We start from the raw sequence: 71,034 nt of genomic DNA on the forward strand, positions 1-71,034 counted from the left end.
GGCTGGAAAAGGAGGTTTGGGGGGGAGGGGGCGGGAGGGAGGGCTGTGTGAGAGTGAGTCTCACCGGAGCAGGATCCCAGCTGGTTGGGCAGTGGGTCCCGGCACTTGGCGAACGGAGCTGGACGAGCCCACGTCACCTCCGCGCTCCGCTCCGCCGCCCTCCGCGCCCGGCTCCGCGCAGCCACGGCGGCAGCGCCGCGAACCTGCCCGGAGGAGCGGCGGCTGCCAGCCCGCCCGAAACTTTTTTTTTCTTCTTCTTCTTCTTTTTTTTTTTTTTTTTTTCCCAAGGGGGTGCTGTTTGCTTTTTCCTCTCTTTCGTCCTCTCCCTCTTTTTTTGTGACTATTTTTATTTTTTTAATTTTATTTTTAGGTGGGGAGTAGAAAGAGCGGGGTGGGGAAAACTGTATCTTCCAGATCAGGCTGAGAAAGGGGTGGGGGTGGGGGCTTTATCTTGGTCTCAGGATCCTTTCTAGTGCGTCTGACAACCTGGAAGTGTTTGGAGAGAGCAGGGGGGAGAGAGAGAGAGAGAGAAGCAGGCAAGCAGGCTTGCATTGGATAGATTTTTTTCTTCCAGGCTGGGTTTTCACATGCTGATCCGCAAATAAATAAATAAAAGGAAATATGCACACGAGAAGCCTGATCCCATTGTAATTCCCATTGCAAAGGGGGAAAATATACACATACATTATATATATGGAGATGCATTGATTGCATGGAATTCAACAAGCAAGGTAACAGCTCTTCCATTGCCATGTATGTCCGTCGGTGTCCGTAATCTGTGTGTGCGTGTGTGTGACCGAGGGAGAGCGAAAGTGGCTGGCTGGGGGCATTGTTAGACACGAATTGTCTTTGCCGAGGAGCTGCGAGGCCTCGGGAGACGTGGGGTGCAGGGGAAGGGGGGGGACGGGGGGGGGCCGGCTCTCCCCAGGGCTCCCGCGGCGGTGTGTGGGGCTGGGGGGGGCCGGGGAGAAGCTGGAACAAAAGCAGAGGGTGGGTTTGGTTTTTTTTTTTGCTTTCTTTCCCCCCTTTTCTTTTTTTCCTCCCGCAAACCCACTTGGTGCTACTTTAGCAACGCAAGATGCATTTTTCATACAGCCACCGCGGCCTGGTTCTGTCAAGCTCCATTTCTTCTCAGAAGCTCTTTAAAGGGGAAAAAAAAATTAGAAGCCACGGATCGCCGTTTGCTCTTAGTTGTTGGGTTATTTTTTGCCGCCCCCCCCCCTTTTTTTATTATTATTATTTTTATATCTGCTTAATTATGTCTCGACGCGGAGAACATCAGGGAGGCTCGCTGGAGCCGGGCTGCCCTGTGCTGCCATAGCTAGGTCCCTCTTTGTTTTAATAAACATGCTTTATTATTTCCACACTCCCCCCCCCCGCTCTCCCCCCCAGCTTTGCCAGCTCAGGGGGAATAATAGCTCCAAGCTGGAGGGAAATCGATTAAAATATGGATAACCGGCACTTCCCAAGCCGCAGCAAGGAAAAAAAAAAAAAACAACAAAACAACAGTCCAGGGCAAAAAAAAAAAAAAAGAGGAGGAGGGGAAGAGAAAAGCCTTAAATGGTCCCTGGAGCTGCGGCTCTGCCCCCGCGGGCTGTGCCCGGGTCCGGGGCAGCGGCTCCCGCAGCGCCCCTCGGCCCCGCTCCCGCTCCCTTCCGCGCACTTTCCGCGCACTTTCCGCGCTCGTAGCGGTTTTGCTTCGCCCTTCGGTCACTTCGTGCCAGGCGCCTGGCTGGTGTGCGGTGGGAAAAGAGCGTTTGGGAAGGGAGAGAGGGAGGGGGGCGCGGGCCGTTTCTGGACACGATCTTTAGCTCCAGACCTGTGGACCTGGAGTCCCTTCGCTTTTTGTCCTTTTAAATTACATATACGTATATGTATATATTACCCACCACTAGCAGGGAAGATAATTTTCTCCCCCCTCCTTTCCACTCCCAATTTTCCTCTGCATTTAAAGGAGAATTGCCTTTTTTCCTCTTTTTTTTTTTAAAAAAAAAGCTTTTAAATATTGTTGCAGGGAGAAGGAGAACATTCTCATGTACTTAAAAACAATATTGCCTCCATATGGTTGGCCTTTCAAAAGTGAATCCCCTTCTTTGAAACATGCAAGAGATTTTTTTTAAAGCTGCTAAAACTCTAAACTCCTTAAGAACAAAAAACTAACAGATAATTCAATTGCTTTTATCTTTTTTTTTGTGTGTGTGCTGCTTTGAAACTTTTACCATTCCTGATAGAGCCTTTAAAGCTACGTCAAAATACTGCTTTTAAAACTTACTGTGGTTACTCGCATCAGATGTAAACTGTGTATTTTTAAGCTCGTTTTCTCTGCTGGTGCAGTTTTAATCTAAATGTTATGGCTTAGTTCACTTCAGCCCCGATTCCACCCCCCATTCACCAGCCCGAGTGCGCGTTACCTTGCACAGTGTCTCGACCGATTGATTTATCTGCACTTTTATATTTTCATTGTCTCGTCCATCCTTTGCTTTACTTGCAACTGTCCGGAGTGGGGGGAGAAAAGCCTTTTTTTTTTTTTTTTTTTCCCCCGTAGGGGTGCAAGAAGTTGAATTTTCTTTGAAAATGGGGTTATATAAGGGGCCTCGTGTGTCGGTGGCATTTGCCTGGTCAAAACTGGAGTGGGGTGTAAAGCTCCCGCTTCCCTGGGAGGAAAGTGGGGGCTTTCAGCCCCCTCGGCCGCAGCGAGCCTGGGGGAATTGGGGGTGTTCAAGGCTCGGGGGAGGCTCTGTGTCGGCGTGTCCCCCCCCCCCGCCTCGGACCCCCGACCTCCAGAGTCACTTGTGTGATGAGTTGGCCGGTCCACGGCCCCCCGGTGCCTTGCTCCCCATGTCCTGCCAAACAGACTTAAAATACGCTGTTTACCTTTTCCAAAAGATGCATTTAATAATACCGCCTCCCCCTTCCCCTCCCTCCCCCCCCCCCCCCCCCCCCCCCCCCCCCAAATCCTATCATCCCTTGCGGGCTGCGATAATAAATAAAAGTCTTTATTTCTCCCTCTCCCAAAGTTAAAGGGCCTTGTTCCCTCCCCGGGCAGCTGGAAGTGAGTTGCGGGCAGCGCGGGTTTGTCGGGCAGCCCTGCCTAGCGCTCCAGCTCGCTCCCCATTGCATATATATATATACATTTTATTAAACGTCAGCATTGACTTATGCGTCTCTTATCTCTGCTCTCTCCCCGATGTGTGCCTGCAGTGGGGGATTCAGCGAAGGAAGCTTGTAACATGGCGGATAGCGAGGAAGGCTTTGGGCTCCCGACCACGCCGGCTGACTCAGAGGCCAAAGAGCTCCAGGCTGAAGCCAAGCAGGACACTCAGCTGGGGGCCACCAGCAAGTCCCCCACCTCGCCCCAGGCAGCCTTCACCCAGCAGGTAAGGACCCACGCTCCTCTTTCTCTCCCCCTCGCTCTTTATTTTTCCCTTTTCTCTGCCTTTTTCCCCCCAAATACCAGCTCAGCTGGGTGGCTGCTGCATCTCTGGGCGGTGATGAGTCGTTTTAGGCCCCACAGGAGTGAAAACTCTCGCCTGATTGTGGGCCTCATCCTGCTTGGGTGTTATTTGGGATTGTGTTCAAGTGCTAAACCTGTGGGGAAGTGCACGCGTGAATATTGGGGTGCATGGAGGGGCATGCATGGAAAAGCACCCAAAATACCGGAGAGAGGCACCCGCTCATGCAGCGGCAGACGTGCACTCACAGGCGTCCACACGTGAGTGTACAAATGCACACGTGAACACACGCACAGACAGCAGTGTGCGTGTGTATATATTTGCTGTGCGTGTGCATATTTGTGTAAGATATAAACATATATACATGCACCCTTTGTACACCCGGGCGTACGCATGCACACGCAGATGCAGCCGCGCTCGTGCGCGCACAGCTCTGCCCGCACCCATGCAATGGGCCCCGAGGGCAGGACAGTGTTGTCACGCGTGGGCACTCCTGTAGCGACCCGGGGGCCAGGCACACCCGGGGGTGTGTGTGTGTGTGTGCCACCCTCCATCAGCCCTCGCCCCCTGGGCGTCGCGCGTTGCCGGCACACGCGTGGGCTCCCACGCGAGACCCGCCGGCCGCAGCTCCCGGCGGACCTCCGCGCTGCCGAGGAGAGCAGGCCGAGGCGGCAGCGAGCCAGGCCTCCCCTCGGCTTCTCCTTCTCCCCGCCACCGGGGCCTTCCCCGCCCGGGTCGGGCGGCGCTGGGAGCCGTCCCCCGGTGCTGGGCTCCAGGCGGCTCGGGGCAGCCCGGGGGCGGGGGAAGGCGGGGAGAGGGGCTTTTCCACCGAGATCGCCTCGCCTTCAGCGGCTGCGGAGCCCCTCCGGAGAGCCCCGCTTATCCCCTGGCAGGTAAACCCTCGGGGGGAAACCTCCGCCCGCTGTGGATGCCGCTCAGGGGGATGCGGGCAGGAGGCATCGGCGGGGCCGGTGCGGGCACGGGTACCGGTACCGGGCTTGCCCTGGGGCTCCTGGCCACCGTGTGCATTTGGAAACCCACCCCCGAAGCGTTTGGCGGGGCGTTTCGGCTCCATTTTCAGTGGGGGGAATATGTGCTTGGTTTGGGGGCGGGAGGGTGTCCACTGTGCCTCCCACCCCACGGTGGAGGGATGTATTGTCCCCGCGGTGGCATCTGCGGTGCCAGCCGTGGGGGCCTTGGGCCCCCGCCGCGAGCAGCCCTCGTGGGGTGTGGGCTGGGGGTGAATAAAACGAGCGGGCGAGGGGAGCAGAGATGACACCCCACGCAGCTCCAGCCTGCAGAAGCGGAGCCGGAGGGTGTAAATCACTCATTGGAGGGGTGTAAATCTCCTGCGGCTGGCTCTTGAGAGCAGCTGGGCCGAAGCGCTTAGGGTATTCCTTCCAGCGGCGGCTGGGCTGGGAGGATGCGGGCTGGAGTCGGCTCCGGGTGCTCCCTGTCCTTCCCTTCCTTTCCCTCCCCTCCCCGGGAGCACCGAGGCCCGCAGGATCCTGCCCCAGGCCCCCCCCTCTTTGACGGGCATCACCGGGCTCGGGCCTGAAATCCTATTCTCCCCAGCTTTGCAAACGCAGGAGCGGCTGGATTTTCCCGGGAGCGCTCCGAGCTCCGGCTCCCAAAGCCCGGCCTTTTCCCTCCGAGCTTCCCGCCGGGGCCGTGCGGGGCCCCGCCGCCCCCTCCCCGGCTGCCCCCGGCGGGGCTCTCCCCGCCCCGCTCGGGCTGACGGTTTGTGCCTTCCTCCCTCGCAGGGCATGGAGGGGATAAAAGTGTTTTTGCACGAACGGGAGCTGTGGCTGAAATTTCACGAAGTGGGGACGGAGATGATCATAACAAAGGCCGGGAGGTAAGAGGCGGGGGGGGCCCCCGCGTGTCTGCGTGGCTGACTCTGCCTTCATTTGTGCGCGTTTGCGGGGGGGGGGGGGGGTCCCTAAGGGGAGGGGGCACGCGTGTCCGCGGCCGCAGCCCCGCTCTCCCTGACATTGGTACGGTCACGTCTCGCGTGTGCGAGACACCCCCCCCCGCGTGTGTGTGTGCCACGGGCCCGGGAGCGCCCGCAGAGCTCTGCCCGGCGATGCCTCGGCCGGGCCGGGCCCCCGGGGCGGGCGTGCGGAGAGCCCTCCCTGCGAGGATATATTCAGAAGAAATTGTTTCTTCTGGCTTCTTTCTTAACCAGAACAGTTGGATCGTTAATCCCAATTTCAGGCCTTTGGAAGCTTTCCAGGCGAACGCGAGTTGCAACCACTTGGCCAAAAGCTAACCTTGTTTAGAGCAGCTCGCTGGGCGATTTCGTTATTATTATTATTTTTAATTAAAGGAGCAGCTCGGCCCTTCTGCGATTTTGCAATGCCTTACGCTGTTTACAGAACTTTCTTATTTACTTTGCGCACGCTGAGGCGAATATATCCAGAACACCCACGCCACCCCATTTAAAAGTATATGTGGTCTCAAGCTACTGTTTATATACTGATAGCAAAGCTGTTTAGATGCATAGATAGATGTGTCCGCAAATAAATAGCATGCGGATCTAACTGCGTCCAGATACGCGTTTCTGTATGTGTGTATTTGTCTGCGTGGGTGTGTAGAAAAATATACAGCCTTGCAAATCCAACTTTATTGGGACTGCGTGTAATCGATTCCATGACCGGCTTAGTAAACCTGATCCATAGATATTTATATGTGTATGCGTGTATATTTGAGCGCGTTTGAGGCGATTTAACATTATCCTTAATATTAATGTGTTGGAGGACTGTTAAATTGAAGAGTGCCTAAGCCAGCGAGACGCAGTAAAATAGTCTCTCCAGTCCCATCGACAAACTGGGGGCAGCCCGAGAGAGACTCTCTTCGTTGTGAGTTTAAATTAAAATCCTCAGAGGAAGGAGGGGGAGAAAAACCCTCCACGCGTAGAAATAGTAGTAGCTTTAGATTGTAAGGACACAATAAACAACGCAGCGTCAAACTTTCATTTTGCTCTGTCATCTGGTATTTGTTGTGGTCTTCCAAAATTTGCCTGAAGAGGGAGGGGAAAAAAAAAAAAAAAGAGCTGGTTGTGTAAAGTTTTAGCGAACAGATCTGTCTCACGGCTCGCCTTCCCCTCGAACCTCGCTGCTGCTGGAAAAATCGGTTTGAAGAAAGGTCTTGTGTCCGAGGGGACGCGGTACAAAGCGTGTGAGGGGGGGAAGCTGCTGGGGGTCGGGGTCCTGCCGACCCCCGCCGCCCGCTAGCCGGGACACGGGCTGGCCGCCGGCCCCGCTCGGGGCTGGGGGAGCCGAGGGACCTCCCCAAAAACCCGAGTTCGGAGGCAAAAAAAAAAAAAAAGCAGCGCACGGAGAGAGACATAAACCACCTTGCAGAAATTTCAAACAAATATCGCAGTGGACAGAAAGCTCATCTGGAGAGCAATAAAATAGACATTTCCAGTGCAGGGGCTTTAGGGGAGATACGGGATAGGTTTCCTTATTTATATAATTCCTCATGTTTATTGTTGGAGAAGTCTGTGTGCTTGCTGGTCAGGTGTTTTCGATGGAGTTATAGATCATTCTTCAGGTGGAATTCTTCTTCCTTAAAACGTTAAAGCTAAACCCTCGCTTTCTTCGTCGGTAGCTTTCCCCCCCCCCCCCTCCAGCTTTTTACAACTGAATTAAAACCCAGCCCAGATGCCCTATCGCAGAGATAAGAGCCCGAGCCTCGGAGAAGAGTGCAGTATTTTTAGAGGTGTGGGGTTTTTGTTTATGCGTGTCTTAGGTGCAGGGATACATTTTCATCTGCTTTATTTTTAAATATTTGGAAAGCTCAAACTAAAATAACATCAGTGTTTTAAGTCCCTGCCTCGCAGTAATGGAAAATATTTCGAAAAGCCGCTGTCTTCAGTGTGTATCCGAGTGTTTCCAAGTATTTGTCAGGTGTGGTTGCTGATGTCTCTGTACGCGCGTACGGCTGCACACAGATTTGGTGTCACACCTGAGTGCGTGCAGGGTTTTTTTAATATCTGCACACAGAGCCGTTAATACACGAGGGGGGTGATCGAAATGCACGTATTTTAAATACATATATTTATAGAAATATATATATTTTTTTACTTTTTTGGCAAATCTCCCCTCCTGTTCCAGCGGTTTGTGTATAGAGGGAAGTAACTTGCTTCCAAAAGTTCTCACCATCAGACTTGTTCAAAGAAAGGGGAGTCGAAGTCTTGGCGAAACATATAATAATAAATATACGAATAGACGAGCAGGCACACAAGTAGGTGAATAAATAACCCCTCCAGCCTCGTAACTAAGATTCTGCCTTGATAAAAACTCTTGTCTCGCCTCAGCTGGGACCAGGGGCGGTACCCAGAGGCACCCAAACGTGTCCCACGCCCCAGGGGAAGGGTGCACCCATCCTCTGCCCGAGCCTTTTGGGAAGGTCCATCTGAGAATGTGGCGTTGCCCTTTTGTTGAATGACCCCCCCCGGTCTCCTCCTCGCAAACACACGCGCGAAACCACCTTGGAAAACTTTCCCTTCTCCGCTTTTATACTTATGTATTATTTTTTTTTTTTATTTGTAGGCGTATGTTCCCCAGTTACAAAGTGAAGGTCACTGGACTTAATCCAAAAACTAAGTACATACTGTTGATGGATATTGTACCAGCGGATGACCACAGATACAAATTTGCAGATAATAAATGGTATGCACGCGTGGGGGAAAGGGGAGGGAGGGGAACTCTGTGTTCGGCTTTCTGGGCTGGCCAAACCTGGGCAGCACAGGTTGGGGGATATCCGTGAAACAGCGGCTCATCCTTCTTTTTCCCCTGCAAAGGAGAGATGTTGGGCTGCAGGCGCTTCACCTGAGCGTCTCGGGATGCTCACAGTCCTTGGGAGAGAAATGCGTCAAAAAAAGGAAAAAGTCTGTCGCAATTAGCTAACGATAACCGTAATCCTGTTTGACGATGAGATTATTGGCTATTGCGGAGCCGATAGTTTAATTATATTAAGGAAGGGAATATCTCCGGGCAGGAAAATCTTTAAGGATTGGTACACGGTCCGTCCTTTGCTCCTGGCTTGGGTGCCGGTAATTAGGGAGGGGAGGAAGGATGGGGTTAAACTGGGAAACGGCGAGAGCCATCTCCGACGGGAAAAGTGCCCAAAAGCTCCATTAATTCCCCGAGCAGTGTTTGTAAATGCCTTTCCTCCCCAAGCACGGCGTGACTGTCCCGCACCGTGCCGCGATACCTGAGCGGGAGGAACCCCACGGGAGGGGATGGGCGGGGGAGCGGGACCCCACTGGAAAGGATGGATGGGGAAGCAGGAGCCCGCCTGGAGCTCAGTGCCTGTGTCCCCACGCAGGTCGGTGACGGGGAAGGCAGAGCCGGCCATGCCCGGGCGGCTGTACGTGCACCCCGACTCCCCGGCCACCGGCGCCCACTGGATGAGGCAGCTGGTTTCCTTCCAGAAGCTCAAACTCACCAACAACCACCTCGACCCCTTCGGACATGTAAGTACCGGGGGGTGGGAGAAGGGCACCGCGCCCGCGGAGGGCTAGCGGGGGCCCCCACGCGTGCTCACGGTCCTCTCCCACGGCGTGTCCCGCACCCGCGCGTGGTCTCCCCCACCACCGCCAGCGCCACCAAGATCATGGCAATGTCACCCACCCCCAAACCCGTTGTGTTGGTGGGGTGTTATTTTCTTCCCTGAGTGGGTGAGATGAACCCCAATGAAGGACCCCCCCCCAAAAATGGAAGCATAAACCTAAAAAATGGGCTGTTTCGCAGCACTGCGTGGGAATTGATTACAGACCTCGGGGGCTGGAGTCCGCGAGTGGGCGAAACGCGCCCGGCTTAATTGAGTATTTAGCTACCTGGTTTTAAGCTCATGGAGAGTCTTGGAGCGTTAAAATCTGCTCGCTGCCTTCATGAATTTGGCTAACAGGTAAAATCAATCAGGCATAATTATTCGAGGAAATAGGACCTAAAACCATGTGGATCCCTCGATCCAAAAAAAATGCAACAATAATTAAAGACAATTAAAAAAAAATTGAAATCCCGCTAGAGCTTCTTGGACGTAAAAAGGTCTTTGCTAGACTCGTGGGGCCGTGAAAACTTGTGTGAATTCTGCAGCCAGAAACAGCCCTCCTTCGAAGGTCTCCAAAGATGCGTGTTCCTCTGAGCAAATATATATGTGCATGTATGAATAATATATATATCTCTATAAAAATATATATATAATTACTTAAGCGGGTATGCGAATCCAGATCCCGCCATCCCTTTCCAAGAGCGTCTTTTTTCTCCAGTATCGTTTCAACACTTCAGTTTCTTTTTTTTTTTCCCGAGTTCTTTTTTTTTCTTTCTCCCTTCGCTTTTTAATGATAAATTTTGTGCTATTAAATCCTTCCCCACGTGGTCGCTAAGAAGCGGGGGGGCGGCTGCCGGGGAGAGCGGCCAGACAAGCCCCCAGCCCACCCCAATGCTGAGCATCTTTTTAGGAGCGCTCCTTTCCCCCTCCAGTTGGGGGGTTGATTTCTTTTTTTTTTCTTTTTCCTTGTTTTTTTCCTTTTTATAATTTTTTATTTTATTTTGGTTTTGCCTTCAGCTGGGGGCAAAGCGGTTTGCAAGCGCTGCTTTCCAGGGATCAGGTCCTTCCCCACTCCCCCCCCTCCCCTCCCCGGGAGGAGGGATGGGAGAGCGGGAACTCCGCAGCAGCGTAGCCGAGGGGACCTCTCCCACCCCCCGGGCTGGTTTTGGGAAGCAATCTCGGGTGGGGGGGGGTAAGGAATCCGGCCCAGGGGGGACGGGGCCAAGCATCCCCGCTGCGAGCAGGCGGCTTTGGGGAAAAGTTCCTCTAAACAAACCAAAGGCGCTGAGGGGACAATAAGGGACTTCAGAGGAGGAGCTGCACCAGGAGTCTCTCAATTAGAGTCGCTGTAATGAAATTAAAAACCATTAGATCGTTCACCGTTGATGTCTACGACTTTCCTGGATGTCAAAGCAATTTGCTTAAACCCCCGGGACGGGGGAGGCGGCGGCGGGGCGCGCTGCGTCTCGCTGTCGCCAGGGTCCGGCAGTCATTATCGTGACCGAGCGGCCCCCCGCCACCTTCCCCCGAGATTAACCCGGTACCGAGCAGGGACCGCTTTTTATCTTGAACACAGCGCGTTCCGCCCCCCCCCCCCGCCACCCTCCTCTCCCGTCCTCTGCGGGGGGCTGGCGGGGGGGACACACTAAATCCCTCCAGCTCTCTGCTTCCCTCCTCCCTTCTTGCCTCTTTGCCCTCCTGGGGGGGAGTTTGAGATGCCCGGGCCGTCATGGTGGTGAGCTGGGAGGTTTGGGGGGCTGTGAAGGGCCTGGAAAGGCAGAAAGCCCCCACCCGCAGCAGGTTCAGGATGCCAACACGTGTTGGGGAAGCAGCTCCGGTCCCCCCCGGGGGGTGTGGGGGGGCAGCAGCACAACCCAGGGCTGGCGGGTGGGGGCGGCGGGTAAGGAGCCACCTTTCAGAGCATCACCCGGCCCTGATGGGTTCCTTGGTTTGGGAGGGGTGGGGAGTTTTCTTGAGAGATATGTCCACCCCGGCACCTAAATCAGCCCTTCTGGGGAAGCGCTGAAGAGGCAATGATTTTGGGGAAGGAGACGCAAGGACCTGCGGGCCTCTCTCCTCCTCTTCCTCCTCTCCCCCTCCCCGGGCAGCGGGGGGTGGGTGGGGGGTGCGCCGCGCTGTGCCCCCTCTATTCCCACGGGATGTCCTCTCCTTCTCCCCTTGCCCAGATCATCCTGAACTCCATGCACAAATACCAGCCCCGGCTCCACATCGTGAAAGCGGACGAGAACAACGGCTTCGGCTCCAAGAACACCGCCTTCTGCACCCACGTCTTCCCGGAGACCGCCTTCATCGCCGTCACCTCCTACCAAAACCACAAGGTGAGGGGCTGGGCCGGCCCTCGCACCGGCAAACCGCGTCCCCTCTCCTTCCCTCCTCCTCCTGCTCCTCCTGAGGGCCTCGGCTCTCCTTTCCCCTTCTTCTTCTCCACCACCACCACCTTTTTTTTTTTTTCTTCCCTTCTCCTTTTTCTTTTTCCCCTTCTCCTTTTTCTTTTCCCCCTTCTCCTTTTCTCTTCTTCTCCTTTCCTCTCGCCACACACCCGTCCCATCCCCTCTGTTATTCCTGGCGACACATACAAAGCATCTAAAGACGGGGCTTAGGGTGAGCCGAGGGGGAATTAGCTCAACAGGATGGTTTGCTCAGAGAGGAGACAACCAACCGAGGAAGTTGGCTTTATCTTCTCTCCCCGCTCCCCGCCATCGGTCAAAGCCTTGTAATCTGGAGAAGGGAGCCCGGCGCTCCCCTCCGTGGCTGGGGTGCTGATAACCCGGGCTGGCCGTGCTCCGGCCCTTTGTTTGGGAAAGGGCTCCTTCCCCGGCTGCTCCTCGGGCGGCCCTGCGGGGAGGTCGGTGGAGGGCTGCGGGGTTGGCAGCGAGGAGGCCCTGGAAGGAAAGGGAGGCTCTGCGCCTGAAATCAGCTCCCCGCCTGCCCAAGCAAAACAAAGAAAAAAAGAAAAAAAAAAAAAATCAAATAAGGTTTTCTTGGGGTGCCGCCGGGCAGATACACGTGGGTTCCTGCTGCCGCCCCTCTCTGCCTGCCCTTTGGGGGGACCCCGCTGCGGGGCTGCTGCCCCCTCTCCTTCCTCTGCTTGGCTTTTGGGCTTCCCCACCCAGCGAGGAAGGTGGAGGAGGAGGAAGGCGTGGGGCTGGGGAGGAAGGCTCAGGGCTGGGGTAGTTCTCAGCAGATGTATTAGGGATGCCTTTCACCAACTGCTCCTCACCACTGCCGCAGACCCTCTCTAGGGCAGAGCCCCGTGAAAAGCTAGTTCTCCTTCAGAAAAAAAGCCAATTCCTCCCCCAATCGTATAGAAAGCGATTACTACGAGCTTTTACTTGTACTTACGGGCAGGTAGGATGGCTCCTTTGCACTTGACGGAGTGAAATAATTGTTTTTCAAACGGAGCAAGGTCATTTAACACCCCAGATAAATCCTGGATGCTTTCCTGGAGAAGTAAGTAGGAAGCTCCTAAACCCGTGCGAAATGATTGTGTTTCCTCCGTCCATCAGTTGGCAAGGGAGACGCAGAGAGCAGAGGTAGGCTGGAGAAGAAAGAGTGTTTCACCGTAACTAGGGAGAAAAGAAAATACTTCCCTACCCTTTAAAATAGGAGCTGTTGGCACGACTAGGACAAGCAAACTGAATCCAAACTGAGCCTTGCCAAATTATGCCTTAAATTGTAACTCTGCTGTGGAGGCTATAAAATCAAGTTTAACTTCTGCTTGATGGATTCGGAGAAAGAATATAATATTAATAGAACTGGGAGTTAATAAAACAGGACACACTGCTCGCTTTAAAGGCATTTCTCTGTGAGAAAACAGACCTGAATTTAACTGCTTTCCTTTGAAGAAAAATAGGACTGTTTTATAGAAAAATAAATTATCATGCAAATAAAACAAAAGCAAACATGTAAGTACAGTAGTTTGGGAAAACTGCCATATTAGGAGGAGCAGGAATATTTGATTGTAAATCAACAACATCTGGTTGATAAGAAATGACATCTGCGTATCCGTCTGTCAAAACATACGCACTGACAAACACATGAATCCCTACAGACACACACACGCTCGCATCCCAGCAGACACGTGCACCCGCACACAGACACCACTACATATTTTACACACCCCCCTACACATTTTACATACGCTTACATCCCTCCCTCCCCAACACACGCGTTCCTCTTCTTGCTGCACTGAATCATTGGAGGAACAAATAAAGAGGGGCTGTAGCCCCAAGATAAAGACCCAATTGAGAAAGATAGAGCCATAAAAATAAACCAGGGAATGATCTACCCTAAATGGCATCTCCCTCCAGGGGAGGGAATGAAATTTGTAGTTTGCCCCAGTGCAGACGGAGCATAATACTGGGGCTGAGGCGGCGTGCAGCTGATGCTGTCGCAGGCGCTGGCTGTGCGCAAGGGGCAACGTCCTTCAGCTGAGTTGTCGAGTGGCAAGTGGGGTCTTTTCCAGAGGCAGAAACCCCAGTTCAGCTTTCACAGCTGAGACGTTGCTTGGCAAAACGTATTTTCATGTCGCAAGGCAGGCTGCATTTCCCGTTGCCACAAACGATCGCAGTCCCACCGATCTGCGTCTGTCTGCATCGAGCTCCCCAAGGAGGGTCTGCCTGTCCATCCCCACGTCTCTTTGTCAGGGAGCTGCCTATCTTTTCCCATTTACAGCCATCTCTCTCTCACTTCCACCCATCACCTGTAGCGCATCCTTCATGCAAACTTTCCTATCCGCACAATCACACAGAGTTTGTATACACCGACGTATTTTACACATAGTTTTTGTACATCCATACGTTATGCACAAACGCATATGTATACACAAACAAATTTATCCGTGCATGTGTTTTAGGTTTCAAGAGCTATGTTATAGGTGAGTTATATTACAGTATTAACTGTATGACTTGCCCACAAATGCGTTTGAGTCTATTTAGACAGCTTATAGAAATACCTGCCTGATTTCAGATCCGTCGATTTATTTCAATAGCACAGCTGCAATCCCAATGTAGGGCTTGTGCTTATTTCCCCTGATATTTTAGACAGCCTGAAAAGATATTTAAGCACACTGGGATCTCCCCCTCCCCAGCCCTTCTCCCCAAAAGGTATGAAGAAAGTTTTGGTAAAGTTTTCAGTGCGGTTGTCAGCAGCTCGGTTGACCACCTCCCCCCTCTCTGCAACCCTGAAAAAATACCCCAGAAATATTGAGGTGTTAAAATAGGTCACATGCACATTTCATTTCCTTGCCATTTACACAATGGGTGCTTGCAATCAGGTTGATTCCCAAATATTAACTTCCCCTGCAGTTAAGTACCATTTTGCTGTAGCTTAAATCATTGTGTTACTAGCTCATATTTATTAGGTACTAGCTCTCTGCTTAGGACCAGGAAATGAACCCTAATAGACAGAAATAATTAAGGTTCTGCCCTCATGAGGGTTCTTTCAAAAGCAAGATTTCACAACAATTATTCTCATTAATTTTTACAACCTACTTTCCCCGTTAGCTGGACTTGGGCTTTATATTGGTTTTCCCCCCTCAGGATATCCGGTTTTATGCTGATTTTTTTTTTTTTTCCCTAAGTTATTTAACATTCTTGGTAGCCCGAATTCTTTTAAGGAAACATTCGCCCCAGCTGGGATGCTATAGGCACCCAGAAATGCTACGTGCACCATAGCAAAGCAAAGGACCAGGGAAGGGCCTGGCTGAAGACTGATCTGATGCACTCCTAGATAGCCTGTGGGCATAGAGAAACATGCTGGTGGGCTTTCTGAATATATAGGTTCTCATCCCACCCCCAGAAAGACCCCTGTACTAAAAGAGTGCCGTTAAGTTGGCCAAGTCAACTGGTGCTCCATCCTGCCAAATTTAGGAGAGCTACCTCTGCGGCTCTCCTCTGAGCACGTGGCCTTTTGTCGCTCTGTCGAGGCATCTCGCAGAGCAGTGTAGGTGTAGCTGCTGCCAGAGGTGGGCAGGTCCTTGGGCTCGGGATGTTTTGCCCTGAGAGCTGAGTTCTCCTTGTCTTTGGTTGCAGTTAGCCACCTCCATCACTTCAGCAGAGGCCACCAATGTGGTGGCCTGGCTGGCATCCCATGGAGTGCCTCCGTGCAGAGACTGGACCCGGTCCAGTCCCCTGAAGCAGCCCTGCACAGCTGTGTCCCCAAACTCTCCCTGCCCAGCCTGGGGCCACGGGCTCCATGTCTTCCCACCTCCATGGCATGAAGGGGCAGCCCTTCTTTTTACTCAGGGTAGGCTCTTCTCCAAAGAGGGGTCCCCCAAGCACTGAGAGAGGCAGGACTCCCTGGGGTTAAGCGAGGTGAGACCATGTATCTGCTTTTCATTGCCAGGACTGGTGGCTTCTGCGCAGCTCTCGGTCGCTCAGGGACCGCAGTAAGCTCTTTTCCTCTCACTGACCCTCTCCGAGGCTTCTCACATCTCTGCTCTCAAATGCTTAGTCCCGTTCCAGGCTTTGGTGGGAGAGTGCTTCCTTCTAGAGGTCTTGTGTCCTTCACAACCTGTGTCTGAACCAGTCCTGTCTCCCTCTGCCCCTTCGTCCTCAGTCTTGTCCCTGCCTCCCTGCCAGCCCTGGGACAGGGTGCTCAGCCAGCCCCAAGCCTCTGGCCCCTTTTGGTCCTCAATCCAGATGCCCTCCCCAAGCTCTGCAAAGACACCCTATCTCTCTCCAGCCTCACTCCCGCCTCCCAACCCACGTCCTTCCCCCCCAACCAATACTGTGCAAGGTCTGCCTCTTCTCATCCTCCGTTCTTGTCTCCCAGTTGAGCCAACAGCCTCCTCAATGAGCCCCTGTGTCTTGTACCAGTACCTCTGACCAGCCACTAGCTCTCAGTCCCTCCCATTTCCTTCACTGGCTTCTGGGTTCGGCATCTTCTCCTCGCCGCCAGCAGCCCCCCCCTTCCCCTGGCCTTTACCTCGGGCTCCGAGTCCCAGCTCCCCATCCAGCTCCTCTGTTTGGCCCAGCCAGATGTACCTAGTCTCAGCAGGCACCTTGTCTTCATCTGTTTCTTTCCTTCTCACTTCTCTGGTTTGGCTTCCTCCTCCATGCTAACTTGGTTTCCACCTGGGGTACGTGAGAGTGCAAAAAAAAAAAAGGCTCTGTGCTTTCAGCCTGAAGCCCAGCATCCCAGTTGCTCCCAGCACAGCCGGCTGCAGCGGTGGCAAGGATGGTCCTGGCCTGTCTCTGTCATGCTGAGCAGGACCATGGGCACCTGCAGGGCAGGGACAGCACGTATCCCCACAGCATGGGGAGGTCCATGCATGCTCAGCTCAAGGGTAATCACCTGGACCTCTTCATCTCTAAATGGGGCGACCTGAATGGTGATTTTTTTTCCCACCCAGGCTTTTAAGTTGTCCAAGTGGGGCAGATGTTCACAAGAAGAGAGCTCAGAAACTAAGGATCCCCTTCCCTTGCAGAACGTGAAGTCCCTTTTCCAGAATGCCTAGCCTTTAGGACAGTTTCAGAAGAGCCTCCAGAAGAGCCCAAGAGGGTCAGGGTGGTGTGTTTTGCCTTAGCCGAAGTGCACAAAAAAAAGTGGGACCAGTTTGGTTGACAGCCAAACAAGTAAATAAAATGGAGCCCAGGGCATATACCTGGTGTGGAGTATTTCAGCCCTACCAAAGTTTTGTAAAGTTAGAAGCAATTGAGAAAAATCTTATTATGGCAAGCGCTTGACAAAAAGTAATACTAAGTGGTAGTTTTGACCCTGGCCATAATAATATTCATGAGCCTGTAGACACAAATAACCGTATAAATACATGGCCATGCAAAAAAAAAAAAAAAAGTGTCTTTCCTCGACCTAACTAGATGCAAAGCTAAATTTTACCATGCTGGAGCTAAAGATGCCATTGGAAATGTCTCAGCAGAAGTGCTTTGTTGTCAGTTAGCCCAGAGAAAGGAGTGCAGAGGAACGGCACTGAGATTTCATCGGGAACTGTCGCTTCCTGTTAAAGTGAAGACGAACCCATAGGTCAGACAAGCCCTGAAAAGTGTAAATGTGGGAGGCTTCACCCTGGAAAGCTCTCGTCTCAGAAGGGGCTGCAGCAGCTTTAGAAATCAGTGGTCAGAAGCGAACTTTGCCATCAATTTCTTTCAGTCACAAATACATAAACAAAGCCCTACAGTTTTATTGAATCTGTGCTATATAATTTAGCCTTGGGCACTTTGTCTTAATGACCTTGCAGGACGTTGGGTTTTTTTTTTTTTATTTTTCATGATGTAATTGTCATTTGACTTTCTGACAGCTTTTTCTTTCCCGCCCCAATGAGTTACAGTCAATTAAGCAGACTTTCACTATGGCAAAGTCGATCCAGAAGGCGGCTATTTCCACCCATTTGTCTGCTTTTCCACCTCTGAAATAGTTTGTAAGTCAGACAAAAACCGGCCAAACAAAATATCTTCCACAGGCTGTTTTCTAAAGGAGGGATTCACTAACTTTTTCTCTATTTTCTATTTTGTTGTGTAGGTTTTGTTAAATCTGGCTTGGACTCTCCTGGCTTAGTGCTAGGGCTGATGCCATGAGTTATCATCTAGGGAAACTTTGTTCTGAAAGCTCCTGCTGAAATGCATCCGAAGTACACCAAAGAGCTGAGACCTAATTTAAAACCTTCTGTAGTCCCTGGTTTCTAGATGCCTTCAATCTAGCAGATCTCTAATTTTAAGGAGGCTGAAGTTAGCCATGCTTCGCTTGAGGCTTTCTGCCGCCACCACATATGTTAATACCTTTGCTTGTAAGAGTGTTCCCAATGCGGGTTAGGGGACTTCTCTACTCATAAAGCAACATATTTGCAAGATCGAGGTCCCATACGATAGTTTTGTCCGACATTTTGTGGGTGATTAAAGGCTTGATTCATCAAACAGGGCATTCATCTGAGGTCCTTAAATTAGGGGCTAGCGTGTTGACGGCTCTTTCTCCAGTGAATGGAGAGCGTTGGGGACCTGTGAAGGCAATGCTACCCACCTCAGAGGCCCAGTGCCCTCTGGCAGTCCCCATCTCCTTCCATTGATTCCAGCAGGAACGCCGGGAGACGAGGTTCCCAGTGCAGGCGCCTTGGTTAAAATGCCTTCGGTTAGGTTGGGATGAATCCGGTCCTTTGTACATTTGTGTGCTGGTGCCAATACTGTAAATCCTCGCTCAGTGAAGGACTTCACTTATGCAAGCAAATATTGCCATTGGGTTCGGCAAGCGAGGACAACTCGTACATTTAACGTGCTTCAGAATGCAAATTGCATAGAAAGATTCGAAAAGTTGAATAATGCCTATTATTCATTACAGAAGTGCCACCACCTCTCCGGTGGAAACCGATACGCAGTTTCTTTGCAAAATACACAGCTGGTTGTCTAATTATTCAGGGCTTTTAATCATAAAACGCACCCCTGTTTTACTGCTAGAGAACGGCTCAAATGGCAAATTGGACCAAAGAGATTGTTTGTTTACCCTTCTTTTTGAAATCTGAAATGCGTGACCAAAAAAGCGCAATGCCCTTTTTATGTACTAAATCAGGTCCTGATTTAATGGGAATGCCCATGGGGACAAGCGTAGGGGTGATGGGGTCTTTGTGTGAGATTTGGGGCTGAATTAGGCAAAAATGGCAAATTAAAAAATGGCCCTTGAAAAAAAAAAGTGCTATAAGACGAGAAAATAGCAAAATAATCTGGTTGTGCAGACACCTGGCGGGGTTTGCTATTGACAGTAGCCGAGCCAGATTTTTCTCTTTGAATTTTGGCAAAGAGGCGGATCCAGTTGTGTGTGCTTGACTTGGTGAACACGAACCTCTCTCTGTTCTCCCGCCATTAATCTCGAGCTCTTTCCTTCCCGTTGGCCGACTTTCGATAGGAAGGAAGGACAGTGTTTCCATAAAATGCGGTGAGCTCCTGAGGTTCCTCCAATGGCAAACACAGAGTGGTCTCTCTTCCTGGGCAAGTGCAAGTGGCTCTCCCGACTCCCGGCTGAGGGCCAGGCAGTGATGGAGAAAGAGAAGGGGAACTGTTGCCTCTTCTGCCTGAATATTAGGGCATTGCAGCTAGATCACACCTGATCCAGGCTCAGTCCCGCTCTGCAAAGACACAAATGCATTTGCATCAAATTTGGCACGGCAGAGTGAGTTTCTACAAGATCAGCAGGGCGTCTGGGGGTGTTGCTGCTCCACAGTTAATATTTGCTTAAATGACAACCCCTGGCTTGAGAAAACCTACTCACCTGAGCCCTCAGGAGAAGTATGTGAAGGAGAGGATTGCACCTCTGAGCAACACAGTTGCTTTGGGTAAGGGTACGTTCTGTACAGCAGCTGCTTTAAATGTTTAACTTAGATGTTGTAAGAGGACCAAAGTTAGGAGTCTGAGGGGGATTCATCCTAGCAAACTTTAGATGCTGAAGGTAGCCAACTAAGCAAGCAAACTAGTCGCTCTTAATTCCTTCCAGAATTAATGGGGGGACAAATATTCCCCCAGGGCACGATGGTCAGAGGTGGAGCTGCCCTCCAAGTACCTTAGGTAGTTAGTCCAGGCAGGGCTTACAGGTGTGGGGCTGGTTGGGGAAGGATGTCAGATGCAGAGCTCTTGGAGTACCTTTAACTGGTCTGAAGTACAGAAAGGGCGCGCCTTACTAGACTGAGAGGATCCAGGGTCTGAGAGGTAAGGTTTTGGTCATGGCTGCACATTGATGAGAAAATACGTGTTGATGTCAGTGGGATTTGTTCAGGCGATGTGACTTTCATCCCTGGTCCTCTGGTCGGTGCAGCCCTTTCTGTCCGACCAGCAAAAAGAAAGTAAGTAACTCTAAGAAAGCAGATTTCCTCCAGAGAGAAATCTCTGTGTGCGTGTGCAGTCCCATGTGTTAGTTATGGGTCAAGCCTGAGAGAAGTGAGAGGTTGTTGACAGGAGATATTTTTTCAGTGGAGAAATCTAGAGGAAGGCCCATCTGGAGTGATCAATGCCTGAGCTGAAGGATGACTTGAACTCCCGAAAGCTGTGTTTTCCCCCACATCCCTATTGGCTTGGGTTTAATAAACAATATCCCCTCTCTCCCACGCCATGCCTTGGACTTGCGATGAACCCGTTGCATTTCCTCTCTTTCAGATCACCCAGTTAAAGATTGAGAACAACCCCTTTGCGAAAGGCTTCCGCGGCAGCGACGACATGGAGCTCCACAGGATGTCCAGGATGCAGAGGTATCGTGTGCCTCTGTCGTGGGGACCCGCTCAGGACCGCGAGAGCCGCTTGAGCTTTGCTTTGCATGTCGCTTGTGGCTTGAGCTAAACCAGGACTTAGTGGCAGTCCCTTCTCTGGCATCTGCATGTGCATTTTACGTCAAGCTTTTGAAATATTATCAGGACGTGTGGCCAAAACCCAGGACTCCCCACTCCGAGGTGAATGCCTTAACTGCTGGGTTACAGAGGCAAGATCTCACTTGTGGGTTGTCCTCTTGGCCGCAGGGACCTTGTGTTTCCTTCTGACATGTCCCTATCCAGAACAACCTCTAGCTTTGTGCTAAATAGATGTCTCTGCGGCTGCATGTGGGCTTAAACCTGTTTAAAGCAACAAGAGACTTGGACTAGCTCTGAGAAGCTCTGGTCATCAGGCTATTGCAGAAGAACTGTTGGGTATTTTTTTCCCCAGGTGGCAGTGCTTTAAAGACAGAGCTCACAGCCTTGTTCTGGGGGCAGGTTTGTTAAGGATGCTCCAGGTGCCTCTGGAGATCTTGGTGTGGAGACCTGCGTTGTGCTGGTTTCTGGCTTTCGGAGGGTCTTTGGCAGGAAGGGAGTGTTTGCCTGGTCGGTTCTGGATATGCAGAGCAGGAGCATAGACGTAGTGGTTTCAGGTTGAAGAAGGAAGGTATTAGAAAATGTTGGAATCTCCAGGGCCAGGTGGCTGAAGAGGTCTTTTTGAATCTCAGTTTTGGATGTAAGTACTTAAGCTGAAAATCAAGCCTAAATCCTGTTTAAAAATCCTGTTTAAAGTCCTTTTCTAAATGTCAGGTCCTGCCCATAATTAGCTTCATGCCTTTCACTTCACTTGGAACTTTGTCCACGTGTCAAGTTGCTTCCTGGTGCAAATGTTTTGCAGGAACAGTGCCATACCCATGATTATACCTAAGACAGATGTAGATGCTCAATATAGCATTTTCCATCCAGGAGGGCAGGAGCGACTCAGATCCCTTATTCTCCGGGACCAGCAGAACTGGCTCTCAATGGACGCTTGCAGGGACCTGGCTTGTGACCTTCTGTTGGGAGGGCTCTCTCCACCGCCCACCCGGGAGCTAGCTGTAGGTGGTCACTGCAGGCTGGAGTGCAGATGCAGGAGTCTCTTCTGGTTGCCATAGTTGGTGACCTCAGCACGGCTCTCCGTAGCCATGCAAATCGTGCCGGCGGGCAACAAATAATGCCTGTAATCCTGCAAACGCTTACACCCGTAACCCTACTCAAATGGGCAAATGTACTCCTGTATACAAACATTTTCAGGCTCAGACCCAGAAAAGCCAATACATATACATATATATACAAAAAAATGTATATATAACACTCTTCTCAATCTAAATCATCTCTGTGGTCTTCTGAATGTACCCTGTGTTCCCTGCCTGCTCTTTCCAACGACAGCACAAATCCTGGCATAATATGTCAATATTTATTTATTTATGGGTGCACTACCACTTGAAATAGCTTTTCCCCTCCCTCCCTCCCGTGCCAGCCTCCCAGCCTCTACTGGAACTTGAGTAACGATGTCCCCCGCACATTTTTGCTGCTAAACTACCCTTTCATTACGGTCAATGGAAAGATTTGAAGGTTTACATTCATCGTGTGTTTTTTTGGAGCGGGAGGGAGAAGGTAAAACAGTGAGGACTATTAGAAGGGCTTCATGCCATATGAAGAGCATGGCATCTAGCCACGCTGAGCTTGTGCTAAAAATTGCTTGGCATTTTTATGCAGGCCTGCGGTCATAGTCGACGACACATTGAGCAGAAACACTTGGAGTATATAAATACACCCGCTCAGACCTGGCAGGGTTGAAAGGGTTAAAATCCACAGCGTTGACTTTACGGGATAATTTCTGATGCTCACTTCCTTCATGACTTATCCTCTGTACCAATAGCATAGAAATGACTGTGTACCTTTACAAAGATGTCATTTTTTTAAGGGAGAGCAGGATAAGATTATTATAGTAAAATAAAGACCTATTCAAGGTTGAAAATATTAGACAAATATGTGCCCACCTTTGTGGTTTTTTATATATATCTGAATATATGCAAAATTATATAAAAAATATATGAAAACATATATAAAATAAATTATATATATAAAAAATAAATTGCATATATAAGATAAAGAACCATTCAGGACTGAGTATGTTAGAGAAGTATGACTTACATTTGTGGGTTTATATAGGTTTAACATATAAATATATATTAAAATATAATTAAATATATAAAAATATGTTTTCATATACAAATGTGTGTGTGTGTGTGCGCGTATGTAGTGAAGTTGTTTCCCAGTGATGGACCCACTCCCCAGCTGGCAGGTATAAGTAAGCCTACCCTGGCTTTAGGGGAGTGATGTTTATTTATGCCCTTGGAGAATATAGTGGGACGTATTTTTAGTGCTATTCCTTCATTATAGAAAAAAAGTAGCTGGAAAAAAATGCACTTTTTAAAGACAGTGCGCAGCCTTTTGTACCGAAAACTGGTGACCTGACATTCGTCAGGTCACTGATCATCTCATTAAGGGGTATAGCCATGGAGGGAACGAATTTTTCATGCTGAGGAAAGCCTCGGCACCTCTATGTTTTCTTTATTTAAATCTCAAATGTTTCTTAATTCCCTGCATAGGGCTATTGCGGAGGGGCACCTCCTAGCTGAAAGCAGCCCTGGGAGAAGCAAACCCCAGCAGACAAGGCTGAGAGGCAGCGCTGAGGCAGCCGGGTGCGTGAGCTGGCTTGTGGCATCCCATTTTTGGGGAAGGCTGGCCCCAGCTCATGGCCAAAGCGTGTCCCTCTGCTCACCCCCCTACACTCGCACGCCTCCGAGCAGCCTTGGAGGCCTGAGCCCTGGTGAAGATGTGCTTCCAGCACTAAACCTTCAGGTCCTGACGTGTTGCGCGGGGCTCGGATCAGGTGGGAGTAGGTGTGCGGTGGTTGAAGATGCTGTCTAGAAGCAGCGTCCCCAGGCTGGGCTGGTGTCTAGGCTTCCTCTGCGCAAAGCAGAGCGTGATGGGCACTTCAGAGAGCAAAGCTGCTTTCCTTTGAGAGCTCACCCCATGGATGGTAGGGTGGGTGAGGAGCCCTCCTTCTGCCTGTCTCACTTGCAGAGTCTGAATGATTTGCTGAGAGTAGATGCCTGCCTTTTAAATTGCTAAAATTACATGAGATAAAGTCCATCCTAATAGAAAGAATTGCCATCCGGCCAGCTCTGGTGGTCTCCTTGCACTTTTGGCTGTCAGAGGATGGGAGGGAGACCAGTTTGCCGGGTCCAAAATGATTTCACTCACCTTAGAGCGAGTCTTGCAGTGGGGTTAAGTAGAAGTAGGTCTAGGTGCCGGTGGACACTTGGCCTGATGATTCATCCATTGAACACCTACCCTTGATAAACGGTAGGGGCTGAGAGGAAGGAAGATGAAGCAGGGAAGAAAGACACCTTCCAGTGCCAAGAGTGAGCTCAGAGTGAGGTCTCGGGTGCCGCGGAGTGAGGACTCTCCCTCCATCTATGCTTGCCTCCATGCGCTCTGGCCAAGCAAAAGCAATGCATCAGCCCGAGTGGCCTCTGGGGACAGGAGCTTTGCAGGGTGGATGGGGATGTCTTTGCAAGTCCATTCCTCTCCGTGGCTTTCTCCTTTGCAAGGCCTCTGTGTTGGTTTTTCTCCTCCTATTTCCCAGAAGAAAAGTTAATAAGTCTGTCCAGGTAGAAAACTTCATTCAGTAGAGATATTAAGCCTTTCAGCAGCAGATGATTTCATTCAAAAAGAATAGCCACGAGCTCCAGAGAGATCCAATTTCCAGTGAACGCAGACTTCTGATACACGTTCATTTTCCCACCACCGCCTTTCTTTCCTGAGACACATGGGATCTCTTTAGCAGTTTCTTTGACAGGATGAGTGCTCTGGGAGGACTGTTTTTTTTTTTAAGTTTTCAAGTTTCTGAGCATGAAATCAAGTTTGTTATTTCCTTGATTTAAAAAAAAAAATTAAAAAGAAAAAGGAAAACACACTAGAGGAAAATGTGTAGAGGGATGTGAGTTATACTGCATCTGTATCCTGTGGTCATGCTGCAATTGAAAAAACATAAATCAGGTAAAAATTAAGTAGTTGTGATGCTGGGAATTTTAGGCAAAGTATTCCTTCCGGATGTCTTGCCCCTCTGTACTGTAAAAATTCCTTTTGTCTCCGCTTAGAACTTCTGCCTGCGCCAAGGGGAATTTGGTGTGGAGAGCAAGAGCAAAACACGCAGCAGAAATCCAGAGAGGGTGAAGCTTATGCAGAGAGCTGATGAGATCTGCATTGCAGATGCCAATGTAGGACTTTGCCCTTAACATTCCCCATGCATGAGAGTCAATGGAGCTGCGCTAATAAGCCATAGCTATTGGGTGATTGGGGGGGTTGCATGCAAGTCGTAGCTTTTAGCTTTTTTTTTTTAATCTGTGGCTGCCAAAAGACAGCAGGGGAGAAGCGTTTGTGGGTCTGGGGCTAGAGCACTGTAAAAGAGCAATGCTGTTAAACCCTCTAACCAATTTTTGCTGATCGTCTGCAACTCCCATTGTTTTCAGCGGTTATTACGGGTGCTGAAGAGCTTCTGGAAGTCTCAGGCCCTAGTTACTGTTCACTCAAATTAATGCAATTTAGTCCTTGAAGCTTCTTATTGGGAAAGCTTTTGAGAGGAAAGATGATTACGTGAAAGGGTGGCTCTTAGCTCCCTTGATGGGTATCCTGGGTTCTTTCAAAGTGAGACAAAGATCCAGAACGATCCACTTGACAAAGAAGAGTGGCAGTGTAGTTCGATGTTATGTATATGTTTTCTCCGTCAAAGATCATGAGCTGTAGTTTGCTGCCTTTGGCATTAATCCACAGTAACCTTCCTGGCTCCAAAGGAATTATTCCAAAGATTTCCTAGTGTAACTGAGAACAGAAACTGGGCCAGACACAAAGGACATAAAATCAGTACCTTGATTCAGAGCTGGCATAACAGAGAAGACTGTGCATTTTGGGGTGCCAGTAGAATAAATGGATGAGCCTCTAGGTTCCAAAAGGGTTGTCTACCCTGGCATGCTACCATCATGTTGGACTGATAGGCACCAGTCCGACTAATGCAAGTAGGTCTCGGTCCACTGCAAACGAGCTTGCTCTTCTTGCATCTTCTCATTGCATCTTTACATCCACTTTCATTTCCCATGTTCTGTCACTGAAATCTCCCAAGAACCACACGCTGTCTGAAACATTTTCAGTGTGAGACTTAAGAGTTACAACATCTGTTGCAGAGATGATGCTTTCCTCCCGCAAACATCCCCAAGGAGATTTTCCTGGTCAAAGCCCCAGTGGAAACTGTAGGCTTGAATTGTATTCTATAGAATTCGATGGAATTCAGATGAAATCCAAAATAAGGCTCTACAGACTTCACTGGAGGGTATCCACAGCTCTTTTAAAGTAAGAAAGTCAGCTCAAGAAGCATAGGATAGTTGCTGTTTCCTCCATTGCCCCTTCTTCGGGGTATCTGCCCAGCAGGACCCGATCTGCAGAAGCTCAGCCCAGCATGAAGGGATGCTGATGCTGTCTCTGGTGGCCAGCATTCATTCTTTCTCCATCTCCTCTCGTGTTCCTCTTACTCCAACATGAACAGTGGTATTTGTTTGCAGGAATCTAGCTTTTTATTTGCCTGATAATGATAGCTCTACGTCTCTAGCTGGTTCTTTTCACTGCTGGTTCTTGGGTTTGTTGCAGCGATCTCTGGGCTGCACTGCTCAGATGAGTGATGGAAGCACTGGTTAACATACCATGCACGCACCCAAACCAGGGTTATTGCATCCCTTCACATTCCAGCAAGAAGGTCAGGAGATTTGATATGTTGGTGGAGAATGCTGCAGTGAACAGCCTCTCATAATTCTCAGTGAACATTTTGACTTACATTACTAGACATGCAGCCAAGGGCATTATTATTCTGTGGGGCTGGCCTGCAGTCCCCATGCAGAGAGAGCTCATATTTGATCTGAGGGTAAGACTGAAGGAAGCACTCAGTAGTTCCTCTCCTACCAAGTCCTTTCCTGCTGTAGTTTCTCTACTTCAGACTCTCCAGACAGTCTCTTGAGAGTGGTTCAATTTTATTTCAATATGCTGGAAATAAGCTGAAATGAATGCACAATGACAATTGACAATTGTTTTCTGGTTTATTTTTTTCCTGGGAGATGTTATATTTATTCCAGTCACTTTTTTTCTCTTCCTCCTTCTGTATCTGTTATGGCTGACTTCCATTTCTTTCCTACTCTCGAGTCTCAGCAGGAAGGACAACAACTGGTGGCCTGGGAAATATAAACCCAAATGCCTTTGAGTTATATTTGCACATCTGGAATTGGGGTCTGATTCCGCACCACTGTATCCATGGATGCTGGGTGTGTGGAGGGGGCAGGACTGATAGGATGGCAAACATTTGTCCTTTCGTAGTGAATGACCAAGGAGGAGTTAAAAATCTCCTGGCAATTTGGAAAGAGTGGAGGGGAATCACTGTGTTTGGCCACTGATATACCTTTGGTCACATTTTAGACTGGGAATTGCCATTGTGAACAAGATCTAGACAGTGCCCAGCTCGGGGGCTTCAAAGGATGCTGTACTAACACGGCAGCACCTAACCACGGGGAAAGCCTCTTTCATATCATGCCTCATCTTGACTTCGAACAGATATCAGTATGCTCCTTGGGACCTGATATTTAATAAGTCTTTTGAAGTGTTGTTACCGTGAGCTACAGCAGCTCTGGAAAGCCTTGGTATATAATGCTTTGTTGCAGAAATATCAGAAGCATCTTCTAAAATACTTTGCTTAGGGCCAGTAGGGGTTGGATGCTTCAACGCAGAAGCTTCCTGGTTATAAACCGTGGATCTTCAAAGGGATTTTTAACAAGGTTTTTGTCTGGCAGCTGCATTTGCTATGCATTGGCTGGTATGTTAGGAAACTTCAAGTCTGCACATGAAAATACATTGAAAATTATTACTCTCTTACAGCATAGTGATAAGCAAGAAAGCGGACTTGATGTCACTCTGTGAAGGTCTATATTTATAATTTTTCCACAGTTTTTATTAGTTTGCAGAGGCCAATGAAGTTTCCAGCTCTGAGATTACAAAACCTTCTTGAACTTGCTTCTTTGAATTCTTTGCTAGAAATGAATTTGTGGCATAAGTGATCTTAAGGAGCTCCTGAGTCTGTCATGGTGAGGGCATCATTTGGCCAGGGGTGGGGGAAGATGTCCTGAGAGAAAATGAGACCGAGTTTGCTAATTCCACCTGGCAGAGGTCTGATTTGGGTGGAAGTGCTCGGGAAACGCAGGAAGGATTCACTTGTAAGGCCTGATCTGTAGAGTCGAGGTTATATGATGAACTCTAAAGAGGAATGTGTGTGCTATTAGGAAATGGTTATGCAGAGCCGGTGTCTGATCCTACGGGTCTGGGAAACATTTAACCAGGTGGGAGTTAAGAACTGAGTCCAGACTTCAGGACCGAGTGCCTTCATGAGAGACTCAGACCTCATCCCTGATTTCTTCCCCCAAGCTTTCATGAAAATCAAAGTAATGTTCTCTCCTGGTGGCCCTTCAGCTGGAAGCCCAGTGGTGCAGAGACCGTACAGCACCTTGCGCAATGTGACTCCCCCCTTCCTCCCCGTCCCCCTCTGCTATTGTAATACACCAACTACGGTAACTGAATATTCATCATTAGCCTCCAGCAGACTTTAAATAGACCAGTGACAGCTTCCTTCCTTGTAAATTCTTTCCCCAACCAACTTTTTTTTTTTCCTTCTAATTTTACAATTTTTAATGCAAAAAAAATGTAGCCCATTAACACCCTCATGTAAAACTAACTCACATTCTGGCCCAGGAACAACAGTCTCTTCCTTGCTGTGTGGACAATTTCCTATATTGCCTGTGTAAGTCAAGCTTTAACGCTTTTTTCCCCTTCCTACTTTGCTAGAATTTTTTTGGACAGCAAAATTTCCGGACACAACAGTCATTTTGTGCCAGCGGTGAACAAAACATTTCATTCCATTAAACTGTGGCCTAGGATTACAATCAGCTATTTTGGGAATCGTGACTTTTAGGCACTGAAACAAAAAGAATCTGATACATTTTTAAGGACCGAAGGACAAACTAAAATGGTAGCTGTGCACACTGCATATTGAGTGGGCTCAGGAAACAGTACAAATATTTCAAGATGACTGTTGCTTTACAAGGTACGAAAGATATCTCTTTATTAGAGCTCAGCTCCTATAAGGAAGAAAAAGGTAGAAATACAGAGATAACTGCCTTTGTGTATAGAAAAACGGCAAAGTGAAAGAAAGAGAATATTTTAGATATTTAGTTAGAAAATACTTTCCTTCCTCTCCCTCCTCAAATAGTTGATTTTTTGGCAAAAATAGCACCCAACATGTTTTGACTGAAATGGAAATATTTCAGTCTGGAAAGAAGTCATTGCGATACCTCCTGGGAACTGCTGTTCGGAAACTTGGTGTCTCCAACCTGTTCCCGCTCCAGCGTGACTCCCTGCTCGCGCCGTGTCTCCCACAGAACACCATGGTCCTCTCTTATGGCCATGGAGGCTGTCGTGTCCCCTGGGAAATGCAGTCTGAAAGGAATTTTGTCCCCAGTGCACAACAGGAGTGTGGGATCCTGACACCACCTATGCCGGCACTCAGGGTAAAAATATTGCTGTTTCAGGCATACAGCTCCTTTATGGAAAGAAAATATTTTTTTATCAAGAAAAAACAATCAGGTTGTTACATTTTCCCCCTCTCAGCTCTCCATTGGGACAGAGAAAGTGTTGATTTAGGTGAGAAGTATCTGGGATGGGGACGGCTTCTTAGTGTTTGAGTGGTGCTTCGCACAGTGAGGGTCTGATGTTGATGGGGTCCCTGTGAACTACCATGAGATTTTACTGTAAGAAACCCCCATGCAGATCTAATCCCATGTCCCAAAGAGACACCCAATCCTTTCCCCACTGAAGCAGGGAGAAGCTGTGAAAGCCATCACCTCTACATCCTCCAAAACAGCCACAGAGAACATGATGTGGCACCATGCCACGGTATGTCCCTGCTTCTCCTCCACTGTAGCTCACAGGTACCCCACTGAAAAAAAACCCGAGGCTCTGTCATTTCTTGGGGGATTGGGTGTTGGTGGTGTTGGAGCTGAGGAAGGAGGAATGAGCCAATCTATGCAGCAGCACCTCATTAGGGAGGAGAGCTAAGGGCAAGGTCCATGTGTCACCTCCCTGCGGATTGTCTCCTTGGAAGGCAAACGTGGTGGGGATGCAGCTTTGGGGTGTCATGCTGGTACTACTTCCATGAGGATCATTGTGCGAAGGTGGAGCGTGACAGCAGCAGGCAGCTCAGAACTGTGACCTGGTAGGGCTGGGAGATCCCCTAGAACCTAGAAGATCTGAAGGTCACCCATGAGGTTTGAAGGCCATAGCTCTTGACCTTCCTGAAAAGCCACCAAAGCTGCCCTCCAGCAAGAGCTCCTGGGGTGGAAATGCTAGTGCTGGGTGTCCACAGGCAAAGAGATCCTCTGAAGCCCACCAAATGGCCTGGCATCCATTGCTATCTTGCGTATCTGAGGGATAAGTATCTGCTTCCTCCCAGTCCATCTCTCTCTTGTTCCTCATGCACAGCCTGGACTTCAGTTCTGGGAAAAAGCTGCCTGGTCAGCCAGCCCAAGTGGGTGGAAAGCCGTGCTCCTGCCGGCCCTGCGGGGAGGAGCTGCTGGGCTTCCAGGGGAAGAAACCCCAGCTTTGGAATTGGCTCTCCTTGGCAAGCCACCAGTGCCCAGGGTTTGGAAAGCTTTTGTGGCACAATGAGAGACACATTTATTTGGTTTTGAGCTCCTGGGTGAGTTTCCCCTCCGTTACAGCTCGGTTGCTGATGTTTCTGGCAGCCACCACAGCAGTGGTTTGGATGAAAGCTCCCTACTGTGAGTAGGTTTATATAATTGGTATTGTTAAATGTTGTAAATAAGTTCTGAGTTGCTACAGTGATAGGCCCTCTCTAAGGGGTGTAACCAGAGATTCAGGGCTCCTCCTCCACGTGTAAGTGGCCAGGTGAGCCTGTTGATGGGATTTAAGGATCTGTCCTTGCTCCAGCATCATGATACTCCAGCAGGTGAGTAGGGTACCTCAAAGCCAGCTTGGTCCAATGGTTATAGCCTCAAAGAAGAAAGCTTGTGTTGGAATCTGGGCGCTGGTTCGTGGCTGCTCTGAGCCTGGTGGCACTATGTGAGGTGCTGCTGTACTACCTGATCTTTATGCATTTTAGCAAGTCCTTGGGTTCAGGGAGCACCCAGCTGTCTTGGAGACAGCTCAGGAGGAGGCTCGCACCTTGCCTGAAGTCTCTGAGACCCCCTGCTCAGCTTCAGTTCTCCCCTCTGCAGAGCAGGAGTAATCTTGTCCAGCCACGTTGCTGATGTGCTTGGAGAAATGTCTCCAAAACACTCTGTAGGGTCTTGCAGGAGAGGGGATTTCCAGCCAGTGTTGGCAAAGCATCCCTGCTTCAAACCAGATTTCAGAGCAAGGGAACAAACCAGACTTTCCGTCAGTGCTCACCCTCCTAGACTGGCTCCACTGAGGCGTGCGGCTCTGGCATGCATCACGTCTTGGTGATTTATTTATTTCTCTTCTCTGAGCACTCTGGAGTGGAGCTTGTTCTCTGGTCCAGGGATCCCCCGCTCCAGGACATCCAGGCTGGCAGACCCTGGGGAAAAGGAATGGGGACAACTACCATAAGGGGAAAAAGTAGACCTAAATATTTAATCCATCTCCAAGTCAGCTTCACAGAAATGAGGTTTTTATTTACATATGTGTGCATATCCATATATACAATATAGATCATATATAATTTATAAATGCTATCATAATATGTAAATATAAATCTTGTGTATTTCGCTGTAACTGCATATATCTATTTTATGTATGGGTGTAAAATAGCAGTTGTGGTGGAAGAGGCACGAATCTAAAGGGGAAGATACTAAAAGGAAAGTGAAATAGAAGAGTGTTGCATGGACAAAGCACGACAGGGCTGCAGTCTCCTGGGAGGGATGTCTCTGTTTCCCTGAAAGTCTAAACAAACACCGTAACACTAATGTGCTGCCTTCATTTATTAATCCACTGATCTATTTATTAATTGATTGCTTTTCTGCCTTGTTTTTTTTTTGTTTCTTTGCTTTTAGTAAAGAGTACCCGGTTGTTCCCAGGAGCACAGTGAGACAAAAAGTGTCCTCGAATCACAGCCCCTTCAGTGGCGAGACCAGGGTCCTTTCTGCCTCCTCCAACCTGAGCTCCCAGTACCAGTGCGAGAACGGGGTGTCGAGCACCTCCCAGGACCTGCTACCGCCTGCCAACCCCTACCCGATCTCCCAGGAACACAGCCAGATCTACCACTGCACCAAGAGAAAAGGTCAGACCTTGGCTGCTCCCTGCTCAGTGCTTTCCCCTTCCTAACATGACTGTCAGCGTTGTTTTCTGATGCTTCCCCTTGCCCACAGGCTGGACAGCCCCAGCCTGCTTTACGGTGACACTTGAGGATGAGCAAGGGATGAGGGTTGTGTGCTGGAGGTGGGCAGCTCCTGCAGGCTGGGCTGGGAAACTCCTCTCACTGGTGTTAGCCTAAAACCCGATCTCTGCTGCTGGGCTGGGAGCGAGCTGTTTGGAGGGGTGGCAGTACCTTTCACCCACGTTGAATCCACATTCAGTAAGATAGCTGGTGCCGGAGATAAAGATGACTTATCTGTCTCCATAGCCCCTTAGACAGGGTTAATCTCCAAGTGGAGATACCTTGACAGCTCGGATTTTGCACAGTTTTCAACTAAGAGTCTCACAGTTGGGAGACAGTTGTCTGTCTGCAGAAAGCAATTCCACTTAAACGCTCGGTCTAATGAACGGGGCGTGGGATTCAAAATCATGATATCTATGTTCCTTCCCCTCTGATGCGACTGACCTGCTTTGACAGAGCTTGAGGGATCAAACTGTGAGGGCTTTACACTGACTGCTCGGCTCGTCCTGGCGTGAAGAGCCCCATGATATTGATGGGATAATTGTTCTCGGGCAGGAGCGAGCAGTTTGCAGTCTCTCCCTTTCTCTCCCAAAGCGATGGGAATGCTTAGATGCAGAAACACTTGCAGGACTGAGATAGCAAAAGCCTCGGATCAGCTCCACCCCAGACACTCAGAAGAAAATAGGGAATTTCCAGGGCTGAATGCAACCCTGTGGGGTGGGCAGGAGATGGTTACTGCCTACCCATGTTCCCCTTTCTCAGGATTTAGCCTACATTGCACGGGAAAAGCTAACAGGAGTCAGCATGCACCATGGCATTTGAATGCACCAAGAATTTCTCCAGCCCAGTAGCCTCTCCCCACAGCAGATCCCTTCCTGCTTCCCTGCATGGTCCTATCAGTCAGCCACATGTCATTATTTTTAGTAACGTAACCCCTGGGGCGCTGGGATGTGCGGTGTAGACATACAGTCTAAGGTAGCGGATGCTGGGAAGTGCTGGCAGATGAGGCAGGAGGGCAGTGGAAATCTCTCTCACATCCTTGTTGAATCCCCTGAATGTTGTAACATCACGTGTGTTGTGTACAAGTACATATGCGGAACAAAAGTAGTTGAGAAATCTTAATATTTTCCTGAGACTGAGCTGAACGGTGGAAAACAGAGGCATCATTTTCTGACCCCTCCAGCTGACCAGGCGACCCTCGTGCTCATATAAAGTGTATCAAAGCTGTAATTGGAAATGGTGATGCTAGACTTGAGCTAGCTGTAAGGTAGGGAACAAGGAGTTGCCGTGGCCGCCCCGAGTGTCCCCTAAGGTCAGGCGTGGGGTGTGTGGCCCTTGCTACCCCCGTGCTGGTGTGGGACTGTGGGTGCGAGGTGCTGGGACACAACTGGGTTGCTGCAAAGCCCCGCTGCTGGCGCTGGAAAGGCAGGTCCCGTTCGCCCTTGGCGTCCCTCAGCCTGCGATCCGTCCTCGGTGCTCCTTTGCCCTGGGATCGAGCTTTCACCGCTCCTCTTCCCCTTTGCGAAAACAAACCAAAACAAGCTGGCCCAAACGGCAACAAACCCTTTGGACAATCTCAGACTGCTGCGTGTCCCCGCACCGCAGGGCAATTCATCATTCCCCGCCACATTGTAACGTGATAAGGAATCAACAGAGGTTTCCTTCCAGTTTTGGGATTCCCGCTAAGTGGTGTCTCCATGGGTGGTTTCCCTCAATCCCCCAATTATCTCACTTCCTCTTATTGTCACAAAAGAGACGACTATCTGCCCTGTAATAAGCTCCCCGGCCCCTTTTGGCCTGCGTGGCCCTTGCGAAAGTGCAGGAGGCTGGCAAAGCGAGTCCTTGTCTGTACGGCCGATGGCCCCTCATTATCTCTACGATGGCTTGAGTGGCACAAGCAGTTAAGGGCCTTTTATCAAAGCCGCCAAATGCTTTAATCAAAGAGAAGCAGTGTCCTGTCCGATACCACCGGCTTCTTCCGTGAAGCTGTACGTCTCAGGAGCCTGAGTCTCTGTTTTCCTCCCTGTGCCTTTTTCCCCCTCCCCATGCATCTAGTAAATCGAAAACAGCCACCAGGGCTTAAAGAAAAGAAACGCAAAGTTAATGGGAAACAGAGAGCCAACATAAGCTGCCAAGCAGCTCTTTGCAAAGTGAAATTAATTAAAAAAAAAAAAAAAAGTCACTAGAGATGAGCAATTCTGTTCAGATAAATCAGAACGTGATCCAAGGTTTCATCTCAAGCTCAGACTGAGCATGGCACTTTCTTCTAGCACTGAGCAAGAATCTTTATTGAACTTGGGAAAATAACGTTACCTATAATATTCCTCTTTTTCTTCCTTTTCCAGCCTCTCCTTTCTAAGTGTAATATTAAGCTTTCCCTCACAGCTCTCCTGCTTTCCTACTTTTCTGCATAACTTTTAACAAGCCCCACCATCTAAGAAAACTTGAAAGCAAGAGCATGTTCACTCCTAATGCATCTCTGTCCGTTTTCTAGACTGGAAGTTTTATTGATTTCGTTGGATCATCAAGTCCCCAAACATTGACTCCTCTTCAGTCAGTTTAGGATTTATCTCAGGCGGATTATTTCCTTTTCGCAAGGCTGCAGTTACGGATAAGTGCTCGCAGGGGCAGAGGGCAATTCAACTGGGTTTGAGACCAGCTGGTGTCTGTATCTTCTGTAGCAAATACCACCACTCCTTTCCAAGATAGTCTCTCAGATATGGCTCCTTCCAGCTTCGACGTCTCATGATGTTTCTCTGTATCCTTTTTAATCAGGAGGTCAAGTCTTGGTTTAGGCTCAGTTAAGAACAGATCTGTATTCGAGCAACTCAAAGGCACCTTATTCAACTTCTGCTTCCTTGGTGACCTAAGACAAAGATTTAGCTCTGTGGTTGACAGTGTTGTTCTTAGCTGCCAAGTCAAGATGGATTCACTCTGGAGATCTGATATGGAGTTACATTAGGGGAGAGCAGCAGGGCTGCGAGGGGATGTTATCTCTGAAGGCTCCTCTCTTTCAGGGAGGTGATGCTCTTCTGGGTGAGGAAGGAAGGAAGGACACATCCCAGAGCCCCAAATCTGGCAATTCTTCGTGCGCAGGTGGGAGTGCGGGGTCGCAGCATTGGGAATGACCCCAGCGTGGTGCAACGGGGTCGCTGCTCCAGGCACCTTCTGAACATGCTGAACGCTGGGGAATGGCAGTCCTCAAGGCGAGAATCATCCTGCGTTGTATCCCAGCTCCACACTGAGACTACTTAAGGCATTTCAAAAAGTCACTGGTCTTGAGAGGATGGATTAACTCCGATCCTGTATCCTACCAAGCAGTGGCCTCAGTTCTTGATGTGGATTTTTAGGCTGCAACAAAGACCAGTTAGAGCTTTGCCTTTTTTCTAGTTGTGCTCCACCTCTCCCTCTCTCATTGTTGTGCTTGAAGAAGCCCAAAAGGACTTACCAGCAGGCAGCTCGCTTTCTGTCTTTCATTTTAGCCCCACGTCCCAATTAGGGCATTGGGGCTTGTTTTCCCTAGTGTTATCCTCTCCCTCAGACTTCCTGTGAACTAAAAAACCATCCCTCTAAACCCCTGCTCCCTCCCAGCCTTACACAATCTCAACCACTTGGCAGATTTCTGGGATGCTTGTGATGCTGAACAGGAGGCGACTGGAACAGCCTCTCCCTGGGGAGGTTATAAAAGCTGTCATGTTGGCACTCTGAGGGAGAAGAGGGACGTGGCAGAATCCACCGGCTCCAACCAGTGAGGACCGTATCCTTCAGCCACTTAGCTTGGACATGACCCTGACTATGGGGAAGAATGTATCTTTCATCTCCTTCCTGCTCTGATGAGGTCGGTGGAGATACAGCAATGCCTTTCCCCCTTCTCCTCAAGAACAGGCGCTGCTAGGGTGGATAGACCTCTTTGTTGACTCAGCTGACTTCTCCCTCATCCCACCCAGATTTTCTTTCACTCAAAGAACCTGTAGGACAAAAGTCAGGTATGGGATGTCTTCTTGGAGGACATGCTGCTCGTCCTGCTGATGTTAGGAGATGCAATGAGTTGGCCAAGGCTTGAGCTGTGCTGCAGCCGGAGGTGTTTGCAGCTTGGGTAGATGCAGTGGAGCCCAGAGCAAGGTGACTGCTGAGGCACCGAGGGTGAAGAAGAGCCTGCCTGCCTGGTGGGGAGATATTCAGGGGGCTGCTGTGCACCCAGCTTTTGCAGTGCAGCCACGTTGCTTGGGGCACTGTAGTTTCAGTGGCTTAATATAAGCATCCCGCTCTCCCATCAGGAGGTGCCTCCTGTGCCTCTGCAGGCACTGCTGGCAACTCACTGCCTCTGGAAGAGGTTCCAGCTTTTAGTGTGGGATTGTCTCTGCCCCACAACCCTTTCTGTCGTGTTCCCCTGCAATGCAACACAGCCATATGGCAAACCATGCGATTGCTGAAATAAGTAGTGTGTCTTCAGTTTCGTGTCGTAGGATGTACGTCTTATTGGCCCTTTAGGGATGTTCATTTTGATTGAATCTGCCTTTTTCTTTTCTTCTTTGACAACCCTTGTCAGTCTTGCACACTGGTATTGACTATTCAGGCTCATGCTAGATTCATACTAGAAACCAGACTGGATAAAACAACAGTGTTAGTGATAATCACCCATTGTGTCTCCTTCACAAAGTCGGGATGAACCTACTGTAATGCCCTGGAAGTGGGGGTGAGCTTTAAAAACTAAAACAGTTGGGTCCCATTCTGCATTGTCTTCTATCCCAGGGAGCTGATTGTCATGAATTGGAAAGGAGCTCTCCTGATTTACACCGGGGGTAGAGGTGGGCCCAGTGCACCCTGAAGTCCAGAGATTTTACATGTTTGCATTTCTTTCTGGACGGCCCTGATCTTGGAATTGGGAAAATTCCATTTAAAAAGCCATTTGTGTGGTATTTACAGCCCAGCTGGAAGTAGTAAATACCGGAAATCTTGGAACTGCTTATGCTCTCGCTCAAGTTCCTTCATTAGATAGATCATCAAATTCCTTGTGAGGAAGCCAGTTTCCACCCCATTCTGCAGGCTCCGTTTTCCTTGGATCCACTTCGGAGCAGCTTCTCCCAAGCGCTGGCAGCTTCCCCTGCTTGGCAGAACCTTTTGCTCTTTGAGGTTTGCGCAGTATCGAGGGGCTGGTCACAGGAGCTCATCGTCACCCTTGGCTTCCAAGAATAGCAACAAAAGCGGAGGATGGTCAGCATCTCCCAGGATGGTCAGCATCTCCCAGAGGTGCCCAGCACCTCCTAGGGCTCAGTGGCAACAGGAAAAGGACAATGAAGTGCTGTCAGGGAACCAACATCAAGAATCAAACCCGGAGCAGACCAGACAGTTATCTCCTATGTCCTCCTTACGCTGATGCTGAGGAGGTGACAGGCGCTTCAGGAAGAGAATTATGGCCTTGAGACGGACTGTCCAGGCTCCAGAGCAGGTGGGGATGAATTTAAACCACAGCCTTCAGCATTGCACGAGACCTGTTTGACCTGTCCTCCTTTTGCCATTCTCTTACTTGAAGATGTCCCCTTTCCACCCCCAGATCTGCTCCACACACCGTGGGGATGCACTTCACCTGCTCTGTGCTGGCTCTGGTGTCCTCTGCGAGGACTGGTGGGACAATGCCAGATCAGACTAGAGAGCCTGGACCAGTGTAAATTCATCAGCTGGCACCAGCTGAGGATCTCTGGTCTGCATCATCCCATCTGATGATGAAGGTGGACTATTCTCTTCCCTCTCCAGCACTTTGAGGTTACATAGACGGGAAAATCATCAGGAAGAGGGGCCAGAGGGCAGGCAGAAGCTGTTAGGGTAGGCTATAATCCTTCGTTAGTGACTATGTCTTCTTCGGAGATGGGTACGGTGCCCTTACATGTCTTACAATCTGGAGTGATGGTGCCCTTTCCACACACAACATCAGTGAGCCTGGCTCTAGAGAGGCCAGCAGAGCCACTGCGAGAGCTTACAGAAGAAGAAAGGGCACCTATAGGGTTTCCACTGAAATCCCGGTTGTTTTTGTTTTTCTCTCATCACCTGCGACGAATTCTGGAAGCCGATCCGTAACACTGCGGCTCTGCCTGGCTGGGCTGTGGCAGGCAGCGAAACGTCTGGGCCTAATGGAAAAATCAGCAACCTCAGGTTGTAAGTCAGGCGCATTTTTACACAACGGAAAAACAGAGTTTGACTGTTTTGTGTTGTATATTTAAAAAAATAAAAATAAAATAAACAGTCAAACCCCAAGCCAATGATTTCTAATGCCAGCAGAGTAATGCGGTTTAATGCTGAAAACTTTATTAGCAGAACAATGCTTCGTTTTACAAGACTTTTTTTTTCCACCCTAGTGTTCTTATTACTCAGTGGTGGGTTAGGGATCCAAAACTTTTAGCCTGTCTGTAAAAGCCAGAGCTCAGGCTGTTCTTCCAGATATACCTCCTGCGATAGATGCGTGTTCAGGAGGGAGCTTAGCCCTGTGCTTCCAGCTTTTGTCTTTCAGGGGACTACATCCTCTCCGCCGCTCCTATATAAAATGAACCTGATCAGGATTAAGGAGAGCGATACACTTTTGCATCTATCTGCTGACTGTTTCAGCTGTTTTAAAGATGTGATTGCATTGCTCGCTTATCCCATCCTACTTTCTGTCCCGATTTAAGAGAAGGCAGAGGAGGAAGATAACCTGATTATCAGGGCTCTGCATTGCTGGGACTGAGGAGCCCGGTTTTGCTGTTGTCAGGAAGAAAGCATGACATGGGACTGTGGCTTTCCAGCTGAATTTACGGGCAGCTGTTATTACAAAGTCAAAGGACACCAAGGGGAAAGTCCCCGTGGCGTGTACCTCAGTACCTGGCGTTTTCTGGGGTTGTCGGGCCAAGAAGACTAACAGCAGCAGTTGTTCCAGCTGGACTGGGTAGACACCTGAGTGGGAGTAATGGGTTATTTTACAAGCAGAGTGGGTGCAGCTTCCAGGAGAAAGCACACGGCTGTTTATAGCAACAAGGGTATGTGCACGTGCGTGTTTACAAGAAACAAAAGGTGCCTGCACTGCCCATCTGCACCTCCTGAAGGTGAGAGACACGGGCACTCGCGTTGGAGCAGCCCAGAAGCAATACCTGTGTTTTTGCAAGCGCTTCTTGGGGGGGCAGATGCTTTTAGTCCTCTTTTTTTGTGGAACTGGTTTTTTTTTTCCTTTGTAATTTGGGGGTGAAAAAAATTGCAGCTCAAAACCTGTTGGTTGAGGAAACTTGAAAAGGGCCGTTTCTTGCAGCATGCTTTCAAATTTTACCCCTGTTGAAAAGGTGCAGCCAAAAGGGCTTGAAGCGAAGTGGGATGTTTTTCTGCCTGCACCAGAAATCTTGTTCTTGAAGCAGCAGCAGCAAAATTAATCTGGGTCAGAACAAGCTCCCCTTCCCTTGCCTCGCTGTCCTTAAAATCTCTTGGTGAAGTGCTTGTCCCTGGGAACTTTGCCATCCATTCCAGCAGAGCTGGATTTCATTTGATGACCCTGCGAATGAATAAATAAGTACATATTCATTTATTCATTTTGCTTCACTCTAGAGATTTCACCTAAATTGTTTATCTCCTTCCCTCTGTTGGCCTGGGATGCTGCAGGAAACAAAGGGCTCTGCAAGCTGCTCCTTGTTGTTTCTAGCTGTGAAATTTACTTTTCTTTTTTGTTACTCTTGGCTCCAGCACGCGGCACACAGCCCTGCGTAGATTTATGTGCCCAGCTCCCTTGGCACAGCTAAAAACCGGGGCTTTAAAACTCCAAATCTGATTGTCTCAACTGTGCCATCGCTGATGCTCTCCTGGGGGGATTTTTATTGTGATCTCCATTTTTGTCTCATTTATCGCAAAAATATATCATTGTAAAGGCTTTTAGTTAACAGCATCAGCTCTGAGCCTCTTGGGAGCGGGGACCTCTGTTAGGTGCACCGTGTCGGCAGGCGGACGTTACTCCTCTGGTCAAAGTGCTGGCAGCAGAAAGGAGACGAGGAGCTCGGTGGTGTGGGGGTGTGCATGGGGTATCACCAAGCAAGCTAAGCCTCAGGATCCCTCCAGCATCTTATAGTCGTGATTTTCCTCCCAGAGCTCCCAGCTAATCCCTTCCCCAGTCCAGCAGACAGGGCCAAGTACAAGACTTAGTTTCAGCAGGACTGATTCAGATCAGTTCCAAGGAAGGGATCTGGATTTACACTGACATAACTGAGAGACGAGTCTGGATCAGCTCTGTGCAGACTGTGTCCTTGGTAAAATGAGGATTGTGGAGAGGGAGGTTCAGCCGAGGGCACAGTATTGTTGTTCGCTACCAGGAGTTTTCTTTCCCAACAGATGAGGAATGTTCCACCACCGAGCATCCCTACAAGAAGCCCTACATGGAAACTTCTCCGGCAGAAGAGGATCCTTTCTACAGGTCCAGTTACCCCCAGCAGCAGGGACTGAACACTTCATACAGGACTGAATCAGCCCAGCGCCAAGCATGTATGTATGCCAGCTCCGCTCCCCCACGGACCCCGTGCCCAGCCTAGAAGACATCAGCTGTAACACGTGGCCGAGCGTGCCGTCCTACAGCAGTTGCACAGTGTCTGCCATGCAGCCGATGGACAGGTTACCCTACCAGCATTTCTCTGCCCACTTCACCTCGGGGCCGCTGATGCCCCGGCTCAGCAGCGTGGCCAACCATACCTCCCCCCAAATAGGAGATACCCATAGCATGTTTCAGCACCAAACCTCGGTTTCTCACCAACCCATCGTCCGGCAGTGTGGACCTCAAACTGGCATCCAGTCCCCCCCAGCAGCTTACAGCCCGCAGAGTTCCTGTATTCCCACGGTGTGCCTCGAACCCTTTCGCCCCACCAGTACCACTCGGTCCACGGCGTGGGCATGGTGCCAGAGTGGAGCGAGAACAGCTAACAAGGCGGTCAGGAAAGCGCAAGAGCATTAGCCATAGGAAAAAAAAAAAATGGGAAAAGGAAAAGGAAAAAAATACCCTGTCTGTCGATAATAAAAGCGAGAGTATTTTGCAAGACTCCTTTAACTGAATGTTCACCGATAGCACTCGAGAGGGACGGACACTGATTGAAACCACAGATGAAATAGTCTTCGGCCTCGGTGTGACTTGCGCCCCCCCCCTTTTTCTTTTGTTTCAAAAGAAAAATCAACAGATCGGCACACTTCTCCCCTGCCACCGTCCCCACCCAGTTTGTGTCGCTGCCACCGCCAGCCCTGTGCCCTCGTCCCCCCCCCGCCCTCCTGCTCTTTTGTTCTCCAAGGGACACCAAACTCCTGCTGCCTTTCTCAACACAGTCAGAGTGCTTGAACGAAAACAACTAGGATGTTACTTTTTTTTTGTGGTGTTGATGTTGACGATGTTATATAATAAATAATAATATATATATTTTCTTTCAATTTTCTCAAAAAAAGACACCAGCCCTTTTTACCAAGGGTGGATTTTGGAGTGGTGCTTCTTTTTTTTTTTTTTTTATTAGTATTATCATTGTTACTTTTCAACACAAAAAGGTTTTATGAACCCACAAATAAGAAAAGCAGGTACCTACCTTGCCCAGGCGTTGCACCATGAGTGAAATCGCTCCCTGCAGGGTGCTGTGTTTCTTTACAAACGCCCCAAAACACGTCTCTGCAAGAACAAGCCCCGTAAACTCATCTTCTTTCCCACTTGCGTGTAATTCTCTCGCTCTTCTTTCCCTCCCATCTCCCGATCTTTCCTGGTCCATCAGCTGCCTCTGACGGAAGCGCGGGGTATCTTTCAAACTTGAAAACATCCACAGCTTGTCTCCTGCCGAATTTTCACCAGCATGCGGAAAGCGAGGCTCTGAGCCAGCTGCGAGGGGGGGGAAAGGAGGGGGAGAGGATGCAGACAGCAAAAGGAAAAAGTTTGCTCATAAAAATGATGATGACGCTTGTTTGCAATCCTGGACTTTCATTTTATCGTGCATTCTTTTTCTTCCTCTCAAAAAAAAAAAAAAGAAAAAGGGATACTGGTCTGGGTGTGTTAAGTGAGATATTAAGTAAATGTGTTTAAAAGGAGCAGAAAATGATCGTGAGAGGCTGGGAGTGGGGGAGGCAAGAAGAGAAGAAAAAGCAAATGTGTGTAAGTAAAAATGTCTACTGCAGAATTTTTCAGGTGTAAAATTTCCTGGTACTATTTATTTATACAAGGGAGTTCAAATAACTAATAGTATGTCACAAAGCCAGCAAAGCAGCCGATTCAAAGGGGTTAAAATTTTTATTGAAATGGAAGTTTGCTTTCTTTTCTTTTTTTTTCTCTCCAAGCTGTGCACACTCTATATAATTTACATATATTTTTAATTAAAAGTAATTCTAATTAACAAAAGAGGTATACCTGTGTGTCAGCAACTGAGAATGTGGGTGTGAATGCGTGGGGAAGCCGGTATGTGCGTGGGAGGGATTACAGACAGGTATCCAAAGCCATGTAGCTAAGAAGAAAAAAATAATCCCTACCTGGCTACGCTTTCCTATTCTTGTGTGCCAATTTATGTCTAATAAATACCACATGCTCTCAACGGCAAGAGACCTGCCCACCTATTTTTAAGTTTTTTTTTGGTTTTGGGGTGGGGTTTTTTTTGGTTCTTTCTGCTCGATGCCCGTAAGTTTGATTTTTATTTATTTCTGGTGTACCACAGGAGGTACAGCATCCCAACGGGGAAGGCAGTTAGGCAGTGATGGGCTGAGCTTGAGACTGCTGTGTGTTTGTCCGCTACAGGACCGCCTGGGTCCCCCAGGTCCTTCCCACCCAACCCGTCCCCAAGGACGTGCGCTCCTGGGGTCACTTTCCCTTCGAGGTAGATTTAGAAGCGACCTTGGGAATCCAGGTGGGTGCTGGGGTGGCACCGGGAAGCCCTCGTGGAGGTGGAGCTGCCCCCCATTCCCATGCAGATGGGGTCGGTGGGGGACGTCTGGCCCAGGGGAGATGTGGGGCCATGTCCCAGCCTCAGCGAAGGAGGGGAGGATGCTGGATGCTTCATGGATTGGAAAGAAGATGGGAAAATCAGCTCCAGAGAAATAAAGAGATTGCATCCAAGAAGCCCAGGAGAAAGGTCTCCTCTGTGTGGCTGGTGAGCCACGGCCACCCCAGGGAGCAGCATGGCCAGGTCATGGGAATGAACTGAGGAGGTGTCCCCAGCCTGCCCCACCGGCAGCAGCTCATTTGGCTGCAGCAGCGGCACTGCCAACGCGTGGCCGGCAGCCTTGGTGGCCTCCTGTGCGCCAGAGATCTAGGGACACCTTGCAAAGGGACAGAAAGTGAATAGGATTAGTAGAGCCCCTCCGCAAGCGACGCTCCCGCCTAGCTGTCCCATGGCAGGTGGGACCTGGGGGATGGTGTCTGCTGGGGCTACCCCAGTGCCGGCCACAACGCAGCTTTCTTCCTTTGGCTGTCTCTGCTTTTACTGTCTTCTGCTTGCAACAACTGGGTTTCATAAATGTTGGGTTAGACGCAGTCAAAATGGGATGCTGTGCTACCCTGGGAGCTCGCTCTGGGTATCGGCCACATTTGCAGGCAGAAGGAGAGGTAGGCATCATGTAACCCTTCTGCGGGCATGGCTGGGACCTCAAGTTATACAGAAAGGTGTTTGTCTTCATGGAGCCACCCCTGGGGAATTACTCAAATGTTGCATTGCTCAGTAAATCACATGCTGTTCCTCCAGAATATGCAGTTGTCCAAGATTAATGACTGAGTAAATTGCATTTTGAGTTAAGGAATAAAAAATTACACTGTATTTAGCTGTCAATTACACTGTACTTTCCAGGCTTCGTTATCCCACTGCTAATCATGTAATCATCTTATCACTATATGGTAATTCACATGTAATTAAATGGCCAGTGGTTACTCTGTAAGTAAAGAGGTCTTACCAGAAATGTGTGCCATGCATCTCAAAGCGTATTAAGGAAACTAAACCCACATGGTAAATTATTTCTCAAGCTTCGGAAGGAAAGCCTCCAGCTTTCAACTTGACTAATTTCCTCTGAGTTCCTCGCATTATTTTTTTTGGTTCTTCAGGGAAAAGCCGAGGCTCTTTGGTGGAGTCTGCGATGCCGCGATGGGCTCCGATCGCTGGGTTTTGGCTGCTGAAAAGCCAGGTAGCTCCCCGAGGATGCAGCCTTGTGGAGCCGCGTCGGCATGAGGAGCAAGGAGGCCATCAATGGCAGGGGGATGGACCTGTCACACCAGGAAAATCTGGGATGAAGGCAAAGGTGGGTGGGAGGATGTGATATAGCCTTCTCCTCCTCTTCTTGAAGAGTTCGTTACTGGCTACTGCTTCAATATGGCATTTCTGGGCTTTAGCCTTGATGGAGCCCAGTTGTGCCATGTAAGCACAGCCTGCTCTTCCATTTGAATGAGTAGGACTGTGAGGAGTCAGGTAGGAAGCGAAAGAAAAAGGTGACTTGTTCAAAGGCCCATGGTGACTCCCAGCCTGAATGTGAACGTGCCTGGTCTATGTTGAGCCTTGAGAAACAGCTTGTACTTCTTCCCAACTGGTTCAAAACAATACTGGGAGCTGTCAAAGAGGAGGGTGTTCTCTCCCTTTGGTTGTTATTTTATGTTACAAAGAGCCTGAAGTGATTTCCTTCATTTCTCTTGTTACAGACTTATTCCTTAGCAGCGTATGATAATGATGACGATAATAATAAACAAACAAACAAACAAATTAGGGAAAAAATTATATAGGAGTTACTGTCATTGAAAGAATTGGGCAAAAGAAGTTGCAAAATTCACCCTGTTCAGAGCTAAACTGCAAATTCCTCCATAAGAGGCCTTGAAACTTGAGGAAGACCATCCCAGCGTGGTACAAGTGACCGAGGACGGCCACCACCAGCCTTTCCCTTCTTGCCTACAAGTCCCAGGAGCCATAAAACAATCCTCAGCGTTGCCTGGTGGCTTCCCAGCACCATAGGCACCACTGAGGGTGCTGGGGGGTGGGCTGGACCTGGGGTGCTTCTGCCACGGGCCTGGGGAGAGGGATGGTGGAAGAGTCTAGGAGAGCTGGACTTGCTGGGGAGTGAACCATGTCCCTGGGCGAGGAGGGAGCTGGGCTCCGAAGAGAGCCCTGCAAAGCCAGTGGAGGAGGAGGGCTGGTGTGGCGGGTGGAGAAGGCAATAGTGACCCATCCTCCTCCTCATGGGCAGGGGACCTCCTTGCCTCAAACCTCTCCCTTTTGGTGAGGAGCCTTGGAGCAAGCTTGCTGCTCTGGCAGCGTGGAAAGTAGCCGTGAAACATCCCCCAGCAGAAGAAAAACAGGGCTTTATAGATGAACTGTAATAAATAAGTGCAGGCTGCACAATTCCTTCAAGCGGAGGAGAGAAAGAAACCCAACCTCTGCTAAAAACATCTTTTGAAGAGCGAACGCGAATTCCCAGGCTGCGGTCTCACAACGCTGTTTTTTCAGCTGCCTTCCTGGGCTAAAATACTCCCTGCAGTTACCACGTCTTGTACCTGGGGAGGCTGCAGATGCCCTGAGCAGGCACACAGAGAGCTCTTTGTCTGCCCCTATCAGCTTGCCTCTACATTTCAAGTTTCAACAGCTAGGGTGCTGGGTGTTTTGGGGAGGTGGCATTTCCCTGCTGTGGTACCTGCTGGGATCAGCAGCTCCCAAACCTGCACTGGTGAGGTTTTTCCTAGGGACAAGGATGCTTGAGAGGGGCAAAGTCACCCCTCTCCTGCTCAGTGCTGCTCCAGGCTGCGCTCCCAGGGCAGAGCCGACCTCCCGAAAACTGCCTTTGTGCCTCAAGGGCTGAGGGAAAAAAATATCCCAAAGCCTCAGGATTCTTGCTCATAAATCCAGCCCACAATGTCATAGATTTTACGGTGCTGCCAACTCTGACAATTTTATGATGGGTCTCATGTGATTTGCAAAAGTGTTGGTTTTTTTTTTCTCTTAAAGTTTCCAGTTCCTGGAGTCCTGTGATTATATGAGACTCTCAAGGGATTCTGAGTCTTTTCCCCCCTCCCTGTTTTTTCTTCTTTGTTGGGTTTTAGGATATATAACAAAGTTGGAAATTTTACTGGAGAGGAAAGTGAAGCAGAGAAAAGAAATGACTTGTCTGGAGGTGGGACTAGAACTCATCACCAGACAAAAAATATTTTGCCTTTTTTTTTTTTTTTTGAGTTCTCTCTGGAAAAGTGAATGCCTTTGCTGCATTTTTTTGAGTAATAAAAATTTCAAAGTTTTAAGTGAATGGAAAATGTGCAGAAAGTGGCTTGAATAAATTCCCACCCCCAAAAAGGAGAAATATTTTGTTTACATTTAGAAGATTTTACTCTTCCGAAATTTCCAAGGGAATTTTTCAACCTGAAGTCATTTCAGAGTGAAATACTGACGTGATACACTTGGAACCCACCACACTCGGTGGCTTTGATACATTCTACTTCCTTTGTTCGGCTAAAACAAATCCTACAGCCTCACCGGCTGGTTCTGACTGTGCTTTGCTGTGGGTTTTGCAGGCTTTACCGTGCACCTGGGAGGACTCAGCTACAGTAAAGTATAGTTAAAAGTCATCAAGTGTCTGCCATGGTTCTCCTACGAGATAAATAAAGGCATTTTAGGTGTGACGGCTCCTACTGTCAATCAGAGGGGCTGGTGGTGGGGCAATGCTACTTGTTTGAGCATCCTGGCGTGCTGTGCTGTTAGCATCGCCCCTCTCCTGGGGATACCTGGGCAATGCCCATTGCTGCCCATCAGGAGGAGGAGAGTCCTGTGGGGGCTGCAGCTGCCCTAAGTTAGGCAGCAGCAGCTGGAGACACTCCCCAAGGCTTCCCACCAGCATCGTTTCCACCTGGATGAACCCTCCCACCACAGGGATTAAAGGCAGAGACAAGAGCAGGTTGGGTTTTGCCGTGGAGGTTTTGCATCAGTAGCTCCTAGTGATACTGTCAGCTCGGCAGCATTGCTGCTCTTGGGAGCACGTTTAAGCACAAGTAAGTAAAAAAATGGGGATGGGATGAAGAGATGGAAATTGGTCTCTATGAATGGGTTTCTATGTAACCTGTGCAGTGCTCTCATTCAGGGGTGTATAATGTGCTACAAGTCAGGGGAGGTTTGGCCTCTACTTAAGACCTAACAAATGACTTGTAATCTGCCTCAAGGCAAAAAATGTTGCTTGAATTATGAACAGAAAATATAGCCTGAAATTGGAGGGGGGAAGGGGCAGAAACCTGCTGCAGTGTATAGAGAACTCTTTAATAGCAAGGGACTGAGGGCTCCGGTAGTCCTTATATCCATAAATGTTAGCGTTGAGATGTTTTTGTTGCATAAGGCCAAACAAGTATGTTATTATTTTTATTATCATGATGATAATAATATACTGCTGCTCTTCCTCTACTTTCTGTGATCTGGCATGTGGACAATGCCATTAATAATGCGTGTCTGTATCACTGTGGGGCTTTGTGCTCTTGTGATATCCCCATCACTGGCTCCAGGGATCCCAAAGTCATCAATATTTCACTTCAGCTTTTACTTAGACCTGGGCTGTGATGAATCAGAAATTTGTTTGTTGTCCCTGTGGTTTTCAGGGAAACATTCTCATCAAAAGGTAATGAGGGGGTCATGATGCAGTACTATTTCCTCTTTTCCTGCTCTTGGTGTCTGGACTTCTAATGCATCCTTTATGATCACATTCCTGGACCTGCTGGCTATGTTTCTGCTCATACAGCTTAGGGTGAAGCTGGTCTTTGCTGCAAGGCTGCATGATTGGCTCCTGTTCAACCTGTTGCTCACCAGGACCCCCAGGTCTTTTTCTGCAAAGCTGCTTTCTAGCCCCAGCCTGTCCTATTGTATGGGGTTGTCCATGCCAGAGGCAGGGCTTTGCCTCTGAACTTCATGAGGTTCCTGCCAACCCACTTCTCCAGCTTGTTGGGATCCCTCTGAGTAGCAGCTCTGCCTTCCAGTGTATTGGCTGCTCCCTCAGTTTGGTATCATCTGTGAACTTGGTGAGAGTGTGCTCTGTCCCATCATCCGGTCGTGAATATACTGAGATATTAAAAAGCATTGGTGCCAATACTGACCCTTGAGGGATGCTGGTAGTAGCCAACCACCAGCTGGACTTCTTGCTGCTAATGATCACCCTTTGCACCTGATGGTACAGCCAATTTTCCACCCACCTTGTTGTCTACTTATCCAGTCCGTACCTCATCAATTTAGACTTGGAGAACACTATGGGAGACTGTCAAAGGCTGTTGCAGGTCCTGATGTTCATCAGAAACCTAGACTGGGGGGTCCCCCCCAATGTTTTCCATCTCAAGGTCACTGTAAACCTGAGGACGTCTGCATGCACGTTCTTCATCAGAGCTTTTAATTAGAAACACTGCGGCCCACTAAAACACGGGATGGTTTTTGTGGGGCACATATCTGGGGAAATCAAGTCTAGCTGAAGCCTGGTTGAAAAGCTGGGTTAGCATGATGTATTTGCTGCTGTTCAAGTAGTGTTGGCTACCCTGCCTGAGCTTGGCGTTTGGCGTGCCCGGGCAGGGAAGGAGAGGTAATTCCAGACTCGGAGAGCTTTTAATTTAAGGCAGAGGGTCAATGGACCACGGATGGTCCATGATGCTGCAAGCAGTCTGGAGCTGGTCAGTGAGTTATGAGATCGTGTGCCTTGTACACAGACATTTTAACAGCCTTACTGAGTGACAGGCACCAATATTACTATTGGGTTGATGCCAGTCAAGGTGGTGATGACAAACCCAGCTTGGCAGTGACTGCAGCACTTGCCTATGTGGGGAGCAAATAATAAAACCCTGTTTTGGTTCGCTTCCAAGTGTTCTACAAGGAGATTGTGTAGCAAGGTAAGGAGGCAGCACTGCATAGCCAGGGTCACGGGCCGCAGATGAGGCAACCTTGCACTGCTGGGTGACCTTCAAAGCCTCCAAAAACACTTTGCAAAGGAAATGAAATACCACTATTGGACCAATGTGGATAACCGCTTTTTTTTGGGTGTATTTAACCAGCACCAAGACACTGCTTGGGCTTGAATTACATCATTTGCTTAGCTTACAAAGAAATAATTGTACTTCTCCCTCCATTTTTAAACAAATCACCTGAAACAATAAAGTATGTTTCTACGTAAAGCGTCTCCTAGAATAGGAAACATCAAAGCTGCTTAAGCTTTGACATAAAACATTGCTGCTGGGATGGGAGGTGAAGCTAGTTCTCATGGTGGTTGCTGAATCCTTTTGTAAGGGCAATTTGATGTAATCTGCTTTTTTTTTTTTTGTGGAAAAAAGACAGCTCCCACCTCTTGCCACCCCATCATCCAAAAACGTTGCTCAGCTCTAATCAGTATTCCAAAGAAAAATGAAACATGGCAAAGTCAGGACTAGGAAACAAAAGGGCCACCTCCTTCCTAGCTGTGCTATAGCATTAAAAAAAAAAAAAAAATCTAAAAAAAGTCTTAAATATTTTCCTAATGTCTGTCTTCCAGACATTGTGGTTCAGTCTATGCCAATATTTGAAGACTCTTGCCCGTAAGGAAGTGAGCTCTTGGTCTGAACAGGATTATCACCATCCCCGGGTATTGCCGATCCTTATATGGGATTATTTTTAATGTTGGTTTGCTTGGATTTTACTCATATTTACACAGCTGTTAATAAAGTACAGGAAAGCTGTGTGTGATATCTCCTTTCTCATCTGATTGTGGCAGCTTTTAGGACAACTTTAACAACTTGATCAGTTGTTGGTGGATGGGGCAAGAACCCCCTTGGTTCGTTAGCTGGGTCCAGTCTGTAGCGCTGTCTCCTATTCCCGCCGGTTGGCAGACAGCTGCTGCTCTTTCCAGGAGGACTGACTTCCAAGAGCAGGAGAGGTGGCCCTATGTCTGAGAGGTGCAGCTAGCTGAGATGTAACGGTAGCTATATATAACCTAAATTAAGACTTAATCTGAAGCCAAATCTGGAGGCTTTGTGAGCCAGGAAAAGTTTAACAGGTACTATTTAAAGAGTGAATTAGCTTGAAAAACTCTTCAAGCTCAATGTCTTCTTACTGAGGACTCTCAACAATATTCAATCTGAAATTTTTAATTCTGTCTTTTTGTTGAAGGTGGTTGAATTTCACTCATGAAGGTGAAAAGCTCCTGAGAGACAGCTGCAGTGATTTGATTAGGCTCATTTCTCTAGGAAATTAAGCTACAATATACTCTCTGGACCAACTAGCCTCTAACCAAAGGCTTTATATATCAGTCTTGTCTGCAGTGAGGCTGCTAGCGGGATTCCAGTAGGAATATTCCTGTAGACAGGTTACATATGTGCCCATGCGGGGTTAGGTTGGAAAAAAGGTCTTGTGGTTTTTTTTTTTGAGCTTGAGCCATCCTGATAAAGTTTAGTGTAGTGGAACTGCTTTAATTGAATCCTGTGCTGTTGGGAGTCTGTCCTCCTGCAGGACAGATGAGTGGGATAACTGGTGGGATAAGTTATCTGTACATTAATGATAATAGAAAGTGCAGCCATCATTGAGACCTGGCTTGTGCAACTCATTAACTGCACTGCTTGGCATTCAATCAAGGACGTGATACTCGCTTGGAGAAGAGGGATGAAATGACAGGATAAAAAGAGTGAAGTGCCAAAACCGGGAAACTCCCCCCTCCGCCCCGGACTCTACTAAAAGACAAGCAAGCACTGCTTTATTCTTACAATTGGGAGTGACCCCAGCAGCTAGCAGTGCCGGCGGGGAGATGCTCCCTTGTATCTCCACCCTTCCAAAGTGCTTAGTGCTGCTGTTCGTGGCAAGCAAGCAGCTTCTTGGTGACACAACCCTGAGCTGTCCTCTGCTGCCATTGCTCATACTAGTGCTGAAGGGCCTCTTTATTAGTGTCATTGATGATCATGACCTTTCTGTTCAGTCTCTGCTAGAGTTCACGGTGCTCCCCCACGCTGGGGAGGAATCGGGCTGGGAGACCTGGCAGTGCTTCTTCCCCATCCACCTCCTGGCTTTAGGTGGGATGGAAAAAATCTTCAGGCTACCTGCCTCCATTTCTTGAAGCGAAGGAGATGAGGGGAAATGGAGGAAAGCCCCTTACATTGCTGTAATTTTTGAGACATAAAAGCTTTTCTTTGAGAGCAAATCCTTTTTTTTTCTTTTTCCTCCTCATGGCATTAGGGCTCAAGAAATTCCTCGGAAAATAATTTGTCAAGGCCCTGACTGATCAAAGACATATATAAAAGGACCCTTTTTTTTAAAGGAGAAAAAATCCCCCTCCGAGCTCAGAATGAATTGGCAATTCATTTACCAACTGTCAGATAAAGTAGCTCAATCCCTATCACGTCTTTAGCTGGAGCTGTGGCCAGAAGGAAGCAATTCTCGGCCCACTGTGCGTACATGTTTGGGGTATGTTAGTGATTAGGGTATTCCTGCCTGGGGGATGCAGAAAGATATGACTCAGATTCGCAAAAGAGCCATAAATCTCCCTCCTTTTATTCAAAATGTGTGTTTTATAGCCGTTTCCTGGCCAATTTCTGCCTCGAATAAATATGTAACATATCTGTGTGTGTATAGTTTTTTAGGTCGAAGTGTTGGGTTCCCTCTTGAGAGTGAACTATCTGCTTGGGAAAAGTTTGAACGTGGTTCTCTGCTGTTCTTTCATTCCCAGAAAAATCCCTCATTGAGCCTTAATTGGCTGAGCGGTGTCCTGGTGGCACCTGCTCCTGTTCTTGTTCATCTGCGGTGGGGTGACCTGAGAAGGGACTGGGTGGGAGATACGATCTGAAGGACCCCAAAAGGTCATCCAGGCCCCAAGGCAGGATCAACTAGATTGAAAACTGGAATTTTTGGTCCAAAGGCTCAGGCAGGATTTTGGTAATCCTAGCCATGAGCCAGGCCTCACACAGCACTGGATTTGAATGTCAACAGCAAAGTGAAGCTCAAAAGCTCAGTAGGTGCTCTGCTAACATCCCATGACTGGGCTGATGCTCACCCAGGAGCTGGGCTTTCTGTGGTGTTGGAGCCCACCTGTCTCTGCAGCCGAAATCATGTCTAGTTCCCAGTTTGTAGTGACAATATACCTCCAGCCCATGGTACCCGTGGGGCTGCCTTTCCCCATCTCAAGAGCAGCACGATCCATGCAGGTCTCCCCTCCTTATCCTCCCACCCCACATCCCTTCCAGCCAGTTTGGTGTCTCCCAGTTTACTGCTCCCATACCCTCTTTTCCACCCCTGTTTCCTGAGTGGCATCTCTGTCTGGATGATACAGAAAGGACAATGTAAACCGAAGGAGAAGGCAGGAGGAGATGGACAGCAATGCAGGAGGAAGTAAAGGCAGGGATATTTCTCTGTTCTTAGGTCCACATCATAGGCTGCACAAGTAGAAATGCCCAAAGTCTTTTAATTGTGTTATCTTTTGACACTGTTGGGCTGTAATTCTTCATTGAAATCGGCTGAAGTGGCTGAGAAATGCTTACCAGGAAGAGGCCGAATCATTCACTCTTCTCCATGTTTAGCCAGAGGATGAGTCCCAGGAAGAAGGAAGAACAGCAGGAGCAACTCTGCTTTTGGAGAGTAATATCATTAAGTTTTCCATCAGTGTCCTGCTCTTCCAAGTCATGCAGAAGGCTGATTCCCCACAGTAAAACAACAGGAAAACCCATCCTCTTTGCAAGGAAAGCCGTAAAAGTTTGGGGTCTGGCATTGCTGGTACTTTATTTTTAGCTCTTCCTTCTAATCCTTTAAGCCTGTTGTTCCTTTCTGTTTCCTTTTCCCTAAACCAGGAGCTGCAATCATTTGGCCCTGATTCAAAGTCTCAAAGCCAACGGCAAACCTCCCAGATCCCATGCCAGAGAAGTCTGGTAGGGGCCTAAGGTTTATCTCGTAGAGGGCTCGATCTGAAAGCTGCTGAAGTTGGTTGGAATCTTACCACTAACCCTGAGGAGCTTTTTTTACCATACCCTTAAACATACCCTGCCTATCTGGCAGTATCCTGAGTGTACATATTATTTAAAAATGACACGTGTCGTTGCAAGAAACAGTCTCAAAAGTTTTCTAAACTTTGGTCTAAGACTAGAATTGATCTCGCATACACAATGTGATACCTCAAATAAAGGATAAACCAAGAAAGACAGCAGGTTAATGACTGGGGAGTCATGGGAATTTCTTCTAAATGTAGATGGCAGAGGGCAACATCATTCACTGGAGTGAAATAAGTGTATGTACGTGTGCTTTGGATGCTCTTGAGGGGAAAGGCACTGTCAGGCTGCCCTTTCTGTGCTGCTCTTTGCTGCTTCTCAGTGATCTCTTTTGGATGAACATGGGCTTCTCATTGCAGGTTTAGACCCTTCTGTGAGACATTCCCAACGTGTGAATAGTCCCGTGACTCCCAGTGCCAGGAGACATTTATTCCCTTCAGTTACTTACCTCTTTACTATTACTACTACCTCTGCATCAGGCACTACTGTTACTGGTGTCATTTATTAGCAGAGGAAATTACTTCTGGGGAACTCCCAAGGGCTGGGGTTAGTAATTCTGTACCTGGAGGGGAGAGTTTGATTTCAAATCAAGAAACAGCAGATCTGAAACCCTCCAGACAAGTGTCTTTCAGCTCTGGCTGCAGCTTTTAGCTTAATTTCTTCCCGCCCCGCCACGGTCTCTCCATTTAAGGCCCACTCATGTAAACATTTATAAGCACGTGATGGTTTTAACAATGATTCATCCTATTAAAGTCCAAGTGGCTACTCACAGGATGGTTTCCAGAACTAGGCAATAGATATAAAAAGGGCAGGGACCATGACTTTTCTGTGCTATCTCAAGTGGCTAACACTTTAGACACAACAGGCTCAATTTCAGAGAAGCTGGTCTCCCTTGGCTGTATATTAAAGCTGCTTAGATATATGAATTCCTTCCCCCGTAAATCCTTTGTGTTCAAATATCCCAAATAGGCTCAGATTGTTGGGGCAGCCCAAGGTTTTCAGGCGGCTCCAGTGACGGTTCAGAGCAGCGGTCTCATGAAAATGGTCCTGGAAGAAGGAGAGTGGGATGTGACTTTCTATGCACAGCAAGCTTTTATTACCAGCCAAAAAACCAAAAATAATCAAGTTGAGACGTGCCAACTTTTCATTTTTTTTGACCCAAACAGAGGGCTTCAGGGCAGTAATAGAGAGATACCACTTTGAAAAGCTTTTTTTCCCTGACTTGTGATGCTTGTGTTTTACCTGGCCCCAAGATGCAGCTGGTGGAAGGGCTGCGGAGCCATGCGTCCGGTCCCCAGCTCGGCACGGGTGTTTGGGAAGCCGCTCGCGTGCATGTCGGAGGCAGCGGCCAACAGTGGCGGCAGCTCCCAGCTCTGCGTGGGGACCACGTGCTGCCCTGGAGAAGGCACTTAGCTCTCCAGGCTGCGTTCAAGCACTTCAAATACCACTGTGAAGTGGCCTGTGTACCCAGAGCGGCTCTGTGCCCCCTGGTCTGGGAACCCCCCGTACCGGCTGGGAAAGGCAGGTTTAACTAGCTCCGTGCTGCTACAGACACGCCGACAGTGATGTCCCTACCTGGTGGTGTCACACAGCGTGTCCTCTCATTGCAAGAGTTCTCCAGGAGCCTGATGGGAGGTAGGGAAAAGCCAGGCAGGATGGAGAAGGGGCAGCCCTGGACTATTTCTTAGCTCCTGTTTGTGAAAGACTCTGAAAGCTGTCTCAGGAAGGGGGCTTTTTTTGATGCCTCCCTTTGCATTTAGGCAGAGAACCTCAGAGGGATTTCAGGGGGCGTCTACGTGGTCTTTTGCAAGCAGACGTGACCTTCTCTGCCCATACCCTCGGCTGGCTGGATGTCAGCCAGCTCCGCACTAGAAGGCATGTAGCTTTGTCAGTGTGGTGCTAAGCCTGAGCTATTACCAAAAATAGGAATTAAAAATGCGTTCAATGCTTTTTAAAATTATTTTTAAAAAATGGAAAGGAGTAGAGGTTTTACTAGGAAACAGTACGTTTTTCATGTGAGACTTAGATGAAAGCCAAAAAAAAGAAAGTTGTCCAAAACTGAAGCTATGGCAAAAGTCATATTTTTCATTACAAGATGATTCAATGCAGAGAAATGTTTCACTTTTTTTTTATGATTTATCGACTGTCTTCAAATATACTGGGCAATTTAAGTTAAAAATTATCATTCTGTTGAAAAATTACATTTTCTCTTGAAAAAAAAGTTTCAAGAGAAAAAGCTTTCTCTGGGTATCAGGAAAGGGCTCCTGGAGATGTGTAGCTTCATGCTGTGGTGATAGGCAAAAGGAATGAAGCGGGCTGATTATATATATCTATATGAGGTATTTGTAAGGTGTCTATAAAATATTTTTAATCTGCTTGATTGGTGGGCAACCAAACACTGAGGTAGAGATGCCAACGTAGTATCTTTGTGGGAGTTACAACCTCATCAGACATTTGAAGAAGGTATCTATGGACCACTGAGATTTCTGCAAAAAGAAAAGTGGTTTGTTGAAAACCAGGATGTTACCAGGAAGAAAACACAAAAGCCAAAGACCCTGAGCATGGCTGGGCGGTTGCTTTAGGAAAAAAAAAAATAATAATCAGAGTTACTAGGAAAAGCCTCAAGGTGATCGTGGTAAGGTTGAGTGAGGGAACACCTGGGGAAGATTGATTAAGAGATGGCCAGTGAGTGTGTGTGATTTATGAGGAGTGGTCCTGGCTTTAGTAGGAGTTCTTTGGAGATATTGCTGCTATGGTGCAGGACAAAAAACTCCTGGATGCAATATAGTTACCAGATTGTCAAACATCACTTGATAAGGTTCCACAAGTGAGATTATTAGCTTAGCGAGGGAGAAACAGAATATGAGGTCAAATAAGCTGTGGGGCAGAAACTTGCTTCAAGAAACTGTAATTCTCTCTATGCATCCAGCTCAATGTGTATGTGTATATATGTATCTCCATCTGTCTGTCTGCCTGTCCATCTAGCTATTTACTCAGCTAATATCAGTCACTCCTGCTTCTCCTTCCTGGCAGCTGGGAGCAATTCAGTGTGGTGGAGGGATGGCTGCTTCAGCTGGGAGAAGATTATTTCAGGGACTCCCAGGATGCCCCTTTGGACTTGAGTTTTCTCATGTAAGGAGAGGGACTGTTCTCCTGTGTGTTGGCTGATGGAGCTGAAATCAGGGGGGTGGTGGTTTGAGATACAGCAACTGGTGAGTAGCCCTTTGGGCTCTGGGTAGCGGGCACATTGGCTGGGAATCATGCAGCAAAGTTGGGTACAACCTGGGGGCCTGTACCCCAGTGAGTGCGAGTTCAGTGCCGCTCTCCTCTAGTCCACCGTGGCTTTGTAGATCTCCCCCGGTGCCCATCCAGGCTGGCTCTCCTTGGAGTAAATGCAGTGGTAGAAATTACATTAGAAATGAAAGAAAATACAGCTGGGCTGTACTCTCATCCCATCTCTGCTCCTCTCCATCTCCTGAGGGGCTTCCACCCCCTCCTTTTTCTCTTCCACTACCATCGTTTTGATCAGCTATCTGTCCAGAGTCTCTGAAAAGTTTCCCAATGCAGAGGTGAGCGTCAAGCCCGCTGGCACCAGCCCTTCCATCTGAATGTAAGCCACAGAGCCCCGAGGGAATCATGGCCACAAGTGGAAAACGACGGCTCTGACAAATCCATCCCTCCTCTTTGAAGTTCTTACACTCTGTCCAAGGCACTGAAGCCTCCATTTTAAGGTCTGATGAATAACTAGACTGTGCCTGAAAGATGGCTAAATGAATACACAGTGTTTTCCAGCTGGATAAAGACAGGAGAGCAGATAAGAGAAGTTGGATAACTTTGGCTTTTGGTGTGAGCAATGACTTCAAACTGTGTCTTATTAATGCTGGCAAAATGGAGGAGTTTGAGCATCCCTGGAGCTTGCAATGCCCGAGGGTCTGGAATATGCAGCCCTATACATACTATCTTTCAAATACATCAGTAGAGTTTTCTGTAATGTAATCTTTGGGTTTATTTGTTTTCATGTCATTTTGAATTCTCTAGGGAATAACAACGACTCGGCTGCATTCCCTCTCCTTTGATAAGGTTGTAGCTTTTGGAATTTCACATTTGGAGGTGAAGCTTTGAAAGACATGTCCGAAAGGGAGTGAGGCAGAGAGGCAGACAGCTTTACAGACTTTGCTTCTGCTCTTACTCAAGACAAGGTACCAAGCTGCTTCTTTCTGTTCTGCTCTCCAGAGCCTACATAACAAGATCTCTTTCATTCCTGGTCAATAATCACTCTTCTTGGCACAAAAATGTGCGCTTCTGAAACTATACGATGAGACATCAGAATGCTTTCAAGGTCATATCGAGAAGCCAGACTATTAGAACAAAAGAGAAAGGAGGAAGGCATAAAGCCTTCTCATAAATCACAGGAATCTTTTGATGCCTTCAGCTCTAAAGTTACAATGGGGTAAAAACCACAGCTAGAAAAAGAATATGGGACACTGGGGTTCCCTGTAGCAAGGAATCAGCTGGGAACTTAAGATACAGTTATGGCATCATCTTGGGGAGAGTAACCATACTCAAAACAATGACTGCTTTCGCTTGTGGTTTTAAGGAAGGATGTTACTGTCCTACGGACTGGGGCAATCAGGATGAGTCCACATCCAAAGCACACTCTTTGGGGGGACCTAAACCCCTAAACTGAGGTTTTCCAAATTAGGAAGGGACTGAGCAGGGTAAATGGCTCACACTGGTGTTGGGGAGGAGGTTCAAAGTCAGTGGGGCCACTGTCTGGCCATTAGTAAAAAGGGAATTCCAGACAAAGCTCTTCCCTGACAGGGCAGTAAAATGATGGAGGCAGTTTGCCAAGAAGGCCACAAAGGCTTTACGTGCTTTTAAGACTCAGCTAGACATTTTTATAGAAAAAAACCTGTGTGTGGGGAGCTCGGAGGGAAAGGAGTGAAAGTAAGTGGGGAGGGGGAGAGGATGCAATAAGTGGGGACAGGGATGCGTTTTGGGGCTCTCAGCCCTTTTTGAGAACTGTCTGTAGGACTGTCTCCTGTGATCTGTGTCCTGACCTCCCTAATGCCGACCAGAAAGGGGCTTTCCCAGCAAATTCCCGCTCTGGCTTCTTGTGTATGAGGCTGCCTTGAACCAAGACCTGGGGAGAGCAGGTCCAAATGGAGCAGAGCCCGTAAGCTTTTCTGGGGGAACGTGCCTGTGAGCTACGTCTTATACTTGTGTCCAGCTGACGCATGTTCCTACAAGCACCGTAATAATCAACCTGCTGAAAAAGGTGCTAAACCACCAAACTATACTGGGGAGCCTTTACCTTGCACAGACTGTACCAGCACTTGTAATATCCTGGCAAGTGCAGCATCTGTCACTCTTCCAGGGCAGAATGGGATGGCTGGCAGTGTAACCCCATCCCCACATATGCTTTCCTTGAAAATTAACTCTATCCCAGCCAAAACCAGCACAGGGAGAAAACTCTACCTCCCAGAGACATCAGCTGTTCTTGCAGTCAGGGCTGGGAGTCCTTGTCACCTAGTTTTAGCAATTTAAAATTTAGGCATTAAATCTAAGCTAGCCGTCCAGGCTTTTCTTTAAGCAACGTGCATGTCCTTTGGCTCCTGGAGACACTGCAGGTCAGTACCCCAGCAGAAGTACAGATAAAGCACATGGTTGTAGGGATACCCCAGCAGTGCGAGACGATGCACTGGGTTTTGGGTGAGGACATGGTGTTGGCACAGAGTCAGATTTCTGTTCTGAGCCTCTCCTATGCCTAGACAGAAAGATAAACAGAAATGGGAAACAGTGGCTGGATCAACAGAAATGCAGCTTCTATTCTGATATTTGCTCTTGGTGGTGGTTACATTCTTTTAAAGCAGAGACAAAGTCAACAACAACGCTATAATAATCGCAGCAACAACAACAAAAAAATCCCCACTAGGCCTGTTTCCTAACTCATGCTTTGGCATGGTCTGTCTGCTGCTTGCTTCTTGCGTTATAGCTCTACTTGGAAGCGATAAGAAGCACACAACCTCCTGTACTTTAAAGTGCACTAGAAATAGAAAGAGATACAGTGCTACAAAAGGAAACCGACTGGCTTCAGGCTTTCCCCGGGGCTGACTTTGTGGTTCAACACCCAGGAGCCCCATGTAGCATTGCAACTGAAGAACAAATTTTCCGTTCTCTTTGATGGGCAGTAGGTCAATCTGCTAGTCAAAACTGAAACATCTCTGCTTCTACAAAATTTGCTGGGATCGAGGCATCAGTGAGGTAAATGGCACATACACTGTTGACACAACCACGCTTTGGTTGAAGCCCTCTGGTCCAGGACCTCCTTTTCAGGTATAAGGTAGCTGTGGACTTACCAATGTTAGAAAAACAATGGATTTTTTAGCAGAAGGTTCCATGGATCACCCAAGTAAGATGATAAAAAAGATGACAACCTCCTCCTCCTCCTCCTGTTTGGAAGAGAGGAGCTTTCAGTGGCTTGTGGCTCATCAGATGTGGCCCCTCTTGGGCTCCTAAAGTTCTTCTCTGAATCTGTTGCCTTTTCTTACTGTTCATCCCACAGCTGACAAATCCCTTCCAAACCAACCTCTACAGAGACTGGCAAGCATGCTAGGTGATGGAGTGGGGAATTTTTCCAGCAGATATCGGCTTGGGTTTGCAAGACCAATGGAGAGTGCCAGATTCTCTGGTTTCCCTGTACTTGGTGAGGTATGCAGGAGAGAGAGATGGCCTCTGTAACGCCAAGAACTTCGCCCAAAGACCAGCCTTAGGGAGCACTTGTATTTCACCGAGCCTTAGACCAGTAAAAAACCGTAATGCTTAACATCAAACATTTGTTTAGATCCCTTGACCTCAAGGGACCATCCAGCCTTTGTCCACTGGTGAGATAAGTGAAGGTGAGATCATGGTGTTTGCTTGCACAAGCTGGCGACTAAGTTCAAACCGTCTCTGACGCTGGACACGTGCTGAGCTCGCACTACTGCGTCTTCACCAGCACTGTTCTTGTGCTCGATCTAGCATGTGCTCACCATGCATTTCCATTTTTCTGCAGTGAATTTAGTTATGCACCTGCTCAACTATTGTACAGAGGTGGTCCCAGGAGATCATTAGCTGCATGATCCTAATCCCCATTTTCCACCCCACTGATGCATATGTTCTTCTACCCTCCAAAGCAAACGTTTCAGCATGCGAGAAGGTGAGGACTGCTTTCCATGAATAGTTTTGCTCTGTTCTTAAAGAGGAGACCTGGGAAAATCTGGAAACTTTCTTGCTGGCACAAGTGAATTGAGAGAAAGAAAACATCGCTTCAGAGTTAAAAAGTGAAATGTTTTTGTTTTTTCTTGCGTTCAGAGATGAACATGAAAGGCAATTCATGAGGGAAAGGGGAATGGCTGTGTGTAGAGACCACAAAAAAAGCTTTCTAGGACCTGGCTCCAATCTTGCTGCGCTTGGATTAATCACTGGTTTACAACTTGGATGTCAACAAGAGTCATGCATGATCAGCTCCGCTGCAAAATGGGCCGTAGACTGTGGGACAGAAGGGGTTCTATCCGTGAAATTCACTGTTGGACAGGCCAACAAATAGGCAAGTGGTGTTTAATCAGAATTAGTTGAGTCTGGATCTGAGCTTGCTAATCTCTGCTAAAATCCTAGCCTCGTCCTTCCTCTTGCACCCCTCCCCAGCTCAAAAAGGGGGGAATAAAATAAAGGGAAGTGGTTGAAAAAGTCTTTAAAGAGGAAATTCTTGTCTAATTCTAGGTCATGGCAGGGGCTGTGTGTTCTGCACAGGGAGATGATAGAATCTACCATGACTGGAAAAGACATTGGCCATTTCGAATCCAGCACTAAAGACTTCCTCCCATCTGGCCCCGAAAAGGGAGAGAAAAAGAGAAGGGTTTTTGTGCATGGAAAGGGTGGCTCGTTACACGGGAGGAATCATGTCCTGGCTGCTTGGGGAGGCAGGATGTCAAACTCGGAAGGCCAAGCATTTATTTTGGAAAAGTAAGCTCCAAGTTTCTCATCTGCACATGGACACGCTTCACCTCCCTCTCCTCCTCCAGCCCCCTCCTCTTTCGTGCCTTTCCAGCCAGCGTTCCTGGGAGGAAGAGGAGCCGTGCTCCCAGCCCTCCAGGTGGCCCTGTCCCCCCCGGGGCACAGTCTCACCCTGTCACCTGTTGGCAGCAAAGCTCCTGGCAGAGGAGGGTGAAGCTGGAGGCTGGTTTCCTCTTCCCAAACTCATTGCGGTGCTGCCCTGCTGGGAAGCCTTGGCTTCTTCGGTTTCCCACACTTCAGCTCGCTCGCTCCTTCCGTGGGTTTCCAAAGTGCTTTGCAAGAAGCCAAGACACCTGCTCTGTGAACTCAGATCCTTGGGGGAAGTTGGCAGAGATGCTTCTCCTGGACTGGTACGATTTTTTAAAAATTGCAGGTAGATTTGATTTCTTCTTTCTCTCCTGAAGCATCTGGCACATTGCTTCATTAGTTATCTCTTCTTTCCCCCTTGCCAACAGCATCTCTCCCTCCATCTCTTCCCTTACTCCATTTTAACGGCAGAAGTGGCAGTAGATTACCCACGTCGAATGTGTCAACTCAAGCCCTCTGTCCTGGCCCGTGGGCATGCCATCTCACGGCCAGCGGTCACGTCTTGCCTCCAGGAGGTGCCTGCTGTCTACCAGCCAATGTCACTTACAGAGCTCTGCCCTTCCCGCTGGATGAATAATGGCATCGCTTGCCTGTGCCAGCTCTTATTTCTGCCTAATGCAACTGTCTGAAGTCAGTCCAGGAGTCTGATCTTGAATTAGAGAATGACAGCGAGGACTTAATCTCATGTACAATTAGTGGTCGAGTCTCAGCTCTAGAGATACAAGCGAAGCGACGCAGCTTCTGCTATTTGCTTTTTCAGTAACGGTCCAATAATTCTCTAAGTCCAAACTTTGGATTGCTTGGCTATTATCTTGGAAAGGGGAACAAAAATAACATAACTAAGCCCTTTGCAGCCCCTTGAAGCGGACTCCAATGGAAATAAAAGCCCTTTGCAGAATGAGCTTTGGATTGATTTTTCATTTCGTGTCCAAAAACTACTTGGAAAGACCATGTCGGCCAAAGGCCAGGGTCTAGTCTGTGTACCTGCGCTGCTGTCCAGATGGAGAAGAAAAAGAACAGATGCATCGAGATGAAGAGAAGGATTTCAGAACGTGTTTTCAAAGCCTCCTGTTTGCTGAAAGGGCTGGAAAGAGATTTAGAAAACATATCTAGGGTTTCCTTTGAACATAAGGAAAAAATTGACTTGGACAGTGCTAACATAGTGCCTTTCCAGGCTTACCGCAGCGGGGAAATGTCATTTGCTTGCTAGGAACTCAACCCAAACTCTCCCTTGGGTCAGCTGCCTCACTGTACTGAACAGGCTGGTGTGGGAGGAGACAAGCGCATGGGAAGTTGAATGAGAGTTTTAAAATATTTGGCCTTCCTATAATGGAGGTTAAAGTTGGCAAATGGTTTGGTATTTTTTAGCCTATGACTTTGCCCAGTGTCCGAAGAGATCTGTGAGCGTAGTGCTCTCACAGGTTCATTAGAAGCAAAAAGAAGGAATATTCTTTGGCTGGCCCAGATTTGGCTATTCGTAGAGAGCTGGCTGAGGCTCCCATCCAAACAGGGAGGCTGAGCTGTTACACGCACCTTAGGTGGTGCACGTGCTCTGTTGGCTGGTACAAGTGGGCTCTTGCTTTCTAGTCCTTCAGTGAATCTACACCATTTCCACCCAAGCTGCCCTCTGCCAGTAAGCTCAGTGTCTCTCTTTGGCCATGGGCAGATCTTCCACCTTGTACCGCAGAGGACGTTGTTCTGCCTAGCTCCCTTGTCTCTGGATTCGCGCAAACATGGACGGATGAATGAATGCTGTGCACCCACTGTCCCATCTCACACAAGGCAGACAGGAGGTGCAGGGAACCAGCACCTTCCAACCTCGGTCAGAGCATCAATGTGGCTTCAGCTCCTGGCAACCAGATGCCTTGGACCCTGGATGTGGAAATCGGACTCCCTCCCTCTTCTCAATCTTTTAGACATGTTTGTTTTTCCACTACAAAGAGAGAAATTTTGAAAAACAGGGATTCATGTGTTTCTTTTTCTACTATATTAACTGTAGGCACAGAAAAAGAAAAAACAGACATCTAGACTGGTATCAGCAATGATTTCCAAGGAAACTATGGGCTTTTTAACAACTCCAGAGGCTGACGGTGATGTATGTTCACTAAAGGTGAAGTTCTGGCAGCTGGAGCTAATGCTGAAACCAGTGGATCCAACATGGAAATCAACGTGGGACTAATGTTGAGCTTGATGGAAAAACATGGTGCTCACAGTGAAATGCTCTACGGCCAGCCGTACAAATCAGGTCAAGCCAATATGGAAGAAAACATCAAACTTGACCAAGAATAACCAAATGGAGGGCTAATGTCCAAGCTCAGCTATATGGACACCAGACCCTGCTTTCCATTTATAATACTGGTTTACAACCTTCTGGCAGCATTCCTTAGCCTGAAAGTTGTATTCAATTCCCTTCACACTGAAGGCCTATGTATTCCACCACTGTGGACTAAGTTTTGGGATAATAGAGAACTAGTCTTAATGTATCCAGAAAGCACATACAATGAGAAAAGCAGAATTGACAAGTGTAAAAAGTCCATTTTTACAGAGTCCAATGATGTATTTGAGCTGCAGCAAGCTGTCAAATGCAATGTGGACTGAATTGATCCAGACTCTAGCCTTTGTTGTGGGAAATTATGGAAGTTCCTCACTTCCTTGAAAGAGGCCCTGAGGAAGAGGCACTGAGGTCTAAGACTCAGGTCTTGCATCGTATTTAGTCTCTAAGTTTTGCTGTGATTCTTCTCTGAATGTGGAGTTAGGGACTTCATCCTTCATTTTCAGCTTACCTAAGATGTGTAAATTAGTATGTGCCTGAACCTGTCAAAAAAAAATACATGCGTCCATCATCACTGATATCACCCAAGAGTTTCTAGGCTTGAATGTCTAATGAGGAAAGACCTACGCATTGGATGTAGAGCTGGATGCGACAATTAAACAGAAAATGGGACTGCTGCCGCGGAGAGAGAGCACAGGGGAAGAGCAGGAGGGATCTTACTCTTGCTCATTGGGGCTCCTCAGCATAGCTATGGACATGTGAATCGAGGCTTGGGGTGGCCATCCTTGATCTCTGCCCCAGGGCTGGTTGTGGCTGCAGTGCCTCCTGAAGTGTCTTGGAGCGTAGCCTTGGCAATGCAAGAAAGCTGCCTTGGGGTGGTGTTGGTGTGTTGATGTGACCTGATTGAGGAACCTGGAGCTAGAGTTCAAACCAGTCTTACCATCTTCTGGACTTCCCAGGCTAGTGGTGATCTTGGAGGACCGCACTTCTCTCGCCACTAATCTAGACAGCTTTGATGGCTCCACTTACCATGACTGTGCTAACTGGTAGCCTGTGCTAAAAAAGGGGTCCGGAATAAACCCGGAGCATGATGTGTGTCTTTGCATGGAAGAGAGAGAAAATTCCTCAGCTAGATACACAGCAGCGGTAGACTCATGCATGGAAGATCTGTGCCTGAAAAATTGTCTGTCTTCAGCTGCCGTCTAGCTTAATAAAGGCAGGATGGAGAGGGAATAGCTTTTCTTACCTCCTTAGACCATCGCAGCTACAACAACACTACAGCAAAACTGGATCAATATGCAGAGAGGGAGAAAAAGTTGTCTCTTTAGAAAGACAAGCAGACAGATAAATAGACAGCTAGCCAGATTCTTCTCTGTTATATGCATGTAACTCCAAAACTATTAAAGGAACTATTTGTAACCAGGAACAGAATCAAACTGCTGGCATAGTTCACTGTAAAAGATTTTCAGTTCAATCTTTGATGGCATTTTAATAGCAACAGCTACTTATCAGCAATGTCAGGGTTAAATACTCCCAGCATGTGTGCAATTGCAGAAATACCCCAAGAAGAACCAAGGAAATATTTCCATCTTAAACTCCGATAAGGAGTGAAAACGTGCAACTCGTTCCATATGGTGGCTGAAAGCCCTGAGCCAAGCGGAAAGCCGCGGAGTCTGCCAATGCGTAAGAACTTGCAAGCCTGATAAATGAGTGCGTTGCTTCGGGAAAGCCAGAGACGAAGTCACACTAGAAAGAAGAAAACAGAAGAAAAGCGAGGAGTCTTTTTTAAAAAAAAAAATTAAAAAATAAAAAAAGCCAAGTCCTACCCATTTTTCTTGTTGGATGGCAGCAAGAATTTCTGGAAATGTTTTACATGTCAAAGCTTTAACCAAGCTGGGATGTTTGTGGACAAGCCATTATGCAATGAATAAATAAATCAGAAAAAAGCAGGGGGAAGAGTCTATCTTCTCTCCTGCTTTGCAAAAATGATCCCGGACTGAGACAGCTGCATTCTTCTGGGATACTCTGTACAAGCCAGGATGAAAGTGCTCACAAACTGGAGACGGACCATTCTCAAATTTCTCCAGCGTTGACATGTAAGACAACGCTGTGCTTGGTCATGCGGCAAGGAGGGAAAGGGCACCAGGGGGGAGCCGGAGGACAGCTATGGCCAGAGAAGCATCCCAGCACCGGGCATCCTCCAGCAGCAGGATGCAGGCTCCCAGCTGCTTTCCAGGACCGCGACCACCCCCAGCACCAGGCATGGGTGCTCGGCCAAACAGAAGTGGGGCCGTGTCTGGCACCTGGGGTCAGGGAGCAGGGGAGAACGGGGCTGTGCTGGAAGGGAGCGGAGGGTCAGAGCAGATTGCGCGTCTCCTGCTCGGTGCTTGAGATTTGACAGGTCCGCATTCTTGGCTGAAGGGATCTGGCTGTACAATCGATTTCTGGAGAGGAGTGGGTAAATTCACAGCTTGGGTGCCTGGAGGAAAGGCTATGCCTTTGAAAAACTCTTTTGACGCTTAAGCAAGTCACCTCCTACCACCTGAACGTGCTCCCACGTTAAGTCAAATCAGAAATAGAAGAGGAAATCAACCATACAAACAAAATCAACTCCTCTGTTCCTTCTTGAAACAGGGATTTTTCATGCAGGAGCTGCTTTGAAGCTGTGACTATAGAAGCACTTAGGTTCCCTGCAATGGACAGCAACAGCAAATCTTAGCTGGCTCATTTGCCTAAGCAAATTTGTTGTAATGAAATTGTCCTGCTACATAACTGCATCTACATGGGCAGAAAGCAGTTTGACCTGTGCCAGCTTGATGACTTCACCCAAACAAGGCATGCAAAGCCAAGAGCGTTTTGTTAGGCTAAAAAGAGCAACAAAAAGAGCAAACCCTGCAGGTTGTAAATTGCTAGGCAAGGTGATAAATGATACGTGAACTGGCCAATATAATCCGTCTGGAAAGTTGAAAAGAATCCCGCCTTCTCATGAGCCTAAAATATTTCTTTTTCTAGAGTACCTTATTTTCCAGCTATGTGCCACATCCATTCCCTTGCCAAAACGTTTGTACTCTAGTCTGTGCTGCTGTCTTGCAGCTGCTGACAACATTGGCCTCTCAAAATCTCCCTGGCAAAAGGGAAATAAAAGTTTCCCGTATTTTGTGTGTTGTGCGAGGGCAGCTGTGTCCTTACAGCGGTGTCTGGCCGTCCAGGTTGTACCTGGGTTACAAATAAGGGTGGGTTATTTGCCCAAGTGTGCTGGAGAGGGTTCAGACAGAAGGAGGTAGGTTTGCTGGGAAGGAGGGACCAGTGTGGATCATCGTGGCTGCAGTGGGCTGGGGGGGGACCTTCGTGGTGTGGGTGCTCAGCAGCGGTCAGGCTGGGGCAATGTCCTCAGCAGGGGAAAGGTGTCCCAGCCCCACATGGGCACACAGAAGGTGAAGACGTGGTGGAGCTACAGCAGTGGAGCAGGGAGGTGCAGGGATTTAGGAAACTTTATTTCCTGATTCAAGGATGGTGTCTTGGACCGTGTAGGGCTTCTCAGGTCTGTCTATTGGTATATTAGCCAGTGTCTTGAAGCTGTTTGGCTCTCCTGGGGAACTGTTAAGGGCTTGCTTAAATCAACAGGCTGTGCTGAGGCTTGCTGTTCTGGTTGCTGCTAAACCAGAGCAAGATGTTAAACCAGCCTGCTCCTGAGCCTGTCCCATCCCCTTTGCCAGCCCTTCTGTCTGCAGGATGACTCGTGTGTCATTGCTCCCCACCTGAGCTCTGGCAAGATGCTTCACTTTGGCCACAGCCGTTGTCCACCCTCTGACTCAGCCAGCTTCCCCTGCCACTCTGTGCTGTGGCCTCTCCGTGGCTGTCACCTCCCCTTTAGTGTTGCCTAGCGTGATGGGCATGCTCCCAGGCTTATGGCAGGGAGGTGCTCTGTCATCCCACCCCTCCGTGCCCACAAGCCTGGCGTTCACTGTTTGCCAAGGCTTTCTTGAGCCAGCCCAAGACACTGCAGGGAAGTCCTCTCTAGGCCTCAGCTGGCCAAAAATTCAGTGGGTGGAAAATCTTCAGAGACTAAACGTTGAGACTTCTCAGATGATGGTCCCTTTGATTTCCATTTAAAAACAACTTAAAGAGGTAATTCTGATTATGACATCTCTCTGTCCTTGCAAAACACCCCCCCGCTAAAAGGCATAGGCCTGAATCTTAGGGCCAGATTTTCCTTTGTGTTTTATTTTGTGCCGTCATTTACAGCTCTGAAAAATGCCTGTAAATACACTCAATTTCACACTCCATTCTCCTACGCAGCTTCTAAGTGGCCGAACAGATCCTGTCAAAGATCTCAAAGGCTATTAGGCACCTAATTTTCACCGGTGGGGGTTAGATGCCTAAACACCATTAGGTTTGGCCCCAGCTTGCTTCACTTCGGCCCCTGTTTTTATTAGACAAGACGGTATCTGTAGTGGCTGGAGAAGTCCCTGAGCTGAGGTCTGGGAAATTCCAGATGTGTCGTTTTCCAGCTGCTGCTGACATTGACCATGAGGTTTGTGCCATGCTGAGGAGCCAGCAAGAGATCTGTGCTACCTCCTGCACCAACGCTAATGTTAATCCAATCAAAGGCGACTGCTGAGAAATCAGCCTCGTTTTCCAACCGTTCTTTTCAAGCAGATGAAGTTCCAGGTTGCTCAAGTACATTTATGGGTCTTTTAAAGCACTATTGAGTGTGAATAGCTGGTTCCTCCAGGACAAAAATAGCTGTCAGTGCTGCCTAAATGCATAACCTTAACGTAAGATAGATCTTCACCCCCTGCCACCCAGCCCCAGCCAGGTGTCATGCCAAGGTTGTTCCCAACAGGTTTCTCATTGCTGCATGGATATATCACTTTTGTGGGAATGTGGATCCATTTGAAATGTTGCTTGTTGCCCTATGAAGATTTGATCTCTTCAAACAGGAATCTCTTTGACTTAATGAAGTATTATGAACTACTGCTTCACTTTAAGAATAATGCTTAGGCCTTTTAATGCTAGGCCTAATGCTTAGGCTAAGAATAATGCTTAGGCCCTGCTTAATGTACATCGAAGTGTCACCAACAGTGGAGATGCTTTGAAATAGGTATTCTAGAAGCAGCTTTTCAGCTGGTATAAAAAAGCTTTGTTCCCTTGGTTTATTCCTGGCTGTGTCAATTTAGGGCAGCAATGGGCTCGGCCGGGTCATTCTTCAGCTACTTTGATTGAAATTAAAGAGGTTTTCCCCTGACATTACACTAAGTCGATGAGCAGCTCTGTCAAACTGACATCTTCTGACACCGTGTTTGCCTGGGATGACATAAAAACACCACCATGAGGTAAGACCAAAGGTCCATCAAGTTTCCCCTCAAAGGGGAACTGTTTTATGAATCCTGCAAATGCAGGGGACACACCTCACCTGAGAAGGTCGTTTCCCCAGGCTGAAGCTCATCTCTTGCCCTTTGGCTATGCTGACCCCTGCCATCAGCACAAATGTGGGAAACTCAGCTGCGTGTTTTGTGAACTGGGATGATATTCATGTTGTCCCCGATATATTTTTTTTTTTTAACGTATTGCCAACTTAGGCAATCGGAAAACTGTAGCAAATGTTGCAACATTTCTTTTTCAAAGTTTTCTTCCCAGTCATAGAAAATTCCTTTAATGAAAACTCTCTTTTGAAGGACTTCTTGAGACTGAAGCTTGGAAGATGTGCCAGTCTCCTGACCTGAGGTTCTGGCTTGGTCTTCTAGATGGAGAAGATACAGCTTTTAAATCAGGTCTGTATCTTGCGGGCCTAAACCACAATCTAGACTTGTCCTGGCCTAGTGCCTTCTGGAAAGAGTAGATCTGTTGGAGGTCATGCTATGAAGACATCGGAATAGACATGCTGGCTCAGATCAAGGATGCATCTAGCCCAATATCCTGTCTCTAACGGTGCCAGAAGCAAATGCTTAGGGCAAGATATAAGATCATGGCAAGTCCCTGGTGATACTTCGTATGGTCCTTCCAACTCATGGCAATTTGCAGCTGAAGGACTTCCTGAGCTATGGGTCATATCCGCATCCTTGCTTGTAATCACCCTTGATGGATCTTTCAATGTCTTTAATTGTTATTTGAACCCATTTATGCTTTTGGCTTCTACAACGTCCTATGACAATGAGTTCTACCACATAATTATGTGCTGTTTAAAAACATAACCATAAATCGTAATAGCCTTCAATTATAATAAAAGCCTTGAATTTGGATAAGATTGCCAGCACGGATAAAGTCTACATAATTACACTCATGCATTATGTCTACAGCAATGGGAGCCTCATACCAAAGTGTGGGGAATACATACGACTAGTTTATGGCAAGATCTTCAAGAAAGGCTGGTGATTCAGGATCCTTCAGCTCTCAGCTGCCTGACGGCATGTGCTTTGGCAGGGTCTGGTTTATACAGAGCTGTCCATCTGTTTTCTTTTCCCCAGTGCAGTTAGGAAAGGTTTATCCATCTTTGCAGACTGCTGTGGTCTCTTTTGTTTAAGGAGAAAGGGCAGGGTAGCGGATGCTTTTCCTGTGACTTTTGCTTCCCCGTGAATCTGCAAAGGCTTGAGGAGCAATTCCGCTCTGCACTGCAGTTGTGTTTTGAACCTGCTCACAGATTCCCTGCTTATGGTTCAGCCTGAAAGAGCTTCCTTGTGAAAACTTGGGCTGATTACTCACGGGCCACGGAGGAAAGCCTGGCTCTGCTGGAGAACTCTGCTGGGAAATTAATTGCTGGCTAGGTCCTTACTGTAAGGTAAGGGAGAGCTTGCACCTGCTTTAAAGCCCAACCTCACCCACCACCCACTTGTCTCTGTGCAAACCTGGACTAACAAGTGCTTGCTGGAAGAAGAGAGTCCAGAGAGGCTGGGATGAGCCCACACTCGTTCAGCCATTCAGCTGAGGTACCCTGAGGCATGGGACACTGAGGTCTGCCTCTGGTCCCCCATCCTGTAGACGGCTCCCAGGAGGGCTTCCCATCTATCAGAGCAACGTAACTAGAAGACCTGCTCTGAAGCTTGGTCTTCATACGATAGGGGCACATCTCCTGTGTCTTCAAGGCAGCTCTGAGACCTAGATCTGATCTGCTTCCTGTCATTTTTACTTTTCCTTCCCAAGAATTGATTTTTTGGGGTGACAGTGGCAAAGTGCGTGTAATTCTGCAATGTTTTCTGATGGAAACAACCCAACCTTTTGTTTTTCCTCAGGGTGCTGGTAACCTTGGCACCACCAGCTCCTCAGAGTTTCTCTGGGCAGTTTTCTGCTGTGAGTTTTGGGGGGAAGAAAGGGGGTCCAATTGCTTAATCCTTCCAGCTAAGTAAAATCATCTGCGCTGGTAAATTCTCCAGGAGATGTACAGTTCACTGCTTGTCAGGTCAGGATATTAAATTAAGCAATTTTCATCAGATAACACATCTTCTGGTTCATGTAAAATGTCCAGCAAATCGCTGCACTCATAATTCAGCCTGATTGAAAGTGAGCTGCTAATCCATTTCACTTTGGAGATACGCAAGAGCATGGCACAGGGGCCATCTCTGCGGGAGACTCCTGTTTGCAGCCTTGCACGTGAATGTGCTCCCCTTGGGCTCTCCTCCCCTCCCCGCATCCCCCTGCAAGGGCAGGCAGATAGTGCTGCTCTTGCTGCCGGTCTTTGCTGACCCTTTCAATGCTACGTAGCGTGGCCTGGATTAGTTGCTACGCGGGGAATCCTTTTAAGCGATGAAACCTGCATTTGGGGAAATCATTCTGCTTCGGTTCCCTCCTGGCAGGTGTGGATGGTGAAAATCTCCAGTAAGGCTCATCTCTGGGTTTCTGTCTTATTGCTCTCCTCGGTGGCCCTGAGCTCCTGCCCCATCCAGAGCTTTGCTGTCCTTGCCAGCCCATGGGAAGGTCTTGCCCAGAGCAGCC

At 48.4% G+C, this 71,034-nt stretch overlaps 1 protein-coding gene across 1 annotated transcript; it reads left to right on the top strand.

Annotated features, from left to right (window-relative positions):
• Positions 1-3,230: 3,230 nt before the first annotated feature.
• TBX5 (T-box transcription factor 5) lies at positions 3,231-41,219 on the top strand. The gene is given in 10 exon segments (XM_050906566.1): positions 3,231-3,377; positions 5,216-5,310; positions 8,012-8,131; positions 8,790-8,937; positions 11,201-11,353; positions 20,126-20,217; positions 31,440-31,666; positions 40,100-40,273; positions 40,276-40,556; positions 40,559-41,219. Coding segments are annotated over 10 exon segments (1,560 nt in total). The 3' UTR covers positions 40,682-41,219.
• The last annotated feature ends 29,815 nt before the right edge of the window (positions 41,220-71,034 follow it).

The sequence above is a fragment of the Gymnogyps californianus genome, chromosome 16 (assembly GCF_018139145.2).
Source record: "Gymnogyps californianus isolate 813 chromosome 16, ASM1813914v2, whole genome shotgun sequence".
NCBI lineage: Eukaryota > Metazoa > Chordata > Aves > Accipitriformes > Cathartidae > Gymnogyps > Gymnogyps californianus.